This window comes from Peromyscus maniculatus, chromosome 16 (genome assembly GCF_049852395.1).
Source record: "Peromyscus maniculatus bairdii isolate BWxNUB_F1_BW_parent chromosome 16, HU_Pman_BW_mat_3.1, whole genome shotgun sequence".
Classification (NCBI taxonomy): domain Eukaryota; kingdom Metazoa; phylum Chordata; class Mammalia; order Rodentia; family Cricetidae; genus Peromyscus; species Peromyscus maniculatus.
Window position 1 is genome coordinate 36,325,863 of NC_134867.1, and position 51,791 is coordinate 36,377,653.

At 42.5% G+C, this 51,791-nt stretch overlaps 1 protein-coding gene across 3 annotated transcripts; it reads right to left on the minus strand.

Annotated features, from left to right (window-relative positions):
* Positions 1 to 5,693: 5,693 nt before the first annotated feature.
* Positions 5,694 to 39,737, minus strand: LOC102913428 (MFS-type transporter SLC18B1). 3 transcript variants are annotated; one of them, XM_016005204.3, is made up of 14 exons: positions 39,393 to 39,736; positions 37,814 to 37,953; positions 25,181 to 25,276; positions 24,781 to 24,854; positions 22,678 to 22,825; positions 19,739 to 19,895; positions 15,460 to 15,596; positions 14,072 to 14,173; positions 12,005 to 12,096; positions 9,816 to 9,911; positions 8,459 to 8,533; positions 7,393 to 7,486; positions 7,237 to 7,289; positions 5,694 to 6,829 (listed from the first exon to the last, which is right to left on the minus strand). In XM_016005204.3, the coding sequence occupies exons 1-14, from the start codon at positions 39,430 to 39,432 to the stop codon at positions 6,763 to 6,765; spliced, it is 1,371 nt and encodes a 456-aa protein (XP_015860690.3). In that variant the 5' UTR covers positions 39,433 to 39,736; the 3' UTR covers positions 5,694 to 6,762. The 3 variants fall into 3 exon arrangements, with proteins under 3 accessions (XP_015860690.3, XP_076408741.1, XP_076408742.1); XM_076552626.1 differs by having other exon boundaries at positions 39,327 to 39,437; XM_076552627.1 differs by lacking the exons at positions 7,237 to 7,289; positions 7,393 to 7,486 and having other exon boundaries at positions 39,393 to 39,737.
* Positions 39,738 to 51,791: the final 12,054 nt, after the last annotated feature.

Sequence of the window (51,791 nt, forward strand, 5' to 3'; positions counted from 1 at the left end):
CATAGAGGGAAAAAAAATGAGAGCACCACAGTCAGCTTTATTAAAACTCACATTGCAAAGAAATTCATGATTCAGCCATCCACCTAGACATAGGGGCTGATTTTCGTTTCGCCTGGCAGAGAGGGAGAAGGTATCAGAGTTCAGCTTCTTTGTATATGGTAAAGACTCTTTTGGGAGAGCCTAAGAGTCAGCTTGGGCAGTTGAACAGTTGAATTTAACCATTAATAAAAGTGAGAGTCAGCCGCAGCACCAACCCGTTGATCCAATCACGTGCGAGGAAATTAGGAATTCCAGAGGTAAACATTGCACGTGTCCCTTGAGAAATGTAGGAAGGATGCTAGGGATGGTGGTGCCTGCCTTTAATCCCAGCATGAGAGCAGAAGCACGAAGACCTCCTTGAGTTTAAGGCCACACTGGTCAAGAAAGAGAAAGGCAGGGAAGAAGTGTGGCTAGAAAGATGACTCGGTAGTTAAGAACACTCAGTAGTTAAGAAACTTGTAAAGGACCCAAGTTTCATTCCTAGCACCTGTGTCTGATGGTTCCCACTGCTTATAATTTCAGTTTCAAAGGGTCTGATGCCCTCTTCTGGCTTCCATGAGCATCTGCACACATGTGGCATACACTCACTCACTCACACACACACACACACACACACACACACGGTTGAAAACAAAGCAAATCCTTTTTGTAAAGTTGGTTGTGAAACTAGAAAAGATTTAAAATAGACACGTGTATAAACATGCATATAAAAGTATGTTGGAGTAGAAAACGAACTAGCGAGCACTCAGCAGGAACAGAAGAAAAGCATGACTGGACACATTCAGGAAGAACAGCTTCGGCATCTCTTCTGGGAGCTGTACAACAGGGACAGTGCTGAAAGCGGCAACTTCTTTATGTTAGGACGTAAGGGAGTGTGGAGGTCAAGGGAATGTGGTTCCCAGTAGTGGACTACAGGTAGGCCTATGTTGGAGCTGGTGGGGTGTAGGCTCACAAGAACAGATTGTTAAATTTCTACACACATCCACAGATGAGTGTTAACCCATGTGCTGTCAGTCAGATCCCCGTTGCTATAGTAAAACACCTGACATAACTTTTTTTAAAGAAGGGGAGAAAATGTGTTAGCTCACAGTTTTGACGATCCAGGCCAAGAGTGGGGAGATGGACTGTTGCTTTGAGTCTCTGAAGAGAGCATACATCATGACAAGAGTGTACAATGGGACAAAAACAGGAAGCAAAGAGGAAGAGGAGGACAGGGCCCCACAATCCCCTACAAAGGCATGACCCTCGTGACCTTAGTACCTCCCAAAAGTCCTCACCTGCTAGAGGTCCCAACAGCAACTAACTGGATGCCAAGTTTTTAACACACAAACCGTTGGAGGACACTTATCCAAACCATAGCAAGAGTGTTGTTGAAACTGATCATGTGGGAAATTTACATCTTGAATCTCTGGGCTTCTTCCTTTTCTTCATAAAATGCAAACTGCTAAAATTTTTGCCCACCACTGGCTACCGCTCAAGATTGATGTATAAGAAAATTAGCTATACAATGAGAAGAAGGTGAGAATCCAACTGTGAAAGCCACAGAGGACCGGACCTGTTGAAGACACAGAGGGCTCATTGCATGGAGGCACTGTGTATAAAGTAATTGAATAAAAACAGAGGAAAACAGGGACAGATAATAAATCAAACAAGAATAAAAGAAAACAATCTCATCTGCCTTGGAAAGAAACTAGCCGGACAGGGAAGAAATTTGAAAAAAAAAAAAAAAAAACTGGGATGAGAGACGCTTTATAATCGAAAGAAGAAAATAACTGGATATCCTAAACACTGATATGCCTCGATGTCTAAAACACACCTTCATGATCATTATCATACTTGATCCTAGCCAAATCTGCAAGGAAGGTCTTCTCCTTGTAAGCATGGAATTCAGAGGCCAAGGGACATTTCAAAAGTTACATACCTAGTTCCTGGGTGAAATCTGCCAACATCCGTGGTTACATTTAGTGACACTCTAACCTCTTACTATAAAACTAGTGAGTCAGAAAAAGATATATAATACACAATACATGTTCTTGAATTTCAGGCTTCATAATCCTTTAAGGTAACTGGCAAATGTTAGCAGAGGGAGTGTCTATCATTCACTGGGAGATTCTTAAGAAGCCGTTGAAAGGAAGACTGAAATAAAACACTTGTAATCTAAATTCCTGTGATCTGCCACTTTAGGAATAATATGTTACCTAAAGGGGCATGGACTATAGGCCACTGGAGAAAGAACTAAAATAGATAAGTGAATAGGTAAACACATCTATAAAAAATTCATTGCTGTTCGGCTCTTCTCAGAGCAAGTAAGCCCTGATTCTACATGGTCCTCATCACCAGGCCTAAGAGAAGCCTCAGGCTGCCTTGCCTCCCTAGAGTTCTTTTCCATAAAGCCCAGACCCTTTTGTTTTAATTATGCATTCATAAATCAAATGACCTGATCCACATTTTGGACTCAGGAGAATTTTACAGGGGATAACCCTGGTAAGATGGCAATTCTCTGTTCCCTAGCTAACTGGTCTGTTTTCAAAAGTAATTAGTTGGTGTCTTTTAATCTATCTTGTTAGGCTGGTAAAATCATGATAAGCTAGAGTGGCAGTGACGTCACTTAGAAGCAACTTCGAAAACCACACTTGGGGCTTACCAGGACTGAGGTGCTCCCTCTGGGGAGTTATTACAAAGACCTTTCTGTAACTGCTGAGTTCTAGCTCTGTCTCTCTCTGTGTCTCTGTCTCTCTTTGTGTCTCTCTGTGTGACTCTGTGACTCTGTGACTCTGTGACTCTGCTTCTCTCTCTCTCTCTCTCTCTCTCTCTCTCTCTCTCTCTCTCTCTCTCTCTCTCTCTCACTCTCACTCTCTCCCTCCCTCCCTCCCCTAACACTGTCTCTCTATCATTTCCTCTTTCTGAAAATGAACAGCTGTAGGCAAGGGAAGACTCCCAATGCCAGGCGTGTGAAAGTACCTAATTCAAAGGACAGACACAGCTGATCTTTCATTTTTCCCCTACTCTTGTTCAAGGACAAGAAGCCAGTGAGGGGAGACAGCCTGACCTGCAGTGACCTGTTGGGAACAGAGTCCAGACTTGGAAGGACTTTGAGTTACGACTTAAGCATTTTCTCTTGTGAACCATTGTCTAGCTGCTCCCTACAGCCTGAGCCACCTGAGATAAGGTGCTGAACAATCAGTGGGGAACTGTGGACTGCTTTCTATTCTTCTCAGTTCCCTCTTCAGCCGCCTCCACCCAGCTTCGTTAAACACTGCTTTGATGATATTCAGAGGGATACTGATACCGATACTCCTCAAACTGTTCCACACAATACATACAGAAGGAACATCGCCAAACTTTTTTTTTTTAATGAGGCTACAGTTACTCTGATACCAAAACCACACAAAGATGCAACAAAATAGAGAATTACAGAGCAATCTCCCTCATGAACACTGATGTGAATATACTAGCAAACCAAATCCAAGAATACATCAAAAAAATCATCCACCATGATCAAGTAGGCTTCATCCCAGAGATGCAGGGATGGTTCAACATATGAAAATCTGTCAATGTAATCCACCACATAAACAAACTGAAAGAAAAAAAAAAACATATGACCATCTCATTAGATGCTGAAAAAGCCTTTGAAAAAAATCCAACACCTCTTCACGATAAAGGTCTTGAGAGATCAGGGATACAAGGAACATACCTAAACATAATAAAAACAATATACAGTAAACCAACAGCCAACATGAAATTAAGTGGAGAGAAACTCAAAGCCCATTGTGGATGGTGTAGTGGTTGGGCTGGTGGTCCCAGGTTCTATAAGAAAACAAGGAAGGCAAGCCACAAAGAGCAAGCCAGTAAGCAAGACTCCTCCAAGGCCCTCCATCAGCTCCTGTCTCCAGGTTCCTGCATTGTTGGAGTTCCTACCCTTATTGCCATTGATGATGTACTGTGACATAATAAACAAAACACTCTTTCCTCCCCAAGTTGCTTTTGGTCATGGCGTTTCATCACAGCAACAAAATCCGTGACTAAGACACTCTGCTGTGCTTCCCCTCCTGAGACGGATTGTCCCCTGTTAAACAGTAGGCCAGAATGTCTCTTGCTGCTCTGGCAGAGGACCTGGCTTTTGTTCCCTGCACCCACATTGGGAGGCTCCCAACTACCTGTAACACCAGCTCCAAGAGATGCAACCACCTCTTCTAGCCTCCCTGGGCACCTCCACAGGTGACATTCGCACTCACACACTTATACATATACATAAGTAAAAATGAATCTTTATTTAAAGTTGCAAGTGATTTCTAGTAAGTTCATTTCAAGCAGCCCAAAAGATGGGTCTTTGGTGTTCTTGGTTAATATGCAGACATTTTATTTTCTCTCAAAATCTATTGCTTCTAGGCTATGCTTTCATTTCATAAATTGGGACATGGCAGCATTCTCAGTCAAGAAGATTTTTATGGGACTAGCCTTTGGATCATTCCCTCTGTAGGTAAAAGAAGGTACCTCCCTCTTCTTAGCTGATTGTATTTAGTAAAACTTGGTTGGTTATTTTGGAACATACTCCTTGATTTGTTTTGTTTTTTGTTTTTGTTGTTTTGTTTTGTTTTTTTGAGATGGTTTTTTCTGTGTAGCCCTGGTTGTCCTGGAACTCATTCTGTAGACCAGGCTGGTCTTGAGCTCAGAGATAAACCTGCCACAGCCTCCTTAGTGTTGGGACTTAAGACATCCGCCACCACCAGCTGCTTATTGTGGTTTTAATTGGACCTCTTAGGATGCTTTGCTCCATTCCTTCCCCATCTCACTGAGAGATGCAGCCATCCATTGCACTATAAGACCAAACCTAGGAGTCATCCTTGAATCTGCTCCCCTCCCCCACAGCAGCAATCCTGTCATTTCTATTTCTGAATATCTTCTTTTCTCTTGATCTCTAAGGCTACATCCAGGGTCTAAACCATTATTTCCTCTCAGAGTTTTCCTTCTATCTCCATCCTTGTTTGCCAGCATCCTTAACCACTGTATACACAGACTCAAAAAACTCAACAAACAGGGCATCCATTCATTCTAGAAGCCCTCATTGCGAAGCTGGCTATCTCATCTGGCCCAATCTCTTGCATACCAGACTCCAGTCAGTGGGCCATGTTCTCATCTTCCATATTGTCAATGGGCTGTTGCCATGAGCATCTCATTCTCCCTTCAGATCTCTGCTCAGAGGTATCACTTTCATGGAGAGGGCTTGTGCAAATTAGTCCCCACACATAATCAATACTAGGCAGTTGCTCTCTTATACCATGATTTGTTTTTTTATTGAGCATTAATATAAGAAATAAATCCTGGTATTTATTTACTGTTTTCCTTTCTACTGGTGTATGTTACGTAAAGGCATAGATTTATCCATGGTACCTGTCTATGCAGGATTGATCCTGGAAAGAATTCAAAAGGCATTTTGAGGATTAGTGACATAATTTAGCATACTCAAGGCCCTGAGTTCAATACTCAGTACTGTGTGTGGTGATGCATGCATATCAATTCCAGCACCTGGGACAAAAGAGGCAGGCAGATCGGGAGTTCAAAGTTGTCCTCCGCTATACAGTGGCTTCCAGGCCAGCCTGGGATATTTGAGACCTTGTTTTAAAAGAGTGTTTTGAATGAATACAATGGATAGCTAGACAAAATTATTTATTCTCTTAGAAAAGAAATGTAACTACTACAATAAGAAAATGAATCAGGAGGTACAAAGTTGATGTTCTCACTTTAGGTTGCAGCAAGGATTTTACATGAAGCTAGAGGAGTATCCCTCCAACATGTAGCATGTACTCATAGCTGGGGCGGGGGAGAGGGGTGCAGGCAGGCAGTGTCCAGTGATGGAACCCATCTTCCAAGAGTATGAAAAGTACTAAACACAATAAACAAACATAAATTGTTGGACTAAAACAAAGAGATACTGAGATTGGAAAAGAATAATGTTATGCCAAATAATGATTATAAATACATACCATAATTGAAAATGTCACAAAATGAAAATTACATGTATCATTATTAATTTTTCCTTTGCACCTTCCACAGAAACATTTTTAGAAAACCTGAAAGCCAAGGAACACTCGGGAGTTTTTATGTGGCAGGCAGGAATTTTGCCTTTTTAATGGGTATAAAAATCTCAGTGCAGCCGGGCGGTGGTGGCACACGCCTTTAATCCCAGCACTCGGGAGGCAGAGCCAGGCGGATCTCTGTGAGTTCGAGGCCAGCCTGGGCTACCAAGTGAGTTCCAGGAAAGGCGCAAAGCTACACAGAGAAACCCTGTCTCGAAAAACCAAAAAAAAAAAAAAAAAAAAAAATCTCAGTGCAGAGAAAACACATTTTTCAACACTGATTTCATAAAATTATTCATTCTATTGTATATGTTCAATGTGTATGAAATAGTTTCATTTCTTCACATATTAATTTTAAGAAGTACATTCAGAGAATTGATGAACTTAGAATGAAAAGCAAACACAGGAATAAGAAAGACAAAGAGAGTCAGTAACAGCACCCTCAGGGGTAAGGCGGGTCATTTAGAAACACCAGCTTCTGCTGGTTTTCCCTTTCTCATAGATGTTCCGAACTACAGTAAGGGCAGCCCAGTGCAGGGTCGTCTAAAAGCAGCTTGACATTTCCAGGGTTCAAGTCCAGGAAGCATGGACCTCCGTTGCTGTCACAGCTGAGGCACCCATCTGCACCAATCCAGAGCTTGCGAGGCTAGGTTTCATAGGACAAGAGAGCAGCGTGTTCCTCCTCTGTGCCAGTGATGTTCTGAGCTTTAGATCTACAGTGTGGAGGGAAAAAAAAAAGAAAGAAAGAAAACAGTACCGATTGTCTTAAGAAAATTGAGCATAGCTAGGCATGGTGGCTCATGCCTTTGATACCAGCACTCAGCAGGCAGTAGTAGGTGGATCTTTGAGTTTGCCCAACCTGGTCTACAGAGTAAGTTCTAGGACAGCCAGGACTACACAAGAAACCATCTTGAACCCTATCCCACCCCTGGAAAAAAAAAAACCTAAACATTAAGTATCTACATCTCCACCCAAGCACCGCTTTGGACATGCCTATCAAGCAAGGAGTCTTAGGATCCCAGAAATCTAAGAGCAAGAAAGGATGGGAAATAATATTTCTTTTCTACACTCATGAGCTAGCTTCTTTTAAGGGAAAGGGAGTCCGGAAAGCTGATCATACCTTCTTCTGGTCTTTGAATGCTCCCAGAGATAAAATAAGCCCATCGCAAGTCCCTTTAACACAACGAAATGCACTGTTAAAGAAAATCCTCCATGACAAGTATCTCCAAAGTGTAAGGAAATGGAAGAAACCCCACACAAATCCAGGATTACTCACACTTATGAGAGCCCATAGGCCTTGTATAGCTGCTGCCCACTCGAAACCAATTTTCTCATACAGAAATCCGCCCAGCACTGGTCCCATGAAAGCACTGATCATGGAAAGAAGAATAGGTGAGTATCTAACAATGCAAAAACTACTTTATAAAGATGTGTGACACTCCAGTTACTGGTCTTCCTTAAATTAAAACAATAAAGGCTAAATAGATAGGGAGATTCTCAGGCATAAGTAAGAGGTCTAGGCCTGGGTGTGGCTCATTGGTAGAGCACTTGCCCACAGTGTGGAGGGTGGAGTTTGATCCCCAGATCCAGTACTGAGATGGGAGAGAGAAGAAGAGAAAGAAAGAATTATGATTATTAGACAGTTGTAAACGTGGAATTACAGCTGTGAAGTTGGTGGCCTACATAACAATAAAAACAGTAGCACGTGTTTAAAAGAATCTTTCTGTTTCATGGGTAGTGGTGCACACAACAATACCATAAGAAAGTCAGAGGACAACCCTGTGGAACAGGTTCCCTTTTTCTTTCTGTCTTTATGTAGGTTTGAACTCAGGTCTTCAGGCTTGTGTGGCAAGTACTTTGCCTGCTCAGCCATCTCACTGGCCCACTATTCTTTCTATACTTATTAACTGAATTAGTTCAGTGCATAGTTGTTGCCTTTGTATGTATTAGATTGCTACTATACAGTGCATTGTCTGATCTGTTAGGAAGTAAATAAACAATCAAACAAGCGAGCAAGTGAATCAATAAAGGAATGCATTTTAAAAGTCTGAGATATATCGCATCTCGGCCTTTTGGCTAAGATCAAGTGTAAAAGTCTGAGATATGCTTCAGCTAAAGGAATTTTTAAGTATTGCTCAAAGCAAGGACCATGAAGGTACCTTAGTTTGGTATGATGTCTGCTACTAGATTTTGGAGTCACAGGTTGTGAATTAGAAATCTCGCTCTGCCCTAGATGGGCTTTTGCCTTAGACAATCTCATGGACCTTTTTGGTGTTTCAATTTTCCATCTGTAACATGCAGAGAGAACTTTCCATCTCTCAGGTGCAAATGAATTCACTTACCCAACTGACCACACGGCGCCAGTAAGACCAGATACAAGTCCCAGCGTACTTATTCCCTCTTCAAACCCATTTTCACTGCAGAGAAATATGGACAGATCCATCATGAAAAGGAGAACTTGTGTAGAAAAATTGTGTGACAGATACATTAAGATAAACCACATATAATCTGAAGAAACTAAATATAAGAGTATTCCATTCTAAAGTAAGAACTCATCTGGGAGCTGGAGATGTAGCTGAATGGTAGAGTGTAGGCTGTCATGCCCAAGGCCTTGGACTGAAACACCAGCACAAAACAAATATCAACCCTACACAAAGATTGTAGGCAACTGAAGAAGGCTGGGAGTGGGAGAGGTGCACTTCCCCAGGGAAGAGTACACCAATTGTTTGTCCAGTGCCAAATGGACAGCCCTGAAAACATACATACATGAAACATTGTACTGACTGAACAGGTTATATTTAGGTTTATATATATTTATACAAATGCATATATGCATGCAACAACAATGAAGAAAGAGAGCATGAATTTGGAGAGTGTAGAGGGGTATATGGGAGGGTCTGGAGAGAGTAAAGAAAAGGTAAAATGTAATTATAATCTCAAAAATTAAAAACAAATAAATAAAATATGTAAATCAAATTTGAAGGCATTTTCATAAAATAACCTAATTTTACTACATCTATCTGTATAATAGCAAGAATCATAACTCATTTGCATTAAATGCTAATTAAGTACATAATTAACTAAGAAACTCTTAAAATATGATAAAGAGAACAAAGACTGCTCTAAGAAAACAGAACCAGCTCTTTGTCCTCTGAGTGTCATTGAGAAACCCCAGCACAGTCAAGACCTTAGTGTTCATGAACATGCCATACACAAAGGAACAATGGTCAAGCGACAGATGGCTGGTCACCCTGTGCTCTTGTATGATTCTCCTCCATGCACAGGGGCAACTCTGAAACTTCTCCATTTGGTTCTGGACTTCTAAAACTATTCACACACACACACACACACACACACACACACACACACACCCCACCTGAGACATACAACAAGCCAAGCATCTCCCTTTAACCGATTTTAACCAACTATACCTTTTCTATCTTTTAGCATATAATGTCACTATGTTATTTTCAATATGGTTCCACTATTACTTATATGATTTATATCGCAATATTTATATGCCATGAAATCATGAAGATATATTATTGGGCAAATATCCAACAATCTATGGGACTGAACAAGTGAGGTGAAACTGATTGCCTATCCCTCCACCCTCACCCCTCATTCCCTTAGCCCACCCCCCTGCCCTCACCACCACACCCATCACTATAGAGCTCCTCAAACAACACAGAAACTTACTGTGCACAACTGAGTAACTCTGGGAAAGTGGGGATGATAGTCATTCCAGCAGAGACGCCATGTACGACTAACACCAGCACCATGAGCCAGAGCTGACTGCAGAAGAATTGGGAGGAAATGAAAGCGTTAGTATTTTAAGAGACACAAACTTAAAACCGAGGGCAGGGTCGTAGAGAAGTTATCTTCACAGATAGTTCACTTGTTTCGCTCCCATTTCCATCTTGTCCCATTCCATTCAGTGAGAGCTCATGTTAGCACCTGCCACCTCTGCAGCAAAAGCATCTCCTGGGTCATCTACAATCACTTTTGCTCCCACGTTTCACACACACGTGTTTAGTCATACATATTACACATCTGCAACCAGCCGGCTCTCCACCATAACAAAATCATACATATTACACATCTGTAACCATAATTAAATTCTCTCAACATCAATGCTGTTGTTCATCTAATCATTTCATCTTGAAATTCAATTAAACAATGACAAAGAGGGGGGGCAAAAGAAGAGACTAGAAACTGACAGATATTCTGTGTTGGACTCCATCTAAGTGCCTGGCAGACATTATGCATGTAATTCTTATGTTGTTGTTTTATTTTGTTTTGTCTTGTACCAGCGTGGCCTCGAACTCACAGAGATCTATCTGCCTCTACCTCTGGAGTGCTGGGATTAAGGGCCTGGCTTGTCATATATGTATTAGCTTTAGTTCCTTTTTAAATCACGTTTATTTATTTTGGAGGGGGTATGCCACTATATGGGTAGGGGGAGATGAGTGAACAGCATGAATAAATCAGTTCTTTCCTTCCACCATGTAGCTTATGGAGTTAAATCCTGGAGTTTTAACTCAAGTTTCCAGGCTTGGCAGCAAGTATCTTAGTGTGCTGACTATGTGGCTGGTCCTGGCTTTTTTTTATAGACAAGAAAGCTTAGGCTCTTGCAAGTTAAGTGATTTATTTAAGTTCCACTGCCAGTGACAGAGCCAAAATCCAAACCCAGATCCAAAAGACTCTGAAATCGCCCTCGTCCCATGATGCTATTTTATCCCAGAAGCATGTGAAGAAGTCAAGAAGCTCACTTTGTTTCAATAAATAAATTAGAGCAAATAAGCTTTAATGAGCAGCTACTACATGCTATAGATGACCCAGAAACAATAAAAGCCTCGGTTACCCTCTCAATGTATGAGAAGGAAGACTCAGAAAAACACAATCATATTCTCTTAAGTATTAAGCAAAGGTTGTTAGCAATAAATGTTATTTTGAAAATAATTTCAAATAACTGTGCAGTTGAAACACAGAAGACCCAGTAATGTGGTGCAATCTTAGCACTTGAGAGGGGGAATAAGGAGGATCATGAATTCAAAGCCAGCCTCAGTTAACAGAACTAAACAAAAAACTCCAGGAGTCCAACCGGCGAGAGAGAGAGAGAGAGAGAGAGAGAGAGAGAGAGAGAGAGAGAGAGAGAGAGAGAGAGAGAAAGGATTATATAAGCAAGAGAAATCAAGACCATGACCAGAAAAAGCACAGGGACAAATAGTCAAACTAGTGGAAACACGTGAACTGTGAACCAATGGCTGAGGAGCCCCCATGGAACTGGACCAGGCCCTCTGGATAAGTGAGACAGTTGATTAGCTTGAACTGTTTGGGAGGTCCCCAGGCAGTGGGACCGGGACCTGTCCTTGGTGCATGAGCTAGCTTTTTGGAACTTAGGGCCTATGCTGGGACACTTTGCTCAGCCTGGGTGCAGGGAAAAGGGGACTGGACCTGCCTCAAATGAATCTACCAGGCTGGGCTGAATCCCCAGGGGAGACCTTGCCTTGGAGGGGTGGGAATGGGGGTGCATTGAGGAGGAGGGCTGGGGGTGGGAGGAGGGAGGACAGGGGAATCCATGGCTTATATGTAAAATTAAATTAATTATAAAATAAAATATTTATAAAAAAAAACAAAAAATACTTTATAGATGAAAATCAATGTTTTTCTCATTTGATAAAGATTGAATGTCTTAAGATTTGTAAACTGCTGTGAGCTTCTAGTGAATAAAGCATTGTCAGTCACACAAACAGTTCAATACAATCCTAAGTCAAAGTCATCATTTAAATAGCAATGCTTGCAGTACTAAGCCACTTAAAAAAATTAAATAATTACTAGTACTATTTCTCCAAAAGCACAAAAAAACACGGAACAAGACAAGTTACCTTTTAATGTGCAAAATGGGGACAGGTCCTAAGAGCATGTAGCACCCAGCTGTGATTAAGTTTCCAAAAATCAGAAACCATTTCCTGAGATTCTGGTAAAGAGAAAGAGTTCAAAGCATAAACCAAAGGACCCTCTGCAATCAAACAATATAAAAAATTACTCTAATGAGAGTAATGACATCCAAAACCCCAACACACTGAAGCAAATGAAACTCTACATTTAAGAGAGAACAGGCAGATGAAAAATGTAAAGGCAAGGAGGATATTTTGCAAAATGGTGGGATGAGCAAAGAAGTTCCCTAGGAAATGGGGTACATTACAGAATCTTGGCACATCATGAACTATTCCAAACATGTAAGAATTTAAAAAGCAGTCACCTCAAGGAACTTGCAATATGTCACAATACCCAGGCAAAACACATTATTTAAAAGTATCTACTGCAGAGAGACTGAATGGAATCCCTCCCCACCAAGCCCCAGGTTCATATGCTATTCTAGTGCCTAATCTGATGGTGCGTGGAGGTCAGCTTTGGAGAGGTGATGTAGTAGTGAAGGAGGAACCCTCATGACTGGGATCCACACTCTCACAGGAGAAGTCTCTGAGAGCATTTCCCACTCTTCCACGTGGGGTTTCTGTGAGTCAGAAGTGGCCTTCAACACCAAGCAGGAGCCTGGATCTTGCAAAACTGCGAGAACTAAGTATCCTTTGTTTATGTGTGCTCCGGGTCTTTGATATTTTGTTATGGCAGTCTAACCAGTCAAAGATGGCATCTAATAAAAACTAGCCCTTCTAAACTGCTTAACTCAGGCTATGTCTTTCTTTTTAAAGCAAGGAGCAATGTCTTGCTATATGGCCCTGACTGGCATTGAACTATCACTTAGTCCTCTGGCCTTCCAGGTGCTAGGGTAACTAACATTTGCCACCATACCTGGCTTAAGATTATGTCTTAATACTTAACTCCAAACATTGTTTAAGATGTTAGCTTTTAGGGGTCTGGAGAGATGGCTCAGTGGTTAAGAGTTCTCTCAATATTGTCCCAAGTCAAAAATCACTGTTTAAATATTAACACTTACAATACTAAGGTCATACTAGTACTCTTCTAAGGACCCAAGTTTGGTTCCCAGCACCTGTGTCAGGGGGCTCACAAACGCTAGAAGTCCAGGTCCAGGAGATCCAATGCTCTCTTCTGGTCTCTGAGGTCACCCATATACGTGTGGCATACACATACACAGACACATAGGCATACACACAAACAAAAATGAAGGTAAATCTTTTAAAAAGTGAAACCATTAGCTTTTTGTTACTTGGGTTACTAAGTGCTTGCCCCATAACATATACATCTTATGAATATATATGCAAAGCTAATGAGAGAAAAATGCAAAATCTAAGCACTAAAGCTGCAGAAACAGCCATGGAAATGGGAGGTCTAGTTCATGGTCCTGTTTCTGCATATCAGTCATGCAGACTGAATGGGTTAGGCCAAATTGAAAGAGAGCAGAAGAGATTCACTTCAAGATGGGTACGGAATGGTTCATGCACAGTTGCAGGGCCACTTTTTCATACCCTCTTTCTAAGTCAATTTCCCTCCATCAGTTTATAACCTGATCAAGTCCAATAACTCTCAAGAGCCCAAAACTCTGCCCTTGTTATTAGGATCAGGGTTTCTGTTTTATGTTTTGTCTGGGTCGTTAAGGAAGTTTTAGAAGGTATAATACTAACCAGGCTTGTCATATCAACAACAGACCGTGATCCTGACTCTGGGAAGATTGAGCAAGGGGACTGAGTTCCATATCAGCCTGGGCTGTATAGTGAGGTCTGTCTTAAAAAAATAAAAATAATAATCTCATGGTCTAGTAGTTTCCAGCAGATTTAGCATCAGACTCTTCTTTATATGAAATACTAAACTTGAGTCTGCTGAGAGGAATGGCTGAGGCCGGGAGACACCGGACTCTCTCTACCAGGCCAACTGAAGGTGTTTGCTTTAAGGAAGGGACCTTAAAAATTCTGGAGAAGTGGCTGCACACCTAAACATGCAAAAGCAACTCAAATATAAGTCAGGATACATACAGGCATCCTATCACTGAGGAGACCAAGCAGTGGTGACGAAATGGTGTAGGACAGATCTAGACCCAGGAAGACCAGTCCCACGTATCCAACTGGCAAATTGAACTGGAAAAGAGATTCCATGTTAGAGCAGCATGTGAAGTCCCTCTTTAATATAAACACACCCATTTCTGTCCTTCTCTTCCTCAGCTCTATTCACAGAAGTCTATCAGTTACACCCACATTTGTATTGTTCGGCTGTCCATAGCTGTGACTAAGACAACCGAGAGAACAATGTAAAGGGAGGGGGTGATTATTTATTCTGGCTCTTGGTTTCAGAGCATCCTGGTGGGGAGGGTATGGAGAGCAGAGAGCTCACATGAAAGCAGCCAGGAAGCAGAGAGAGGATGCCTGTGTTAACCGGCTTTCTCCATTCTTCCCTTTTTTCATCCCAGCCCCAGCCTCTGGGATGGTACTGCCCACAGTCAGGGCATTCCCAGCTTAGTCAGTGCTAAGTAAACTAAGTGTACCCAGAGGTACACTTTACTAATTTCCTAGGCACTTTCCCATCCAATCAAGTTAACCATCAAGATTAGCTTTCATTGCATTCCTCTTAATTTTGTCTTACTTTGTACCAGGAATGGGTAAATACTTTTTTTTCTAAGAGGGAAATTTTTTTCCAACCACTTATTAGACATCCTAGAAGTTTGATATGGTAGCATTTGATATTAAACATATAATTTTATTTCTACAAATTGCATTTTCATATACAGTGTTTCACAATTTTATGTATACAACGATTCATGCACAGAGCTTGTTAAGTGATGCTCTTGGATCTTAGCCCCAGGTTTGGTGTCGGTGGGGGTGAGGCATGCAGGAGGGTGGTGTGTCACAGGGAAAAGCAAATTAGCTAATATGAATTCAACATTTATGTTTCAGCAGTGGAGACTCTTGGTTCCTTTCTCCTATCCTGTAGTATAGAACATAGTTATCTTATTATAACAAATAGCTAAAAGTTAAGTGGACCCAGAGGGCATTGGGGAGAGAAGGATATCTCACATCAAAAGACCTAGTGAGTACTCCTAATGCCTCATTACCACTCACAGAAGAAGAGAAAATGTGTCATAGTTAAGCAACATGGGAGATGCCCTTGTAGACATGGAATGACGTGAGCAAGGTCTTGGGTAAAAGGAGACACTAGAGGAAGGTTCTCTCTTTCTTTCTAGATCAGACCCCCAGATCACAGAGTCACACCCCTAGCTCAAAGGAGCAGCACTGAGGGAAGACACAGTCAGCAGAGAACACATCTGCCTGTCTACCTCCTCCCAGCTGAAGGTCTTCCCCTAAAGGAAGAGCCCAGGATATGGAATCATGGCCGCCAGTACAAAGCAGTGCTCCAGCAGGCTGCTTACCTTCTTCAAGACGAAGAGAGAGAGGATGGGATCAAGGAAACCGAAGCCGGAGCTGAAGGAGATGATGATGAAGGATATGAGACCGACCTTGGGTAATGAGACAAGTTTCCAGAAGGAGTGTTCACTTGGATCCGACTCTGCGGGTTAAAGATAAAAAACCAGAAATACCATCATATCAATTAACATCTCTTATCTTTGTCTTTAACCTACTTGGAGAGGCAAAGCTATCTGATAAGATCATCTGGTCATAGAAATAACTGCACCTCTGAATTGCCTGAAATTAAATATCCACATTAGCTTGTAAGTTCTTCAACTTTAGGAGCCACAACTGATTTTATGTAAAAGGCTGACTTTTACCCTGGCATGGAAGTGTATGCCTGGCATCTCCGCACTTGGGAGGTAGAAGTAGAAGGATCAGGGGTTCAAGGTCCTCCTTCGCTCCACAATGAGTGTGAAGTTAGCCTGCGCTACATAAGACTCGTCTCAAAAAAACCAACAGCAAAACCCAATTAAAAAACCATCCTTAAGTTTTCAAATACAAATCCTTACGTTTTCAAATACAAAGAGAAGCAACTGGAGTCAGGGTGTATGGTGAGGTTTTTAGTTACAATCTGGAAGGAAGGCCATCTGGATAGGACAGTGGTGGACTGGAACGCTGCAGAAAAAGAGCCATCCAAGCTTCACCAAGGCTCCGTGTGTGCGCGTGCGTGTGTGTGTGTGTGCGTGAGTGTGTGTGTGTGTGTGTGTGTGTATGTGTGTGTGTGTGTGTGTGTGTGTGTGTGTGTGTGTGTGTGTTCTTAAGGAGGGACTCACCTTTGTTCTGTAAAACAAGACCCAGTTATTTTTCTGAGGTCAAAATAAACACTACATTGAGAGACTGAATTTTTTTTTTTTTTAGGCTTAAAATTATCATTTATTATTTTGAAGCCGCCCCACAGTTTCTGCAGGAGATTTTTATTTAGATAATTCTGGTTAAACCTTTTTTCCCCCGTTTTGTGTTTTGCCGTGTAGGAGAGTGAGTCTGAGGTCTCACATATGCTAGACAAGTGTTTTTCCACTGAACTGCATCCCCAGCCCTAAGGTGCTTGTAAGGAGTTGCAGCGGACCTTCTGCCTGGGACTGAAGTTATCTCAAGGCTCTGCTGGAAGAGATTCTGGCCTAATCCCCACCACCACCACCACCACTGCATTATTAGCAGCAGATATCCGTTTCCCACTGGCCGTTGATTTAATATATTGGTGCCTCACCATGGGTTCTTGGGTGGAGAGACTGAATCTTGTGTGAACTACTTTTATCATTTAAGATGAGTACTCTCATGGCATGGCTACGTGCAAGCCTCTGGTCATAGTGACTGCTTTATTCTCTCTTTAGGAAGTTTTCAACACTGACCTCGGGTCCTGGGAAGACCAGGAAGTGCTCTAAACCATGCCGTCATCTCTCCGGCTCCCCAGGCATATTATTTAAGAAAGAGATCATTGTGGAAAAGTATGTGGTGACTGTGTGGCTCTTAAAATACGCTTAGGAGTCTAAGAAATCACTGGGGAGTCCACAAAGAGAACAGCTCAGGCACTTGGCGCAGAGTCCTGTCACCTGCCTCTCAGGAGCTTAGTTAGAATTGGTTACTGTGATCCGGTACAGAGACTACACTGGATGTGAACACGGAACTTCACTGAGGGTCGGGATCAGCACTCACAGACCTTCATTTTGCCTACAGCAGGCATTCATCATTATTCACAACACCCATGCACATGCAAAGTCCCAAAATTCAAAAAGTGTACAAGCTTCTGCTATTTTCAGTAATATTCTCAGGAAGTTTTCAGAATACAGAGATTAAGTCAAGACTATCAGCCTGTTACTCAAAAGCACAGCCCTCATTCAACTCCCAAACTGCAGTATGTGTTGTTGTAGAATATTATTTCAAGGTGTGTTACTTTTGTTTATGCTCTGGAATGTTTGTTTAATGATGCAAAGGTGTGTTTGATTAAATAAAATTTACCTGCTGTCAGGAGGCTATGTCATTAACTAGCTGACAGGAAGTGGGAGGGAGGAGCCAGGTAAGAAAGGGTTTATAAAGAGGGGTGAGGCGTTGAGGGCTTTTTGGAGGATGAGAGCAAGGAGAGGAGGTGAACTTCTTGCTATTCAGCCGCGGAAGAGCAGAATTCCACCTTAACCTTTGAATCTTGAGTTCTTTAGAGAGAGAGAGGTTTAGTTAAGTTCCCTTCATAGCTTTGAGAGAGTTGGAGCCGAGCCGGCAAGAACAGATTTCCCTCTGGCTACAGCCCTTGTGGCCTAACCACTGCTGGGAGCTGAGGAATTGCAGTTGCTAATTCAGACAGCTGTGGCTTAAAAGGCAGTAACCTTTTAATAAAAGGACAACAGTATGTGTTTCAACTTAGAGAGGGAACAAGTGCCACCTTGTGGCACAAAGAGATATTGCCAGCCGAGAGTCAACCAGGTGTGAATTTTGAATTGTATTGAATTTGAATTGAAAATTACAAAAGGTGGGCTGCAGAGATGACTCAATGATGAAGAATAGTTCTCTTCAGTTTCCAGTACCCACATATAGTGTCTCACAATCACCTGTAGCTCTGGCTCCAGGAGATCCCATGCCTCTGGTCTCTGTGGGCATCTGTACTTATACACACCTACTAACACCCATACACATACTTTAAAATGATGACAATAACAGGGTGGTGGTGCTGCACACCTTTAAGTCCAGCACTATAAAGGTAGAGGTAGTCAGATCTCTGAGTTTGAGGCCAGCTTGGTCTACAGAGAGAGAGTTCAGGATACCCAGGGATACACATACACACACACACACACACACACACACACACACACACACACACACACAAATAATAATAATAAAAATTAAAATTAAAATAATTTTTAACTATAAAAGATTTTAGTTTTAGTCTATTACATTTCCTGTGCATACAAAAAGCATTATCTGTCAACAGTATATGGCTCAGTGGTTAGGAACACTGGCTGCTCTTTCAGAAGACGTAAGTTCAGTTTCCAGCAGCCACGTGGCAGCTCACACCCATCTCTAACTCCAGTTTTGGGGGATATGGTGCCCCTTTTCTGACCTCTGTGGGCACTGGCAGGAGACATGCACTTAGGGGCTCCCTGCAGGTGTCATACATCGAACCTCACAGCATGAAGAATGCTCCCCCCCCCACACACACACACACCCTGTGGTTGGTTTAATAAAAAGCTGAACAGCCAATAACTAGGCAGAATTTCCGGGCACAGAGGACACTGGAGAAAAGAAGGGCAGAGACACAGAGAAAACAGGATGGGATATATGGAGGTGAGATAATAAAGCCATGAGACAAAAAGTGAATTAATAGAAATGGGTTAGTTTACGTTATAAGAGCTAGTTAGAAACAAGCCTAAGCTATCAGCTGAGCTTTCATAATTAATACATCTCCATGATGTTTTGTTGTTGTTGTTGTTGTTGTTGTTATTGTTGCTTTTGGTTTTTGGGGTTTTTTTTTGTGTGTGTGTGTGACCTGTAGACCCAAAAGAAAGTCCATCTATACACAGCTATGTAGAGAGACCTCATTAAAAAGATAAAAAAGGAAGGAAAGAAGGAGGGAGGGAGGGAGGGAGGGAGGGAGGGAGGGAGGGAGGGAGGGAGGGAGGGAGGGAGGAAGGAAGGAAGGAAGAAAGAAAGAAAGAAAGAAAGAAAGAAAGAAAGAAAGAAAGAAAGAAAGAAAGAAAGAAAGAAAGAAAGAAAGAAAGAAAGAAAGAAAGAAGGTGGTCTAGAACTTGTGGGAATCTTCCCTTGTTCTTACAGCTTTGCAGACAAACTGTGTTGCCCACAGAATTTCTGGTGAAAACTTAGTTCAGCCCAATGGTAAAGGCTCGTGAGCCAAAATAAAGTATTTGTTTCTCCTAAACCTGGAAATTTTGTGGTATGCTTTTTTATTTTATGTATTTAAGAAAGGGCCTTATGCATCCCAGGCTGGCCTCACACTCACTATGTAGCTGAGGATGCTTTAAAGGCATGCACCAATATAATCTGCTTATGTGAAGTTTGAGGTCAAACCTAGGGCTTCATGAATGCTAAAAATGCACTCTATTAATTGAGCTATATTCCTAGTCCTTTGTAAGCAAAAATCATCATAAACTAATTACCCATATTTTAGGAAAAAGAACCAGCTTTTGAGGGGACTACAAAGAGGTGTTACATAATATATGTGGTAAATGTATCATTTACAAAGACATAAAAATAAAGGTAAAATTCTAGAATGAATATTAAGTTTGAACTTACCATAACTGGGCAAAATACAGAGGTTGAGTGGTATCATCAACAGAACTATGCACCCCAGAAGGATAAAAGGCACCTCATAGCCAAAGGACTGATACAAAAAGCCACCTAAAGGGGGACCTACTAACAGCCCCAGTCCAGAAAAAACCTCAAGGCCTCCCTAAAAGTGAAAAAACAACAGAAAATTTAATGTATTATAGTTGAGGAATTATGAATATCAGGCATAACAGCACACATCTTTAATTTCAGCACTTGGGAAGAAGAGGCAGGTAGATCTCTGTAAGTTCCAGGCCAGCCAGAGTGACATCTTGTCTCAAAATGCCTGGTACTGTAAATCTAATATACAGTGACACAGACATGGCCCTGTTCTCCCAAGTTCCAGAGGACACCAGGATCCACTGCCTTGTCACCAATTCCCAAAGAATGAGGTTTCACCCCACAAGTTTTTCCTTCCTGATTCCCTCTCCTGTCTCAACTGACCATATTCTGCTTCATCAGTTTCCCTCTGTGTCTCTAATAACATATTCAAACTTCTAATTAACAACTCAGATAGTTGTTAAAGGACCATCATAGAGATGGAGGCCAAGGACCATCAAGTATTCCCAGGTGGTAAGGAACAGTAACAGTCCAGAGGTATTTACACCCCCAGACTCAAAAGGGTCTGGACTCTGCAAAAAATAGACTTTAATATAACAATCTATTTCTGTTAAATGCCCTCAGCAATTGATCACCTGTATCTTCTAGATGTTAAACTAATAAAAAACAAACACAGGTGCTTTGAGGTTTGTCTCAGATAAGGCTTATCTCAGATGAAAATTAAAAGCATGTTCCAGGTTTCTCTGTCTCTCTGTCTCTCTGTCTCTCTGTCTCTCTCTCTCTCTCTCTCTCTCTCTCTCTCTCTCTCTCTCTCTCTCTCTCAACACTAACCAATAAAATTCTGATAGCAGATTACTAAACATTATAATATGGCTACCAGCTCAAGATTTGAAACTCCCTGTGGCTGCTTCTTAATATGTTTAAAAACTCTTCTTAGCTCCAGAGCCAGCTTGAATCTACCTGGACAGGTCAGAACAACTTCAGATAAGTATAATGCAAACCTTACGGGTCCCAGGAACCCCCTCCCTCACCCTGGGACCCCTAGGGAACCCCCCCCCATAAAATTTTTTCTAAACTTCCTCTTCTGCCTCACCAGCACCTTGTCAGACCCAAATAGTCACCAAGCCCGAAGCAGCGGAAGGCGATGGATGGAGGACAATCCACTACCTCAGGATGTCCAGCTACACCAAAAGCCCCCTTCCCTACCCCCAAAAGTTAAACAATACCCACTGAGTCAGCTAGAAGAAGTTTTGGGAGACACAGTGTCCCCACTCCCAATCACCCACCATTTTTTATAAAAAACAAAGCGTCTGGAATGTTAGAATTCCTAGCCACTCCCCCAGTTACATGACTGCACATGTGCTGTCCAGTAGCCAGGCAAGATGCATAATCATCCTAGGGCCTTATGTCCTGTGTAATCTGTCCTCTTCATGATCACATGATCTGTGTGCAGCATGGTCATGTAATCTATGCGCAGGTATGGCATAGCTACATAAGTCCATATGCGCATGTGCAGAGGGATCCTATAAAATTGGGTTCCACCTATTCTTCCTCTCTCTTCCTCCATGGTCATTCCCAGGCCAATGCATACCCCTTTTGTTCCCTTCCCTTAATGAACTCTTATAATGTGTTTTGTTGTACCTCATGGCTTTTCTTGCACGGTAAACAGCACCACTTAATAAATAACATATAGATGCAGGGAAAACACTAATATACATTAAAAAAGAAAACAAATCTTTAAAAACTATTTTAAGGGTGATTAAAAAAAATGATTGGGATCATGTTGACTCATCAAGGTGACCATGCAGAGACCAGGAAGAGCACCTAAGAGACACTTGAGATCACTGCCTTTTTGGTTTTTTCTTTGGATACAGGATCTCACTGTGTAGCACTGGTTAGCCTGGCATTATTGTGTGGACCAGTCTGACTCAGACTCACAGAGATCCATCTGCCTCTGCCTCCTGAGTCCTGGGATTAAAGCCATGAGCCACCATTCCAGGCTTCACCTTCTTTTTAAACCCTCTCCTCCTGTGGTAGAGTTGTCACAGAGAGTTGTTGTGTGATATTTTGATCGCATTCTGACAATAATGTTTGCTCTGAATCAGAGGGTGGAGCTAGCAACTAGCTGACTCAAATTAACCATAGAGGTTTTGGAGGATAGAAAGAGAGATGGGGCAGGGCCGTGGTGGCACATGCCTTTAATCCCAGCACTCAGGAGGCAGAGCCAGGCGGATCTCTGTGAGTTCGAGGCCAGCCTGGTCTACAAAGCAAGTTCCAGGAAAGGCACAAAGCTACACAGAGAAACCCTGTCTCAAAAAAAAAAAGAAAGAAAGAAAGAAGAGAGAGAGAGAGAGAGAGAGAGAGAGAGAGAGAGAGAGAGAGAGAGAGAGAGAAAGATGGGAAGTAGTAGGCAGGGCTTAGAGAGGATCTTGGCCTTTTGGATGGAGGAACAAAAGAGATAAGAGGTCACTGGTCACTTCTCTGCCGCTTCGCTGATCATTCAGGTTCTTACCCCATATCTGACTCCCGAGTTTTTATTGATAAAGAATAATTAAACATTTCAGACGATCGTCATTTCTTTGTTTTTCAGACAGTGACTCACTGTGTCACCCATGCTGGCCTCAAACTTTGATGCTCCAGCCTTCACCTCCCAAGTTGTGGATTACAGGTGTGTGTCACACCCAGCAATGATGTGCTTTTTATTTTCTCACTTTACTAAAGGGAATCAAAATCACAATACAAGGGGGAACAATACACAAGAGAGTTGGGGAAAGCATGTAAGAACAGGTCAAACCAATGTTTTGGCCACATCAGAAGGAAATTAAGAAAAAGTTCAAATTACATACCAGCACAGTAGCCACGTTATTTGGGAAGGCCTTTGCGAGGATAGAGGACGATGCTGTTATGGCTGCACCAAAGCCTATGGCATCTACTAGTCTCATCAGAAAACACATGACAATAAATATGGGTCCATCTGGAAGTTGGTCCAAGACACTGAAAACAAATACAATTGTCAAGTGTCAAACTGGTTTTAATTTTTTAATTCACTCTATTTCTTGAAAATAGCCATACTACCTAAAGTTATTAGATAAAGTCTCTCTAGAAATCTTTTTAAAGAGTTGGGCTGTGACACTTTCTATAGGGAATTGCTGTTTTTAATTTTTGTTATAATTCAAGTCATAATGACAGCCTAGCTATCCCCTTCTGTTGTTATAACTGATTTCTGAGATGATAATACTAAGGAGGTCTCTTTGGAAAATAGTGGTCCCCTGAATCCAGAGAACACTGTAATGGCAGGATCTACCTTAGGTATCAAAATCAGAAGATGCTCAAGTCCTTGACATAAAACATGTTACTGCTATAACTGATTCTCATCTTACCAAAAGCATCTCTACTTTTAATTATTTACTTCTTTACTATGGTGCTGTGTTGAACCCAAGGCTTCACCCATGGTAGTGGGCAAGTACTCTCTTTGATGCAGAGCTATGCTTACAGCCCTTAAGTTATTTTCTGGATACTTTTGATACCTGGTACAATGTAAATGCTATGTAAACAGTTGTTACACTGTTATTAGGTAATAGCAAGAATAGTGAGATGAAAGAGCAAGGCCATGCCTTTAATCTCAGCATTCAGAGGCAGAGGCAGGTAGATTTCTATGAGTTCAAGGCCAGCCAGGTCTACATAGCAAGTTCCAGGCCACTCATGGCTCCATCGTTATACCCCGTCTCAAAAACAACAAAAGAAAAGGAAGGTTCTAGGAGCTTGTGTAGGAACATTGCACCAGAAGAGGAGAGAAAAGCAGAAAGCTAAGAACGATTTCTGATAATGCTATTTCATCACCTGTAGCCAGGTGTCTTTGAGTTGATCCTGTAAGAAATAGATTGTCTTTCCTGTTTAAGCAAAGAGTTTCTATGACTCAGAAGACTATTATGTTCCCATCAAGAGCAACCACAGGAGTGCTGGTGAATGCACTCAGGAGCCATGGTTCTGTTTTCTCTATTGCCTTTTCTCCTTCTCCTTCTCCTTCCTCCTCCCCCTCTCCTCCTCCTCCTCCTCCTCCTCCTCCTCCTCCTCCTCCTCCTCCTTCTTCTTCTTTTTCTTTTTGTTTTTGAGACAAGGTTTCTCTGTGTAACAGTCCTGGCTGTCCTAGAACTCACTCTGTAGACCAGGCTGGCCTCGAACTCACAGATTTCTGCCTCTGCCTCCTGAGTGCTGTGATTAAAGGCGTGTGACACCACTGTCTGGGTCTCTATTGCAGTTTTGAGACAGCGTCTGCCTGCATAGCCCAGGCTGGCCTGGTACTTGAGGTCCTCCTGCATTGTCTCCCAAATGCTGTGATTACAGATGGGGAGCACCATGTCTGGTTTAGCAGGCTGTTTAGGTAGTCTTGGAGAACTCTTCTTAAGACCAATGATATTTCTCTTTGCTGTTCACCATCTCCCTCCACCACTAGTCACATGCCATTCATCTGACAATATAGGAGTGATTGGTACTGATTGGTTAAAGAGCCATTAATTGGGGGCGGTGGTGGTACATGCCATTAATCCCAGCACTCAGGAGGCAGAGGCAGGTGGATTTCTGTGAGTTCAAGGCCAGTTGGCCTGGTCTACAGATGGCCAAATCTAAACAGAGGAAACACTCTCTCTAAAAACAAAAACAAATAAAGAAGAGCCATTAATGGGTTAGTGACATGTCTCAGTGGATAAGTTACTCACAGTATACACTTGGCAACCTGAGTTCAGTACCTGGAATCCATGTAAAGGTAAAGCAAAAGAAATGATGTCACATTGTTATTCTCTACCCACATGTCTACATATCCATATCTACAGCACCACCATCATACACATAATAACAATAAAATTTTAAGAAAAATGTCAAAGCCATTAACATTTTAGCCAATAGACTATAAAATCTGTCCATGTTTCCAAACATATTTGAAAGTTACTTACCCAAAGAGAATTGTAACTCCCCCTGAGATAAACATTCCGGATATAAACATAAATTTGGCTCCAATTTGTACAAGCTATAATAAAGTCAAAGAAGACAGATAAATGGATTGCTTCAACATGTCTACATTTACATAAACAAATCCCCTATAGCAGAGCATACAAAATTGCAGGAAAGCATGTGTAGTTAATATCATATTAAAATAATCATTTAAAAGAACTGTAATACAACCAGTTTATAAGCATGGAAAGGACTCCACAATGATGGAGCTGAGGCATAATTTGTAAAAATGGAATGGTATCATTTCCATATCCATAGAAATTCTAGATTAGTAAGTTATAATAATGCACCAAATGATTTTTGAAAATTAAAGTATGTATATATGTGAGCTCCAATACTTACATATTTTCCAAACACTAACGATGCCACCAACTCAAATAAAGCATAGCATCCAAAGATCATCCCAATCATGGTGTTGCTGGCCCCCTTCTTTTGTGCCTTAGAAGAAATGGGAACAAAATTAGAAAGACTAAACAGCATTGGTGGGAAGACAAGAGGAGGTTGGAGCATCACCTTGTGACTTCCATGTATGTATAATAATTTCCAAGATTTGGGGAGGCACTACAACTTGCATATAATAAACATCCTTTTTCTAAAATGAACTTACCAAGTAGCAGATTCCTTGTAACATTTTTACACGTACCTAATTTTGATTGTCCCTGCCCTTACCCTCCCTCCCTGCTCAAACCTTCCCATTTCTGGTATTTAAATTTTTTATTTAAAAATAAATAGGGTAAGGAAAGACTGGAAAGTCCATGGTAAAATCTAGACACTGATGTGAAATAACTCACTTAGTATACCTATAAAGAATTCCCTTTATCTGGATAAAAGTCAGTATTACAGAAAATAAAGAAACAAAACAAAATACTTCGGATGAGGAAATCTGGACTCTGTCTCTCAGTCACAGGGCTCAGGAAACAGTTGATATAGACAGGCTTCCTTTTTAGCAGCACTTTTAGTTACAGAATTTCACTCCACCAAAGACAGAAACAAAACAAATCACGTGCCAATTGTCAGTTCTAGAAGAAAATATACAAAACAAAACAAAACAAAACAAAAAAACAACAAAAAAAAAAAAAACTCAAGGAGAGGAAATGCCATGAACTGGCAAGTAGATCATAGTAGATCATATGAAGGCCCAGCCGGTCTGCTCCATGGCTTCTGCAATGCTCAATCTGGGAAGAGCTCTCCTTCCTTCTGGTGAGCAGTACAGACAAAGGATGCTCCCCACCATCCACATTGTTCTGACAACCGAGCATATTTTACTCTCCACATGCTGGAATTATTAATGTTTATAGCCTGTCCCACCAGGGACCTCTGAACTTTGCTACAGATGATACAGCACTTACTCAGAATCTACTTTTGTGTGTGTGCCTGAGTGTAAGTATGTGCACTCACATGTGTGCAGGAGTTTGTGGAGGCATGGATCCCCTGGGACTGGAGTTTCAGGCAGTTGTGAACCACTGTGTGGGTGATGGGAACTGAACTCACGTCCTTTGCAAGAGCAGCAAGTATTCTGAAACACTGAGACATTTCTCCAGACCCTAAAACCCCTTTTCAAACTGTGCAAGTATGGCTGCCCTGTGAGTCCCAGTGAGGTGGTGGCCAGAGATGGAGCTCTATGCTGCCCCCTCTAGCATCCTGAGAAGTTCTTTTCAGAGACCTCTACTAGCTGAAGCTGAAATTCTTTTTATTTTATTATTTTTTATGACTCTTTGAGGCAGGTTTAATGTAGCCCCAGGTGGCCTAAGACTTGTTATACAGCTGAAGCTAGCTTTGAATTCCTCCTGATCCTCCTGCCTCTATCTCTATCTGAGTTGTGAGATTACAAGCGTGTACCATCAGACTTGTGTATGTGATGCCAGGGATCAAAGACAGGGCTTTATGTGTGCTAGACAAACACTACCAACTGAGCTGTGTCCCCAGCCTGTAGTCAATACTCTTTACTTCACTACAGAGAAAGAATTTCAAGACAAGTCAATATGGACCAACATTGAAGCTTCTTATGAGGTACAGATGGAGTTTATTATATTTTAAATAGATTTAAGCATAGGCATTGTGTTGGGTTTCTGCCCTTTCTCCAGCTGCATGGCCACACATGGTTCAGGAGATGGGGTGGGAGTGGGGTGTATTCTTGCATCTTGCATCATCAGTATGTGTTGGCAACTACATACTCACTTAAAAAGCCAGACACAGACCCCATCCTTTCTGCTCTCTCCACTCTGCTCTCTCTCTATCTCCCTCCCTCACCGTCTTTCTCTCTCCTCGCCAGGCCTGGTCCCCTCTTCCCCCAAATAAAGGACTTTGTAACTAGGTAGTCATGGATGTGGCTCGTGACTTTTCTGCCAGTAACTAGCATGCCGTTTATCATCCTTTCATTGGTGCGGTGGACAGAGATAGGAAATTCTGTTCACTCGGCATCGGAGGCTGAGCATTGTCAGAAACCTATACATAGGACCTGCAACCGCCTGATCTGGATCTGCTTTTTTTTTCTTTTTTTAATATTTTTATTTTATAATTAATTTAATTTTACATATCAGCCTCGGATTCCACTGTCCTTCCTCCTCCCTCCCCCCAGTCTCCCCCCCCACCCCCCACCCCCGCCAATCCACCCCCCATTCCCACCTCCTCCAAGGCAAGGTCTCCCCCTGGGGAGTCAGTCCAGCCTAGTAGACTCAGCCAATCCAGGTCCAGTCCCCTCCCGCCTACACCAAGGCTGAGCAATATGTCCCAGCATAGGCCCCAGGCTCCAAAAAGCCAGCTCATGCACCAAGGACAGGTCCCAGTCCCACTGCCTGGGGGCCTCTTAAACAGTTCAAGCTAATCAACTGTCTCACTTATCCAGAGGGCCTGCCTGGTCCACTTCCAGGGGGGCTCCTCAGCTATTGGTTCACAATTCATGTGTTTCCGCTAGTGTTGCTATTTGTCCCTGTGCTTTTTCCAATCATGGTCTCCATATCTCTTGCTCATACAATCTCTCCTCTCTCTCACCAGTTGGACTCCTGGAGCTCCACCTGGGGTTTGCCCGTGGATCTCTGCATCTGCTACCACCGGTCATTGGATGAGAGTTCTATCATGACAGCCAGGGTGTTTGGCCATCCTATCACCAGAGTAGGTCAGCTCAGGCACTCTCTCGACCATTGCCAGTAGTCTATAGTAGAGGTATCTTTGTGGATTTCTGGGGACCTCTCTAACACTCTGCTTCTTCCTATTCCCATGGGGTCTTCATTTATCATGGTGTCTCTTTCCTTTTTCTCCCACTCTGTTCCTGATCCAGATGGGACCTCCTGCTCCGCTCCCCTAAGCTCGCTTTTTCCTGACCCTTGCCCTCCATTAGGCCCCCTCACCCGCAGTTTGCTTATGTAGATGTCATCCATTTCTCTGGGCACGGATCTGCTTTTTTTATTTGCCCAGCCGCCGCTGTCTTGGTACTGAGTTGGGACTGTGCTCGCGCCACCGCAATAGTGATCACAGCCGTCGCGTCTCCCCCTACCACAAGTGCTGCCATGATTGGTGTGTCCCCCACCATTTCCCACAACTGCAGCCTGAGCTATATTCCTCACACCGGACCCCAGGGGGTCTTCGGGCTGTGCTGGCACCAACTCATTCTCTCCCTTGACAAAAAGGTCAATGCTGTCGGACGCAGTCCCAGCCCTCACTCCTCTCTTGACGAAGCGGGGAGTAACCCGTACTGATTCACAGATCCTTCTCCTACCTCAGGGACACCTGGGACTGGAGTCTGATCCCGGTTCGTTATTTTAATTTTTTTTATTCTTCTCTCTCAGCGCTGCAGCCACGGGACATAGGGGCAGATACCAGTAGATTTGGCTGTTTCAACCCCGATATTTCATGGGAATTATCTAACTCCTGCCAGTGAACAGGCAAATGAAAAGAGTTACCTTATCCTCAAGCTTTCTACTGAAGCTCTGAACCCTTCTCTTTCTCCATTTCTGATTCTTTCGCTGCCATGTACAACCACTTCTGCCTATCTGACTTCCGCTCTCCACTATCTGGTGTTGGGTGGGCTTTAACTCATCTTAACTCTTCCCACTCATTCTCCAGCTGCCCTGAGGAGCACAGACCCGTCTGAAAGCAAGCTAAGATACATGCAAATAAGTTTACGATCAGGACCCACATGGGGATCACAGTAGTCAGGACGGCTCTTCAGCCAGAGATCGGTTCACACCCTGCCTCCTGGTGGGTCTTCCTAAAGCTGTCCTCAAGCCAGCAGACATCAAGGGAAAAAAAAATTCAAGACATGGAGTAAAATACATCTCTTGTCCCCCAGATCTCCCCGACAAAGGGCTAAAACGTAAGCATCTGGAGAGCAAGGTTCCTGACCCCACAGACAGAAGTTTCAGCTGTGGCATTTAAGGTGTACCAGCGGAGAGATTTAAAAAAAAAAAAAAAGCCAAGAACAAAATTGCCAAGTGCTGGTACAGGCTGGCTCCCAAAAGCCTCTGGGTCCCTGTTTTAAGTGCGGGGGGGGGGGGGGGGGGGGGGGGGGGTTGAGGACAGACGGGCTAGTGCATGCCCTGCCAGGCCATCAATTGAGCCTTGTTCAGAATGCCACCTAGAAAGACAACCAATCAGCTGACTGCACCCAGGCACCAAAGGGAAAGGGAACATCAAGCTAAGACCTCCAGCAGACCTAGGCTTGGCCACAGGCTTGTTAGCAGGAAATCCAGAACACAGCATGGAAGCAATCCATTTATTTCCTTCTGGACACCAGAGCCACTAACTCAGTCCTGAGAGTTTTAGGGTCTCACCTTTCCTCATTTCCCTATTGTCAGGGTAGGGAGGACAGCCTTACCCCCATCCCCAGACTTAATTGCACTTTCAGGGTTACTTAATGGGAACAGATTTTCCAGCTAAGATAGGAGCTTTCATTTCATTGCTCCTCCATGTACCTCACTCCAGACCTGTCACAGTGCTTCTCCTCCTCATGCACAGACAGGGACTTGCTCTCTGCCTTGTCCCTAATTCCAAAAGAATGAGTTCTTACCCCACAAGCTTTTTTTCTTCCTAGTTCCCTCTACTAATTAACTGCTCAGCTAATGGTTACAGGACCATCACAGAACTGGAGTCCAGAGATCATCAAGCAAGAAACTGCAACAGCTAAAAGGTATTTACAACCCCAGACTCAAAGGTGTCCGGGCTCTACAAAGACAGACTTTAATATAACCATCTATTACTGTTAAATGCTTTCAACAATTGGTCACCTGTGTCTCCTAGATACTAAACTAGTAAAGGAAACAGGTGCCTTAAATAATCTGTCTCTAATAAAGCTTATCTCAGGAAAAAAAAAAAACTAAGCAGAGTACTAAACACTACAATGGTCGCTAGTTTTCTCATGGCTGCTTCTTAACATGTTCAAAAATTCTTCCGAAGCCGGGCGGCGGCGCACGCCTTTAATCCCAGCACTCGGGAGGCAGAGGCAGGTGGATCTCTGTGAGTTCGAGGCCAGCCTGGGCTACCAAGTGAGTCCCAGGAAAGGCGCAAAGCTACACAGAGAAACCCTGTCTCGAAAAAGAAAAAAAAAAAATTCTTCTGAAACTCCAGAAACCAGCTTAAATCCATCTGGACAGGTCAGATCTACTTCAGGCTTTTTCTGTCTCACCAGCATCCAGTCAGACACAAAAGCGGCCAGAGTGCCACGCCAGGAGGGATGGACCAGGAGGGATGGACCAGGAGGGATGGACCAGGAGGGATGGACCAGGAGGGATGGATGGCTCCAGGGCAGCAGGACAGACCACCATCCCAGGACACCTGTCTACCTCAGAAGGCCCCCTTCCCTAACCCCCTAAGAGACAACCGACGCCCACCAAGTCAGCTGGAAGCAGTTTTTCCAGGAGAAATGATGTCCCTATTCCTATTGACTCGCTTCTTTTTTTTTTTTTTTTTAAAGATTTATTTATTTATTGTGTATACAATGTTATTCCTTTAGGTCAGAAGAGGGTACCAGATCTCTTTGCAGATGGTTGTGAGCCACTATGTGGTTGCTGGGAATTGAACTCAGGACCTCTGGATGAGGAGCCAGTGCTCTTAACCTCTGAGCCATCTTTCCAGCCCCCTGTGTGGATTCTTTTTTTTTTTTTTTTTTTTTTTTTCCCCTGGAGCTGAGGACCGAACCCAGGGCCTTGCACTTGCTAGGCAAGCGCTCTACCACTGAGCTAAATCCCCAACCCGACTCGCTTCTTATAGTAAGGAAAAAGTCTGGAATGTTGGGATTCTGCCCTTGCTCCAGCTGCATGGCTGCACATGCACAGTTCAGAAGTTGAGCATACAGTGGTGGTGGGGGTGGGGGGGTCTTGCATCTTGCTTCATCAGTGTGTGCTGGCAACTTTGTAAGCGCCTTAAAAATCCAAATGCAGACCCCATCCTCTCTCTCTCTCCATCCCCTTCCCCCACAGTCTTTCTCTCTCTCCTCCCCAGACCTGGACCCCTCTTCCTCCAAATAAAGCTCTCTGTAACTAGGTCATCATGGCCGTGGCTCATGACTTTTCCTCTGGTAACATCAGTGTCGCACGCCGCCACCAGTGCTGTTTATCATCCTTTCACACTGGAGAGAGAAAGAAGAGGTAGGGCTTAAGGATCAAGAGAGGCACTTATGAAATGACAGCACACACCCAATGCTTCTCAAGAGGGGAGACTCTACTCTCCTTCCAATACCCATGCAAATATTCCCTTAATTTTCCCTATCTTGCCTCAGAGCCTCGCATTGGGCTGTGGCTACATCCATTTAAGGGTTAAAAGATGCATTTAGCTGAGTATGTTTTGCACACCTTTAGTTCCAGCACTCAGGAGGCTGAGGCAGAGGGATCTCTGTGAGTTTGAGGCTAGCCTGGACTATATAGCCATCTGACCAGGCCATCCAGAGCCACATAGTAAGACCCTGTATCAAAAAAATAAAGAAAGAAATAAAAACAATTTTTAAGGCAAAACTATGCAACTTGGTGTGGAATAGGGAGTCAAGCCTGACCCTCATGTGGCTGTCCTCTGAGAGACAGCAGTCACTTTTACACATCTTTTCCGTGACAGGTTGTGTGTTACCCATAAATATTTATGATCAGAAGAGACAGAGGTTTCGATTCATCCTTTCACCCGAGCATCAAACAACTGTACACAGATGCACGTACCTGAAAACCCTCCAGAGTGCATCCTTGGACCTGGGGAGATGGATGAGCAGTTAAGAGCAACTGTTTCTCTTGCTTGGCTCACAACCATCCATAACTTCAGTCCCAGGGAACCTACCTTCTTCTGACCTCTGAGGGTACTGCATGTATGAGGTATACATACATTTATGCGTAAAATAAAATAAATAAATCCTTAAAAATTAATATATATACACATTTTAAAACTGTATTCTCTACAATTGCATTTCTTTTCCGTTTTCCCTCTAACTACAGGTTGTGTGTCCGTGCATGTGAGTACACAGGCATGTGACTGTAGAGGTGCATTCAAATAGGAGCACACACACGGAGGCTAGAGCAGGACATTGGTGTCTTATGTACTGCTCTCCTCATTGCCTGCAGACAGGGTCTCTCACTGAACCAGCTTTGCATCCCACTGAACTAAGCTGACCAGTGAGCCCTTGAGATCCATCTGTCTCTGCCCCCTAGTGTTGGGTTACAAGTCATGTACAGCTATGCCTGGCTTTTCATGTGGGCACTAAGAATTAAACTCAGGTTTTCATGTTTGCAGAGCATGTTCTTACCTACCGAGTCATCTCAGCCCCTCCAGCCATGATTTTAAGAAAAACAACTCCTCCATGCCTTCCCATGTAAGCTATGTGAGAGTTATGAGCCAGGAACTGGGACACATAACAAATTATATGTATCCATCTTATTGTAATGTTGTGATACACATATTTTGTTTTTTTAAAGATATTGTTTTGCACTTACTCATTGTGTGTTTATGACGGAGGCAGGGGCCATGCATGTACCATGGCACACATGTAGACGTCAGAAGACAACTCACAGAGTCAGTTCTCTCCTTCTGCCATATGAGTTCAGGGGGCAAACTCAGTGCCTTTACCCACTGATTCATCCTACCAGCCTGTGTGTGTGTGTGTGTGTGTGTGTGTGTGTGTGTGTGTGTGTGTGAGAGAGAGAGAGAGAGAGAGAGAGAGAGAGAGAGAGAGAGAGAGAGAGAGAATAATTAGTTCCTGGCTTGTCACTCATCTAGCTTGTCTGACAGGTAACAAGATCCTTCTCATTCCACATGGGTTCTACCTCATATCCTGAGGGAGGAATATTATAAGGAAATGAAAAAAACTGTGACTGTTAGGCCTGACCGAATCTCTGCACCCAGTCTTTAAACGATCATGTCCACAAAACCCTGAAGGCACAGGGCTCGTAGAGTGTCTACACAGCTGAAAAAGTGGATGTTCCTAATTAGTGACATGTCACCCAGTGCATTGCCTCATGTGTGTTCTATATAGTAAAACCCATACCCTTAAGTATGGTGGTATTTTATTTGTACTGAAATGTGATTTTATTTGTATGTTAATAAATAAAGTTGCTTGGCGGTCAGAGCTAATAGCAAGCCATACCAGAGCTAGGCGTTTGTGGTGCACGCCTTTAATCCCAGCACTTGGTAGAAGAGCTAGGTAGATCTCTGTGTGGTCAAGGATACAGCCAGCATTGGAGACACACGCCTTTAATCTCAATACATAGAAGACCTGGAGGGCTGTACATACAGACAGTGATGAGGCAGTCATGTGTTTGCATTTACAACCAATGAAAGGCAGAACAGAAAAACTATATAAAGACAAACACACAGGAAGTAGGTCTCTTTCGGAGAGGTCTCTTGGCTTAAGAGGCTAGCTGCATCAGGTGGGTAAGGCTCTTAGCTCTGATCTCTTGGCTTTCTTCTTTGCATTGGTTCTGTGTGTTTTTTTTATTTTATTTAATAAGACGGTTGGTTACATCTACACTTAAGTGTTTACCTTAGTTCTGTGGCCAATTAAGCAAATCAATTGAATCCAAGGAAGGGTATGTGTAAACCTTAAATTAAGCTCCAGGTTAGAAAACATGGGATCTGCAAGTGGGATTTGAAGGCAGGGGGCAGTCCTGGGACTGAGAAATCTCCAGAAGACAGAGTCACAGTTGTCCTGGATTAGAGGACACCACCGTGTCTGCTGCTGAAGAGTTACTTGCTTGCTGGAGAAAAAGGAGACATCACTATGCCTTTTGAGGCCACAGAGGTAATCTGTGTTGTGAATAAACAGCAGGAGAAACTGGATTTCTGTTGGTTTCTCCCTCCTGTGCTGGCTATTTTTATACCAACTCAACACAAGCTAGAGTCAACTGAAGAGAAGAGGGAGCCTCACTTGAAAAATGCCTCAGTAAGATAAGGTTATAGGCAGAAAGACCTGTAGGGCATTTTCTTAATTAGCGATTGATGGGTCAGGGCCAAGTCCATGGTAAGTGGGGCCACCCCAACAGGTTCTACAAGAAGGCTGGCCAAGTAAGCCATGAGGAGCAAGCCAGTAAGCAGCACCCCTCCACGGCCCCTGCATCAGCTCCTGCCTCCAGGTTTCTGTCCTGTTTGAGTTCCTCTCCTGATGTCCTTCAATGATAAACAGTGATATGGAAGTATAAGCCAAACAAACCCTTTCCTCCCCAACTTGCTTTTTTGTCATGGTGTTTCATCATAGCAATAGAAACCCTAATTAAGATACCTTCTATAACCTTAGAGCAGTGGTTCTCAACCTGTGGGCCACCACCCCTTTGGCAGGAGTGGCACACCAGATATCTTGCACATCAGACATTTACATTCTGATTCATGATAACAGTTATGAAGTAGCAACAAAAATAAATTTATGGTTGGGGGGTCATCACAACATGAGGAACTGCATCAAAGGGTTATAGCATTAGGGAGGTTGAGAACCATTGCTCTAGAGGCTCCCATCACTGTTTTCTCACAAAACCCAAATCTGACCAACCACTCTGATGCTCTCCCAGCAATCAAGTCCTGTGTATACATCCCAGAGTTCTTGAATTCCAGCTGCAGTTTGCCCCTCAGAGCCCCAGCCTTCTACCAAGGTCTCACTGTGCCCTAAGTGTAAGCCCCAGTGAGCTGTGTCCTGTTCTGTAAGAATATTCCATTCACTCTGCTCTTCCCTGACCACATCTGCAACGATCTCTCTATTACCATAGGAGCTGCCATTTCTCACGCCACACCTCCCTTAACCTGAAAAAGTCTCAGGACCGCACCTTTCTACTTGGCTTGATTCTGCCCAAGGATAGTGAAGCATTCTTCCGTCTTCAGTATCATCATTTCTCTGTCATTTACTGTAGAAGCTGCCATTTCTCACACCACACCTCCCTGAACCTGAAAAAGTCTCAGGACCGCACCTTTCGCCTTGGCTTGATTCTGCCCAATGATAGTAAAGCATTCTTCCCTTTTCACTATCATCACTCTTGCCCATCTTTACCTTAAAGGATACCCAAAGCCTGTATCAATTCTCCCCCTCCTCTTCATCCTTTTCTCATATTTTTGTTTTGAATGAACAAGAAATACAGGGGCACTTCCTGACTTTTCTTTGCCTGGGCAGATGTTCAACTCCATGAACCCAGAGGAGGAACTTGACCCTCCGGTGAAATTGGACTAACTAGGAAAGCCCTTCACATCTGAGACTGCTATTTAAAGAAACACAATGGGACCCTCACTATTCTCTCCTCTTATAGGATTGTTGTAGGCACCAAGTGGATGAATGGGTGGCAACATGTGTTGGAGACCAGTGAGTGTTGTTTGGGTACGGAGCCACATCATTCTTTTAGCAGAAAAGCCTTTCTGGTTGCATACCCTATGAAGGACTACATGTTGTCGAGGCAGTTTGAGAACTGAGAAGTTGTCAGTGCGCTGTGAACCTAAAACTTTGGCAAGATGCACAAAATGAACATTTGGACATATTGTCTGAACTTTCCTAAGCTAGTTCCCTTCCATCCATATTATATGCATGGACTCTATCTGTCAGGTGAACAACTGCACCACCAGCCACAGTTCCTAACACCATGAAAACAGTAAAGCTTAGAGGGAGCCTGGCAACGGTAATCAGAATCCTTCCTTTGTGTAAATATTACTACCGGAGTGCATAATAAATTCGGACTGAATATCCTGGACTGCCCCACCTTTGGAGACAGAGTCTCACTTTATGACCATGGCTGCCTGGAACTCACTTATAGACCAGGCTGGTCTCAAAACTCCTAGAATCTGCTGCTTACCTGTGCCTTCTGAGTACTCGGATTAAAGGCATGAGCCACCACACTTGGTTACAAATAACTTAATTCTAATATATATATATATATATATATATATATATATATATATATATATATATTCCCAATTCCAGAAGACAGAGTAATAGCCTTTTGTTCACATCTTGGTCATTTGGTGAATCTTGTTTTTCAGCTATAGATGCTAAGTAAAGATTAATCAAATTGCCGGGTGGTGGTGGCGCATGCCTTTAATCTCAGCACTTGGGAGGCAGAGGTAGGCAGATCTTTGTGAGTTCTAGGCCAGCCTGGTCTACAGAGCAAGATCCAGGAAAGGCGCAAAGCTACACAGAGAAACCCTGTCTCGAAAAACAAAAACAAAAAACAATTAATCAAACTACATGGTAAAATAAATAATACTTAGAAAGTCAAGTATATTTTGGGAGAATTACCCGGTAAGAGGATGTTCTTTTTTTTTTTTTTTCCTGATATTAAACACTAAGAAATATTCTCTTCGTGGGGGAGGAGGGCTAGGGAAATGAGTTTAGGTAATGTGCCTATTGTCTAACCAGGAAGACCAGAGCTGGATCCCCATCACCCACATACAAAGCTGAGCTTGTGGGCACACATCTGTAATACTAGCCCTGCCAGGTGGAGGCAGGGGATCCCAGGGTCTTGCTGGCTAGCCAGTCTGGCTGAACTGGTACATGCCAAGGACAGTAAGAGACCATGTCTTGATGAAGATGCCTGACATTGACCTCTGGCCTTTGTGCACAAAAGGGGTAATACACACACACAAACAGAGAGAAGAGAGAGAGAGAGAGAGAGAGAGAGAGAGAGAGAGAGAGAGAGAGAGAGAATACACACCACCATACAAAATACACAAATATTATCTATACTTTAGGCATATTTTTATATTTTGCCGATTTTGAAATTTTTAATTATGTGTGTATGCATATGTATCTTTATGGAGATATTTACTGAAAGACCCTAACCCTTCAGGCTTTACACCCCCCAAGCCCCAGGAAATGAGAAACTAAAAATCTAGTTCCAAGGGCAAGCTGACTCAGCCATTGATCAACCACCCCTGCCACAATGTAACAGTGTAAAAAGATTTCTGTTAAGAGTTGTGCTCAACTGTGACTGGGATAGTTGCAAGTGTTCCAGGAAGGACCACTGTGACCTTTGTGTAAACTCCACTCCTGCCCTGATACCCCCCTTGAGGTTTCCCAAAGAATGTACCTGTTGACATAACTGTACCCACTCTGTGATCAGACCATGATCTTGTGAAACAAAATTGTATGGAAGTTGTAATCTTATGGCTTTTGTGGGTTTTTCCTTTAAAAACGCCCATGTGGCTGCAGTAAGATGCGGCTCTTGCTCTTAGGAGCAGAGTTTGCCCGTCTGTACAGTTGCTAAATAAAGACCTCATGCTGTTGCATCAACTGGACTCGAGTCTGGGTTCTTGGGGCGCCCACGTGAGACCCTAGATTTTAGGGTCCAACATGTGAGAACTGATGTCCACAGAGTCCAGAGGCACTAGAGTCCTCTGGAGCTAGAATTGGATAGTTTTGCACTTCTTGATGTGGGTGCTGGCAACTTAACTCAGATCATCTGGAAGAGAAGGACACACTATTGACTGCCCAGCCCCTGCCCTCGCCCACCCCCATAATCTTACATTTTATATTCTCTAAAATTATATAACTGAAGGGTTTTCTAAAAATTAGTTCATACAGATATAAAAATGTTTTACCTCCCTGGGGAAAAACGGTCCAAGGATGGAATAGGCCATCATGCACCCCAAGTTTAAGGAAGCTGCCGACACCAGTACACAAAGCTGTTCTCGTGAAAGTCTCCTGGATGTCTCTCCTGGACTTCCTCCACAGCCATCATCTTAAATGAAAACATACTGCTCTTACAGGAGTGTAAGTGGGATTCTGGGTAAAACACACAAGTGACATTTACTGTGGAGTTAGAAGACTCTAAAAAACACTTGTTGAGCTAAAAGGCTATTCTAAATAGAGCAGTTTGTAGCTGCTGTGACTCAACACAAAACAATCCTGGAATATCACTGCAAATTGAAACTTTGTTTTCATGCATAGACTCTTGTATCAGAATTTCAGTACAGAAAATACTAAGCCTTCGGATCTACCTTGACTTACAATGAGATGGACCAACCTGCCCACTCTTTCAGAAATCCCTACAATGATGAGCTCCAGGGTGCTTTGTCCAGGGCATCAGGCTCTAAAGAAAGACATCTCATTTTCTCAAGCTCCTGGTTTCACATGCTACATAGATTCAGTCAGGGCTTAAATGTTTAAACGGGTAATGCTAGGTCTTTACCAGAGTCATGCTGGCTCATTACCAGTCATTCAACTGGTAAACTTAACATTCTGGAAATACAAGACTCACATATGTAAATCAATTCATAATCAAGTCATTTTCAAGACTAATTACTAGTCTTTTGAATCAATTGCTCATTAAGTATTTGTTTCCATATTTAAACTGTAAAAGAACCAATCAACTGACTCAGTTTCAAATGTCCGAGCAGATTCCTTAGCCATTTTTTAAAATAACTTATTTATTCTTATTTTATGTACATGGATACTTTGCCTGTGTGAGAGTGTCAGATATTGGAATGACAGACAGTTGTGAGCTGCCATGTGGGTGCTAGGGATTGAACCTGGGTCCTTTGGAATTGCCGTCAGTGCTCTTAACCACTGAGCCATCTCTCCAGGCCCTTCCTATCCATTTTTAAATTGAATGATTGTGAGGGGGAACAACAGAGAAGAAAATGCATTTGATCTGCTGATTTTCCATAGGTAGCTACTGTAGACCAAGAGGGAAAATCCTGTACAAGATTAGGAAATCTTAAGAATCCTTTGAAATATGCCCGAACTGAAGAAGGAAAATGAGAAAAAGTTAAAAGTAAGGAGAATGCCAGCAAATACCTGGAGACCAAAGAAAACAGTTTAGGTCTGATGATGTGGTGTTAATTTGAAGGGATTCTGAAACCCCCTACTTAAAAAGCATAGCTACACAGAGAAACCCTGTCTGGAAAAAACAAAAAAAAATAAATAAATAAAAAAAAAAAAAAAAAAAAAAAAAAAAAAAAAAAGCATAGCTTTGGGAAGTACCTACACCCAGTCCTCAAACCAGAGAAAAGAAATGCTGGCCTGGACCCCATAGTCAGGCCCCGCCCTAGTTGAAGGGCTCAAGAAAAAAGATAAACAAACAAAAAAAAAAAAAAGCAAAAGTAAGCCTACTGGATCCTAGTTAAAGAGACAGGCCCCAAGCAAGCAGCAGCGCGCGACTGCACGGATCACAGTCACCTCCTGTCCCCGCAGGAGCCCGGGACTCCGCTGTGTCCATGAGCCGCTGGCTGCTTCGGTTCGCCGGCGACTCGGGGTTCAACCGCCGCGGACTGGATGCGCAGACAGCAGACGCTCAACCGGGCCTGGACTCCACATTCCCGGTCCAGAGGCGGAGATCCACGCCGGCTGCGTGAAGTCCTTCCAGATCCCGGGAGCCCGGGACCCAAGGGCGCGAGGGCGGGCAGGGGCGGAGCTGGGGTCCCCGCCCGGGCAGATCGCTGACTCAGCTGCTGGGTTCCGAATAAAAAGGAGAAAAATCAGATCTTGTGCTCTTTAGAGAAAACTAGGCTCGTGCCTAAAGGATGGAAATGCCAGTGTGTGTGATCGCTGAAGAACAGACTCTGAAGAAACGGAAGTGAACAAACCTGTAACACCTGCAGAAAAAGGCTTGCAAGAAGGAGCGCCTGGGAGCCTGGCTGTGGGAACTTTCCTTGGATGCAGGCGTCCGCGTTTATGAACTGTTTGCTCAGTTGCTGTGTCTTTCTTTCGATGACAAGGTCCCTTTTTTTCCATCTCCACAACTCGGGTCTTAAGGCTTGTATGAACTAGTTGCCTGGTTGTGCGTCTTAGAAATAAGAGGTGCAAGCACGTGTTCCCTTTCTCTCCACTCAAAGTATCCCCCCAGCACAAATCTAGTCCCACTTTGTCTTTTCCTTGTTTATTATTTGGGAAGAGCTTAAGTTTGGAAATTTGGGCCAAGGCAAAGAGTCACACTCCTGCAGTCGATGGGGTTTTAATATGAATGAACCTCTTACACAGCACGCCTACCACCAGCAGATATGATAGACATGATCAATGTGTTACTACAGTGCTACCAGTTCTACAATAAGGTCGTTGGGAAAGGACTGTACTTTGACCTAGCGAGAGAGGGTTATTGTGTGGGTCTGTGTATATGTTCCAAAGGAGGCTGTTGGGTCCCCTGGAGATGGAGTTAAAGATGTTCATGAGCCACCTCCACACAGGCGCTAGGAATTGAACTTGAGTCCTTTGGATGGACAATAAGTGTTCTTAACCACGGAGCCTTTTCTCCAGTCCCGCCAATGCCACTGAAGTGTGTTCTCATTCCGACCTAACCTCTACCCACAGAGGATTTTCCTCCAATTATTTATTTCATGATCTTTCTTCTTTCATTTTAAAAGCTCATTTTCTGTACGGATATTAATTGCAGAAGTTGAGTCCCCCAAACTGGTCCTGTTATTTATTTTTCTTTCTTTCTTTCGTTCTCTCTCCCCCCGTCTCTCTTTCCCTCTCACATCAGCAGCCATTCTTATATACAGGGTGTGTGTGTGTGTGTGTGTGTGTGTGTGTGTGTGTGTGTGTGTGTGTCTTTTTTAAATTATATCCTTGGACCTGCAAGATGGCCGAGAAGGTAAGTGTACTTACTGTCTAGCACTACGACCCAAGTTCCACCCCTGGGATCCACATGGTAGGTGAGCACCAAATCCCCGATATTGTCCTCTGACCTGCACGTGAGTGCTGTGGCACTTGTGTCCCCCTCAAATGTGTCTACCTACCACTGGTTCTTAGGGTCTGGACCAGGTGATTCCAAGTTCTTGCTCTTTTATTTGAGAGTTAAATAAACTCTTAGCTTAACAACCTGAGTTGACTTGGATTTTACACACACTTCTCTTTGAGTAATGCACCTGGCATTGTTTGGGAATCTGGGACCTCCCTGTGCATTAAGCTGCACATATCCTCCTCTCTCAACAATGGGACAAGTTTCTTCTTGCTTTCCCAACCATCAAAGTTAGACATAATCCATTCTTTTGTATTCAGTTTATCTAGGGGACTGATCCAGGGTGAACTAGTTTTGGATACATGCATGAGGCAAACGTGCTCTCAAGAGAACTTTTAGGGGGAACTTTCCTACTTAACCCCTTCATGCCTTTGCATAATTGGGTGTACCTGACTAAAATATATGCACTGGGCTGGAGAGATGGCTTAGCAGTTAAGAGCACTGCCTATTCTTCTAGAGGACCTGGGCTCCATTCCTAGCACCCACATGGTGGCTCACAGCTAGCTGTAACTCCAGTTCCAGGGAATCTGACCCACTCTTCTGGTCTCTGCAGGCACTGCATGCACATGGTGCACAGACATACACCCTGGCAACACTTATACATGTAAAATAAAAATAAATAAAATTAGATACGTTATGTGGAGGGATATATGAAGTAGAAAATTTATTTTATGACTAATCTATCAATCAAAATAGGGACTCCACCCTCACTGTAATATGTTCCAGCCCAGATTCTCTTCTTTAATTCCATAAAAAGAAACCCCAAACAATAATCAGGACTCTTGAGTATCTTGACTCATGTAGCCTGCTTTTCTTCTCCTATTACTTTGCTTTAAAGATAATTTCCTCACTGCTTTGTAATCTGTGTGGACTTTTGATTCATTCTCGAATAAGAGACCAAGAACCTGGGAATATCCAGCCTTGGCCCTCGAACACCGGTAAGAAGCATGCTGAACACCACAGCTTACCAGCACTGCACACTGTAGTGGCCACTGTTTCCCCGGGGTTTTTTTAACCAGGAATTTCAGCTCTATGCTGTTGCCTAGAACCTCAAGAAAGCAAATTACTGGTCAGAAAAAAAAAATCTAAATTCTAAGTTCAATTTCTGTTGAGTGAATACTGCTTTCATACCATCTTTGAAAGAGGAAATATTGATTGGGAGGGCATGCATGCATGCACCATGGTGTGCATGTGAGGGTCGGAGGACAACTTTTAGGGGTCCTTCCTTCTATGATGTATGTTATAAGCCTTGGCTTCCAAGTGTCTTTGTCTCCAGAGCCATCTTATGAACCCTTTCATACCCACCCTAAAGCTAAAATAATTATGTTATGATCCATCTCTATTTTATTAAAATTTCCCTGGTGGCTATAACAAAAGGCTACAACCTTTTCAATAAAAAGAAAACTAGGGCCAGCCAGTGGTAGCCCACGCCTTTAATATCAGCACTCAGGGAGGCAGAGGCAGGCAGATCTCTGTGAATTTGAGGTCAGCCTGGGCTACAGAGTGAGTTCCAGGAAGGGCGAAAAGCTACACAGAGAAATCCTCTCTTTAAAAAAAAAAACAAAAAACAAAAACAAAAAAAAAACAAAACACTAGGTCTGGAGAGATGGCTCAGAGGTTAAGAGCACTGGCTGCTCTTCCAAAGGTCCTGAGTTCAATTCCCAGCAACCACATGGTGGCTCACAACCATCTGTAATGAGATCTGATGCCCTCTTCTGGCATGCAGGGACACATGCAGGCAGAACACAATAAACATAATAAATAAATAAATCTTTAAAAAAGAAAAAGACTGTGAAAATCAGTATGGTGGTTTCTCAGAAAATTGGGAATCAATCTACCTCAAGACCCAGCCATACCACTCTTGGGCATATACCCAAGGAATGCTCAACCATACCACAAAGATACATGCTCAGCTATGTTCATAGGAGCACTATTTGTAATAGCCAGAACCTGGAAACAACCTGGATTCCCCTCAACTGAAGAATGGATTAAGAAAATGTGGTATATATACACAATGGAGTACTACTCAGCCGAGAAAAACAATGACAGCATGAAATTTGCAGACAAATGGATGGAACTAGAAAAAATCATCCTGAGTGAGGTAATTCAAACCCAGAAGAAAAACATGGTATGTACTCACTCATAAGTGGATTCTAGATATAAAACAAAGAACAATCAGACTGCAACCCACAGAACCAGGGAGGCTATATAGCAGGGGGGACCCTAGGATGACTGTGGCTTATAGTAAGTTTTAGTTTTACTCAATTGCTGGGCAAGTCTCAATGAAACATTTCACAATAGGATAAGAATTTATACTGTATCAAGCTGATAATAGAAAAATAAATTTAAAAAAGTGAAAAAAATTTAAAAAACCAAAACAAAATACAAAACAAATAAACCTCACTTCCTGTAGGGCAGAGGTCTAACCTGGGGTTCAGCAAGGCGGAATTAGTTCGTCCTTCTAGTTCCATGTGTGGAAAAATGAATTTTATTAGATGGTATTTCTGAACTTTTTAGAAAGTGTTTTCATTTCATTAAAATCATAAATGACAGTGGTCAGTTATTTAATGTTAATATGATGCTGCATGCTTAGCATAAATCCAATTTGGTCAGGATGCATTCTCCTTTGTATACTTGTTTATTATACCATTTAATTCTATCGGAGTTTCTAGTTCTGGTGTATACATACACAACACACACACACACACACACACACACACACACACACACACGAGTGCTTCTTCTGGCTTTCCTACAAAGTTACTTTTGCCTGTGCACCATATCATCAGTACTATTCCTGAGCTATATTTATCTAGTAATAGCAGTCATGACAGTTTCCTGAAATTGTTAGTTATATGGTAGTCCTTTTCTGTCCTTTCACTTTTAGGGTACCTCTTTATGTTTAAAGTGGACAGGGGCTGGCAAGATGGCACAGTGGATGAAGGTGCTTGATGTTAAGCCCGATTGACAGGAGTTCAATCCCCAGGAACCACACAGTAGGAGAGAATTCACTCCCTCAGGCTATCCTTAGACCTGTACTCAAAACCCAAAGGGCCTGTGCCCACATACATAAACACACAATAAATAAATGTAATAGAACGTTTCTAGCTGGGCGGTGGTGGTGCACACCTTTAATCCCAGCACTCAGGAGGCAGAGCCCGGAGGATCTCTGTGACTTCTAGGTCAGCCTGGTCTACAGAGCGAGTTCCAAGATAGGCTCCAAAGTTACACAGAGAAACCCTATCTCGGAAAAAAAAAATTAAAGAAAATGAATTATCCTGATTGTCTTGACTTTTAATGAAATCAGATAATCTATTTATATTTAAAGTTAGCACTGACATGACAGAGCTTAAGTTCACCATTTCACCATTTCTTGTGTGTCGGCTCTGTCTCCCAGCAGTACTGGGATGACAAGTGTGCTCCATCCCAGCTGGTTTCTTCTGTGTGCAACTTAACTCAGGTCCTCATTCTTGTGTGACAGGCTTTCACTGTCTAAGCTGTCTCCTGTTGCCCAAATCCTAAATGGTCTTAATATAAAAACCCTGAGGCAGAGATTGACGCAAATGCTGAAAGATTAGAGAGACAAAGAAACAGTCATAGTCACCTCTTACCTCGCCAACTACACTAATCCTCTGTCTGAATGTGCCTGAGTCCTTAGCTGGAAGGCCTAATTCCTGTCTCCTCCCACCTTGTATTCCTCTCTCTGCTCAGCCATATCACTTCCTGTCTCAACCTTCCTAGTGCTGGAATTAAAGGTGTGTGCCACCACTGCCTGGCTGTTTCTCTTTTAAATGGGATTAATCTCGTGTAGTCCAGGGTGACTTTGAACTCACAGAGATCCAGACGGATCTCTGCCTCCCGACTGCTAGGACTGAAGGTGTATGCCACTACAGCCTGACCTCTGTGGCTAACTCTGTGGCTAGCTCTGTTCTCTGACCTTCAGGCAAGTTTTATTAGAGTACAACAAAATATCCCCACAGTCTCCCAAAGCATTGTTTGGTAGGGGCAGGGAATTGCCTGGGCATCACCATACCCAGTTTTAACTTTTCTGATCTACTTAGTGGTAATATTACATCACTTCCCGAACAACTCTGTCATTTTAGAGATTGCTCTCATTATGAACCTTGAAACTTTATGAGTCATTTTACCCAGGACGCACCTCCTCTTTCTCTATCCTTTGGGCTCCAGTTGTCCTATGTATCATACCTACCAAGACATAAAGTCTGTTATGGGATACTACAGTATTTGTCTTAAAAGATCACATTTTCTCTTTTAAAACAAAAAGATAAAATCTTTTTTATGTGCATTGGTGTTTTGCCTGCATGTATATGTATGTGAGGGTGTTAGGTCCCCTGGAACTAGAGTTATAGGCAGTTGTGAGCTGCCATGTGGGTACTGGGAATTGAACCCAGGTCTTCTGGAAGAATAGCCAGTGCTTTTAATCAATGAGCTATATCTTCAGCCCCTCTCCCGCCCCCATTTTCTTAACTGTGAGGAAAAAGAACTTTTTACATGTACCCTCCTGTTTACCATTTCCAATGCTTGTCATTCTGGAACTTTCTATCCCATGTCACTTTCCTTCAACATGAATTTTTTTTCCTATAGCATTTCAAGTATGAGTCATCTGGTGGTGAATTTTTTTTTACAATTCTTTCTGGATGACTTCATTTCTGAAGGGTCTTTGTTGAGTATAATACATTAGATATACATAGAAAGCTGTCTCTTGGCCCTTGCAAAATGTGAATCTATTGTCACTTGGTCCCTTTCATTTTTTCAAAGAAGTTAATGGAATTGTGTGTTTGTATTATTGGTCTCTAGTACGTAATACACCCCTCCTACCTTGGTTTACCTGTTCTTAAGATGTTCTCTTTATCTTTGGGTTTCAATAGCTTACTTATGTGCCTAGGGGACATAAGAACAGGGTGTGTGTTTCTATCATTCTGAGGGAATTTGTACTTCTCTAATCTGTAAACTTAAGTTTTCTTCCAAGTTGATATCCTTTTATACAATATTCATTCAAATACCACTACCTCATATTTTGGCTCCTGGCTGGTTAACTACATAGACCATACATTAAACCTCTACCTTTATGCATACAGATAAAAGTAGTCAAAACCAATCTTCTTTCCCAGTCTGTACACTCATTCTTATTTTTATTTTATTTTATTTTTTGCTTGCATCTTCATTTTTTTCCCCAAATTCTATCAGCTTCTGGTCATGTTCCTCAGTATAGTCAGGCAATTGTTTGGTTTGGTTTTGTTTGAACATTTTCAGGGTTATATTTGTCATCTGCAGGACAGGTCGGTCCACAGAACTTCCTACTAATAACAATGTATTGTTTTAATAGTGTAAGCATTTATGAGGGATAAGGGTGATAAGTTCCCACCTAGATAATTACGTTAAGATTTTTTTTTTTGAAGACTTCCTAAAATTCCCAGGATGATTGTATGCTAGTGACCGTCAGACCTGACTGGTCATCAAGACTTTTCTGAGACATCCATTAGCTTTCTAATACATCATTTATTCATCTATTTGTTTATTTACTTATGTATTTATTTACTTTTTCTCCTGTTGGTCATAGACTAGTCTCACATGTGAAAAGAATTATAACCAATATAGTATTTTTTGCCCTTCCTTTCTTCCTCCCTCACTCTGTCCCACCCTCCTTCCCTCTCTCTCTTTCTCTCTCTCTCTCTATCTCTCTCTTTCTCTTTCTCTCTCTCTCTTTCTTTTTTTTGTGCAGCACTTACTAAGTTAAAATTGATACAACCAAAAGAATCCCTAAGGATGTATCATTTAATTCTTTACTTCATGCCTGGCAGCAGACACACAACTTTGATCCCAGCACTTGGGAGGTAGAGCCAGGCAGATCTCTGTGAGTTCGAGGCCAGCCTGGTCTACAGAGTGAGATCCAGGACAGGCATCAAAACTACACAGAAAAACCTTGCCTTGAAAAAACGAAAACAATAAATGTCTTACCTCACGCTGTTGAAATAACTTGGGGCCAGGATTCTGTTTGTTTCAGACAGGGTCTTATGGAGCCTACACTGGATTCAAACTTGCTATGTAGCTGAGGGTTGGCCTTGCACTGCTGGTCTTCTTGCCTTTACTTCCCAGGTCCTGAGGAACAGGGCTGTATCAGCACACCTGCCTCAGAATGAAGCCCAGTTTCAGTCTAAGGCTAGTGGTGGCACAGCCTGCTTTCCATTGATTCAATAATAAGTAAACTTATCAAACACTTTAGATCATTAAAATCGTTTTGTTGTTTTTAACACATAGTCTCATGTAGCTCAAGCTGGCCTCAAACTTGCTATGTAGTGGAGGATGACCTTGAACTCCTGAAAGCCCGGCCTCTACATTCTGAATGCTGAGATTGCTATAGGGGCCACCAGTCCCAGTTTTACTCAGTGGCATACAATAGAGAGCAGGACCTCATGCATGCTACCTATGCCAGCATCCTGCCACCCGAACCACTTCCTTCCCACACATTTTCATATAAAGTTCTGTACAAGGCAAATGAGCACTTTATGCCACTATCTCAGTTAGTTATTACAGTATTACAGCAATAGCAGTATATTGCTGGACTATGAATAACCTGCCAGAGGCTAGCTACAAAGTGAGCTGGAATTTTAACTCATCTGAGCTGGGCCCATGACATAACATAGTTTGGGCACCTTAGCCCAGGTTTGTTACCCAGCTCTCTTTTCTTGTCCAAATCATCATAATTTTACTCTCTTTTTGTTGTTGTTGTTGTTTTTGAGGCAGGATCTCTCTATGTGGCCCTGCCTGTCCTGGCAATCAGTGATCTACCTGTCTCAGCTTCTCAAGTTCTGGGATTAAAGATGTGCACCACTACATCTTACTTTTTTTTTTTAAACTTATTTTTTACTTCAAAAATGAAGTGATCTATGTGTGTGCACGTTCATGCATGTACTATGGCACGGATGTCAGGGGATGTGTAAGTCGGGAATTGGTCCTCAGTCTTTGGTCTTGTTTGAGATAGGGCCATGTTCTTGTTTTCCCACTGCATATGCCAGGCTAGGTGGCCCTTATTCTTCTGAGGGGTCCTCCAATTCTACCATTCATTCCCTACCTCCCCATAAGAGGTTAGGATTACATTCATCTATGCTATGTGTCTGGCTTTTACCAGAGTCCTGAGGATTTGAACTCAGTTCCTCACACTTGCACAGCAAACACTTTTACTCATAGGGCCATCTTCCAAGACCTCTCTATTTTCTAATATTTTTTTCCAGCCCAAATCAAAGATCTTTCCTCCTGCTTAATCTACTTTACATCCCTTTTTTGATACTGGTAAAATTTGAGCTGTGTTCCCTAAAAATTCACATTGAAAGTCCTAACCTTTAAGCACCTCAGATAAACCCTGATTTTTTAATAGGATTTATAATTAATTAAGATGAGGTCACCCAGAGCAAGAAAGACCTCTTAATCTGACTGGTATTCTTATAAAAAGAAAAACTTCAGACACAAAGATAGACATACTCACACAGGAGGAATGTCACATGAGGAGGGTTGGGTCTTTCCTAAGATAGTCAAGGAACCAGACTAACAATGTCCAGGAGCCAGGAAGGGGACATGTAGCTGACTCTCACAGTCTTTGAATCAACCTAGAGTATGAGGTAATTGTGTGCTTTCAAACATTAAGTATATGGTTTCTTTTGTTATGTGTGCTCTAGCAAACCACATCTATATTTAGATGATTCTGAAATCTAGATTCCTGCTGCCCTTTTCCTGTCTAATTGCTGTGGTTTTTGCTCTGTACTTCTTTGCGGGGATCACTACCCAGTTTTCAAATAAGTCACACAGGGGGGTTATTATTTCTTACAAATGCCTGGCCTTAGCTTGGCTTGTTTCTTGCCAGCTTTTCTTAACTTTAAATTATCCTGTTACCTTTCACCCCTGGGCTTTTTCCTTTTTTTACTTCTGTATATCTTACTTTCACTCTTACTTTGTGGCTGGATGGCAGTGTGACTGTGTGACTGTGTGGCTGTGTGGCTGGCCCCTAGCATTCTCCTCTCCTTGTTCTCTTGCTCTTTCTTCTTTCCCCCAGATTTCTCCTATCTATTCTCTCTGCCTGCCAGCCCTGTCTATTTCCCTCTCCTGCCTCACTATTGGCCATTCAGCTCTTTATTAGACCATCAGGTGTTTTAGACAGGCAAAATAACACAGCTTCACAGAGTTAAACAAATGTAACCTAAAAGAATGTAGCTCATCTTTGCATCATTAAACAAATGTTCTATAGCACAAACAAATGTAACATATCTTAAAATTATATTCTACAGCAATTTGCAATATTTTTCCATCTATGTAAATTTTTAGCACAGTGAGACAGGAGCAGCTCTATTACTGTCAAATTGTGATCTGAAGAGGAATCCTTGAACCACCAATGATCCCCCCTCACATTTAGGTATCATTTAAATGGCTAAGGCATTCAGTGCAAAAGCCTTGGAGTCCACTGTCATGAAAGACCAACTTCCTGTCATTCTGTCCCTGACCTGGGGAACAGAGAAACTTTCTCTGTCTTGATTTCATTTTTAAAAGGTTCATCATCATCATTGTATCATTCTTTTTTGTGTTTGAGACAGGTTCTTATTAGGTAGCCAGGACTGGCCTCAAATTTCATGTGGCTGAAACTCTTGATTCTCATGTCACAACCTTTGGTGTTCTACAATTTTAGGCCTGCACCATGATGCTCTCACCTTACTTAATAATACTAATACTGACACTATCACTCAGGGTCTTGTTCAAATTTCAATTCTGTCGCTGTGATACATACCTTGACCAAAAGCAACTGAGGGGAGAGAGGGCCTTACTTGGCTTACAATTCCAGGTTTCAGTGCATCACTGAAGGGAGTCAAGGAGGAACTCACTCACAGAAAGCATGGAATGCACAGTTCAGGAACCCTGCTCAGGGAATTGAACCACCCACAGTGGGCCTGGTTTTCTCACATCAATTAACAATCAATACAATCTCCCAGAGGCCAACTTCATCTAGGCAGTTTCTCAACTGAGGCTTTCTTCTCATGTGATTCTAAGTTGTGGGACCTTAGCACTCAAAACTATACAGCATAGGTCTCTATGACAAAGCATGAAATAAAGAAGCTAGCATATTAGGTGGTATTTATGAAATGCTAGACAAAATTTCATATCATTAGTCATTCCTATTCTTATTATAGTATGATGTGAATATGGTGCTAGGGTCTGAACCAGGCCAGGCACATACTCTACTGCTGTGCTATATTACAGCTTCAGCCTCACTTACCTTTAAAAATTATTTTAAATTAATCAGTCTTGGTGGTTTTTTTTAAATACAAGATTTCTCTATATAATAGCCCTAGATGTCCTGGAACTCAGTTGGTAGACCAGGCTGGCCATGAACTCACAGAAATCTGCCTGCCTCTGCCTCCCAAGTGCTGGGAATTATTATTATTATTATTTTAAATAAAACATTTGTTTTATTGATATTTTAGAAGAATGTGATGTATAGTCACTGTATTACAATCATCTTCATCAATAGTAAGAGGTTTATTCTCATGGCACTGTTGATGTGCAGGCTCCTTTTGAAAGCTTAGCAAAAGCTCCATTCAAGAGGGTGTAGATGTGCATGCCTTTAATCCCAGTGCCCAGGAGGAGAGACAGAGGCAGATCTCTGTGAGTTCTAGGCCAGCCTAGTCTACAAAGCAAATTCCAGGACAACCAGGCCTATTACACAGAGAAACCTTGCATTAAAAAACAAAAAAAAAAAAAACAAAAAAAAAAAAACAATTGATTAACTAATTAATTATAAATATTATATAAGTATTACAAAAAGCAATTATAAATATAAGTTCATTTGTTATGTTTTGTTTGTCAAGACAGGGTTTCTTTGTAAAACAGTCCTGGCTGCTCACTCAAACTCACAGAGATCTGCCTGCCTCTGCCTCACAAATGCTGGAATTAAAGGTGTGGGCCACCACTGCCCGGTTTTGTATATATTTGTGTAAATGCTAGAATGTGCTGGGTAAGAGCCACTAACCTCAATATAAATTTTCTGCCACCTTTGCCAATATCTAAAATCGAAAGTCTAACTTTAAAAAGTATTAAGCAAACAGCTAACTCATGCAATGAGCCCAGGACCTGGTACCACTGCCTAGATGCCTCCCAAACAGATCAAGCCAATCAACTGTCTCACCTATTCAGAGGGCCTGATCCAGTTGGGGGCCCCTCAGCCTTTGGTTCATAGTTCATGGGTTTCCATTCCTTTGGCTATTTGTCCCTGTGCTTTATCCAACCCTGGGACTTATGCAGGGACGCTTGGCTCAATCTGGGAGGAGGGGAATGGACTTGCCTGGACTGAGTACCAGGTCAATCTCAGTCCTCGGGGGAGGCCTTGATCTGGAGGAGGTGGGAATGGGGGGTGGGCTGGGGGGAAGAAGAGGGGAGCAGGAAGGGGGAGAACAAGGGAATCTGTGGCTGTTATGTAGAACTGAATAGTATTGTAAAATAAAATAAAAGAAAAAAAAAGACAAAAACAAAAACTAACCACCCCCCAAAAAAGTATGAAGCAGAAGAATCTATATTTAAAACAAAAATCTTCATCACATGTGTGCCCATTAATTATATAGAATGACTATATAACTAGGATTTTAAAAGGGGGAGTTCCAGTTGCTAAAGGCTTCCTGCTGACTGAAAGGCATTTATTAGGGTGGACTATTAGGACAGAGAGCCACCATCATCAAAGGTCTGGAGAGAAATCAAGTCTGAACTGGTTTGTACTGTGCGGGGAACAGCACTAAAATTTCAGCACTAAGCTAAAAGCACTTAACTATTTTTTCTTAGTATAA

Excerpts from the sequence above, each read along its gene's own strand:
- LOC102913428 (XM_016005204.3), bottom strand. The coding sequence starts at position 39,432 with ATGGACACAGCGGAGTCCCGGGCTCCTGCGGGGACAGGAG. Across the intron at positions 37,954-39,392 it reads GGCTCCTGCGGGGACAGGAG|ATGATGGCTGTGGAGGAAGT; the intron begins GTGACTGTGATC and ends TTTTCATTTAAG. Across the intron at positions 7,487-8,458 it reads GGCGCCGTGTGGTCAGTTGG|TGCTTTCATGGGACCAGTGC; the intron begins GTAAGTGAATTC and ends TTCCATGATCAG.